This window comes from Protobothrops mucrosquamatus, unplaced genomic scaffold (genome assembly GCF_001527695.2).
Source record: "Protobothrops mucrosquamatus isolate PMUCROS unplaced genomic scaffold, P.Mucros_1.0 scaffold357, whole genome shotgun sequence".
NCBI classification, from domain to species: Eukaryota; Metazoa; Chordata; class Lepidosauria; order Squamata; family Viperidae; genus Protobothrops; species Protobothrops mucrosquamatus.
In genome coordinates, this window is record NW_015386692.1 from 350,420 (window position 1) to 422,508 (window position 72,089).

The following is a 72,089-nucleotide window of genomic DNA, read 5'->3' on the forward strand; positions in this document are numbered from 1 at the left end:
ACTGCTTTCCAGATGAAACACTGATTTTCATGGGGGGGGAAGGGTTCAGCTGGTGGTGAATATATCCTAAATTTAAATAAATGAAGTACCTCAGTGCAAGACCAAAAGATTGCTCACAGAACACCAGAACTAAAAAGATATCCTTTGATGAGGTTTTGCAAGGTACTTTTTGTCTCTGTGTGTGTGTCACTCTTTATACCATGGAGTAGTAATTAGCTTTTAATACATGTATAATGTAGGATAGTTTTGTAAGTAAGGATTTTAGGGTCTGAAGTTAATCCAGTTCACAATATACAATTAGTCCTGAGATTTATATGCAAAGGAGTAATCATCTAGGCTTGTTCCTGGTTTTTCTCCCAGAGAAAGGGAACGCAGCCCGAGCTGTTCAGACAACATTGTATTCATTGTCAGTAAATACAGAACCCATTCTAGGACTGAACTAATGCAATGAAGTGATAGGGGTGACAGATCTGTAGCTTTACACAAAAGAGAGGCTAGTGAGAAGTGAAAAAAATAAGATGCATACTTCATGTAGTGCCATGTTTTTGTGGCTTTTTTTTCATTGAATAATCAGGAAATTGATTGTCCTACCAGCAATAATTTGTCATCATTTGTATTTTTAAAATAGATTGGGTTGATAAAAGTAGTCATAGAAGCTAAGCTCAATATTACAATGGTAATGCCCTAATACGTTAACTCACCATTCAGTGTTTTGCATTCATCTCTATTGCTCATTTGTTCTAAATAAGACAGACCACAAAATGGTCAAATGCTTTGTCTACCATCTAGTGCAGGGGTCTTCAAACTTGGCCCTTTTATGACTTGTGGACTTCAATTCCCAGAATTCCTCAGCCAGCGTGCCTGGCTGAGGAATTCTGGGAGTTGAAGTCTACAAGTTTGAAGACCCCTGATCTAGTGCCTCTGAGCTTAGCTTACCTTCTGAGCTATTAGGAACACACTATCCATGAAGGCAAGTCACCTAACAATAACCTCTAGTGAAAAATGACTGCCCTGATCAAAGAACTGGTATAAAAAGCTTATTTGTTTCCAGTTAAGCCATGCTCTAAATCACACGTAGTTCAATATTCAGAGTGTCTTGGATTTCTGGTCTTGCTTTTAGTTCCGAGTCCTAATTTATTCTTGGGCATTGCCTCCTGGCTTGCCACTGACTGGCACTGTGAAACCAGTAGTAGGATGTGGCCTAGGTATTTATTCCCATTGCCATCTCAACTAAGCTTCTGGGTGAAAAAAAAACTGGAGAATTATCTTTCAGATTCAGGTATCATTTTATTTAATATATGATAAAACTTTAATACTAAGTAATGGTTGCTGCAAAGTCATTTGTCTTTCATTTTTCTTTTTTCTTTTAAAGGCAGAAAGGGAACCGAAGGTGGTTGGAAGAGCAACGTAAAAGCAAAGGAGCAGTGGGTGGAAGCAGAACTCATTCAAGGTGAGCTGAACAAAATTAGCTACATTCTATTAATACCTTCAAGACTTTTCTTTGGACTAAGAAGCCAAATGGAATAGGTACAAATTATTATAATGAACACAAGAAATTATCTTAGAAATAAGAAGAGGATGCTGCTCTGAACTCAGCATGCAGAACAATCCTAAACATTTTTTAAAAATAATTGAGAGGGTTTCTGATGAGGCTTGTTGTTTCCTTAGCATATTACAGCAATTACTTTTTCAGGTCATAGAAATATTATAGTATGCTCTAACATTTCACTGATTTAAGTAACAGAGTGCATAAGGTTTTCTTGATTTTTATTTGTGTAGTAAAATGCATGTGCTGGATCAGAATGCACAGCATTGCCCAAAGCGACACATATTTCCCCAAACTGCTATTACAATCTCCAGAGTTCCTACAGAAATATCATTTTTAATATGTCAAAAAGGATAAATACAAGGGAGTTATCATCTTACATTTTATTTAATACATTAAAAAGTAATTAAATCTAAGTTTAAATTGAATTTAGCTTTTGTTCCCTTTAACCTGCTTTTTAAAGTACAGCTGCTGCACATAATTCACAGGTTCAGTAGGGTGCTCACATCAAATCTAACAAGTTTATGATTCACAAATGCATTACTATTAGTTTCAGTTACCACTATTCTATTCATACATCCCAAAGTTACCTCGAAAAACAGCATCCAGTATATGATTTGTATGTTCATTCCTTCTTAGTGAATTTCAACATTTGCAGGTAAGCAGTCTAGATAGCAACAATCTAGATTGCATTAATTAATATTTGTATGGATAGATTTTCTATCTACAGTATATTAAGTTTCTATATGTACTATAAAATCTTTGTTATCATTCATTTACATTCTGCACTGTTTATAAGCTTATATAAAAAAATTCACATTTATTTTAGTATGAATTTCCCCAAATATATGTATTTTAGTGTAAATAATACACTGTGATACACAACTTTTGATCTGAGAAATAATTCAGAATATATGTTTTCATACCATATGGATTTTTTGCTTATTTGGACAACTGTTTGCTTTTATCACACATTATTTTCCTTTTAAAGAAAAGAATTACGGTTTTAAAGAAACTATAATTCTCACGTTTCTAAGCATGCCTCTCCTTGTCAAGCCATGCTTGTTTGTAGTTCCAACATATGGCCTATATTTGAGCAAATTATTCTTTTCCTATCTCCTTAAGAACTATAAATTCCACGCAGCAAATATAATGTAGCGTGAAATTAGTAATAATTATGAGATCAAAATATATTTATGAATTTCTTTTCTTTTTCTGTTTTAATGCCCTGTTGGGGAAAAAAGGAAGTAGTGTCAAAATGGAATGGAATGTGCACTTATACATGTCTAGACTTGCCAGATATTGACAATTTTGGATGCTTCCTCCCACTGGACCTACATAAAAGACTTCTTTTTAAAGTAAGACACCCCTAAGAATAGAAAGCAGAACAAGCCTGACTTTCACTTCCAGAATCATAAGATTGGAATGCCTTTCTGCATTCTCAGAAATGCGGATGGAAAAAGTAATATGAATATATATTGAGAACAGAGTCAGTTGCAAGGCATAGCAAGACCGGTGATTAAATAGCCTCAAACCAGTGAAGCAAAAACAAAAAATAACACTTCCTATTCCAGTATTGCCACTGCTTTTATTTTTCCAGACCTTATTAGCAGGCCAAAAATAAAATGGGGATATTCCTTGATGGTGAGAGTCTTGTCCAGGTGCCTACCAGGTGCCTTTACTGGTAGCATTAAAAGTAATTTAAATTCTAAATTTTCAGTCATCCAAAGAACTGTTAGATCTAGCAGCTAATAAACAGCATATATTTTGTAGATTCAACAGCTCAGACAAATGCAAATATGATTGAGCATATATGAATAAGGTATCTTTATTTTTCCTTTAGATGGCTACTTGATTTTTCAGAATTACATGTGGCTCTAGTTTGCTTTTTGCTTCTTTTGTGCCCGTCATAGTAACATTATATAACATCACTTTGAAAAGTAGCTTTGCAGCCAAGATCTACATTTAGCCTTTGAATTGCATGCTGCAGGTATTCTCCCCAAAGTGGGTGAACTACATTTCATTTTAATTTAAAGTTTGGTTAAAATGCATTTCATTTCTTTGCATATACTAATAGAATTACTGTCCATGTATTAATGGGGAGTCATCTAAATAATTATAATTTGATGGTAACTTTTGAGGCATAGAAACCACATATCTGTCTGGAGTATAGAGACATTGCTGATCACCCTTGCTTCCCTCTTCCCCCAGGAAGGTTTATCAAAACACTGCTGTGTCATATCAATGTGTTTTTTAAGATATACAGATAGTCCTTGACTTACGACCATTTGTTTAGTGACTGTCCAAAATTACAATGTTGGGATCCTTGGTGCTCTCTGAGCTTGGTTGTTTTCTTGCAGACGTTTCAGTACCCGAAACTAGGTAACTTCATCAACGCTAGTCATCAGTGATGCTGAAAAAAAGTGACTTACAACCAGTCCTTGCACTTAACAACCATCACAGCATTGCCACAGTCACATGATCAGAATTTGGACACTTGGCAATCAACATGTGTTTATGACAGTTGCAGCATCCCAGAGTTACCTAATCACCATTTGTGATCTTCCCATCCGGCTTCTGACAAGCAGAGTCAGTGGGAGAAGCCAGATTCCCGTAAAGACCATGATGATTCATTTAACAACTGAAACAAAAAAAGTCATAAAATTGGTAGTGTGGTTCACTTAACAACCACCTTGCTTGCTTTGGGCTCCAACTGTGGTTGTAAATTGAGGACTACTTATATTGTGAGGAGGAAGAAAATTATTGAAAGCTTTTTTGTTACATGTGACACAAAGAAACACATCCCCATTGCTATTTCCATTGAACTATTTATTCCTTTGGATGCAATTCGAAAAATGCCAGTAGTGGGTGGAATAAGGAATTTTTACCCAGCTGTAGACCTGAATCTATTTATTCTTGCTAATGGCCATCAAGAAAAGTGAGAGGATTGCAAATGACATCTCTTATGTGGACCCATTTTACTCAGGCTTTCAACTAGGAAATAGAATTGCCAATGTTCAGTCACCTGGTGAATGATTCAAACTGGAAATTGGGCAACATTTTGTTGTCCTACTGATTCTTGTAAACATGTTTGCAGCTTTCGGTGCTGTCTATTTGTGAGGTAACATGAGCAGAACAATAAATATCTCTTCAGAAAATCAACCCCATATTCAATCTAGCAGACGATTGTAATTTTGATAACACCTGGATAAATTGCTTTCTTGCAGAAAAAATTAGTTATACTCATGCAGGCAGTCTGCGTATTGCAGAACGTAGAATGATATGCATGAATTATGAATGAATGACAGAGCCAGAGATGAAATCCTAAGCATTTTCCTCTCATCTTGTTGCATCAACTGTCTCTTACTCATTTTTTCCCTAGCCTTGAGTTTAGTAAGCAGCTGGCCTGAACAGGGTTGGGTTCTTCGTCAACACTATCAACTCTTATACTCTGTTCCTCCCTATTTTCTCCTTCCTATTTAAAGATCCAGATGGATCTTCCCCTCCCTCAGTCTGTGAGAGACTGAAGGGTATTGTGTCTCTCTGTCTGTTTCCATATCTTTGCCAACTGGAGCTGACAAAGTCTCCTTCCCCTTCAAATTTCTGTACTCCTTCATTCTGCCTAAGGATCTTAATAATACATATACATTCTATTTGTTACCTTCTGGGAGGAGGCTTCGTGGTATCCGTGGTATCCAGATTCAGCCAGAGTTTCATTCCATACAGCATTAACCTTGCGAACTCTCAAGCTTCCTCCTTCCGTTATATATTCAAGATGGACAATATTTAATATTTATTTGCTGTATATGTAGGGATGTGGGTCTATACATATGTTGTTCATAGTATGTTTAGGTGTGTGTCATGAATGTGTTTCACTTTGAGAGCGGGCAACTAAATTTCATTTTTGATATGTGCCATCGTGCCCACAGTATAAAAATGACAATAAAGGTTATCTTATCTATCTTATCTTAAAATAAGAGATAATTTCCTATTTTCTCCCAATCTCCACTTCCAGTTGACTCCTCAAAGCAGAGCTTAGTTTCCATCTTATCTATTTTCTTCATCAGGAGCACCGCCCATTTCAAAACTCTTCCTTTTGAATGGGATAATCTTCATCTCTTATTAGTTGTATAGATGTCTCCTTTTCTATCCCCCAAACAATTTACCGGGTACTTCTTTCTTAGAGTCAGAACTGCAGATTATTGCCAAAGGTAGAATGGGTCACCAATTAGGTCATTTTGGTTGTGAAGGTATGTCAGAGAAAGTACAGAGCATGAATGTTGTCAGCAACATTTCTATATCTGAGTAACTCTGCCAATGAATCATGTCTTCTAGGTCTGGTCTTTCTGCAGTGAAACTCTAAAATACATTCCATGCCAATTCTTCTTCCCTCTCTCCATAACACAAATTGGTTCAAAGATGCACAACGGAGGAGAGAATCTGTGTGTAACTTTTAATGTGGCTGGAAACTGCAGAGTAATGTCTATAGTATTGATCTATGCAAGTATGACAAATGGTTCAACCAGCTTACATCTAGTTTCTTAGTCTGTTGGTTGACAGGGAGAAATCTGATACAAAGCCAGATGTGATCTTCAGCGACAGTGGAGGAGGAGGAGAGGGAAATGCTTCCTGCTGCTGACTGTCAATAGAATGTTTACACAAGACCTGGTGTGATCCAGTTGATCCATGAAAAGGTGCCAAGAGCTCAGCATTCCTGGAAAAGGGGAGAAGGCAAAATTTGAGGGACTGAGAAGCATATGGCAATAGATGTAGATAGTAACCATAGGTGGCCTGAAATGGCAACATCTGAGTAGAGGCATTATTGGAGTTATTATAAGCAAACACAGTAATAGGTAAAAGATCAAGCCAGTTTACATAGAGTTGGAGACTTGATCTTAGTGACATTTATCCACCATAAATAGCACATCAGCCTTTAAGTGGTAGGTCAGTTATAAAGTGCAACGGTTCACTTGGTTTCCTAACAGGAAGCTTGATTTTTCAAAAAGAAACACAGGCCTTGATATCTCTAGTACACAGGTTGGCAACCTGTGGCTCTGGAGCCGCATGCGGCTCTTTGAGCCTTTCCTTGTGGCTCCCAGCCTTCTCTGCCATTTGCAGAGAGAGACAGAGACAGAGAGGCACTTGCGCTTCCCTGCTTCTCCTTCTCTCTCTCTCTCTCTCTCTCTCTCTCTCTCTCTCTCTCTCTCTATCTATCTATCTATCTATCTATCTGTATGTGTGTGTAAAAGAGAGTGGACTCACGGTGTTCTCCGACAAGCTGAAAAGCTTTTTGGGCGGGGCTCCTCCCTTTGTTGCGTCTCTGCAGGAAGGGCAGGAGAGAGCTAGCTAGCCCAGCTATGCTGACTCAGGAATTCTGGGAATTGAAGTCCATGAGTCATAAAAGAGCCGAGGTTGCCTACCCCTGTTCTCTTGTTGGAGAACAGCTTGAAGCCAGCTTGCCAGGTGAGCAGAAGATCAAAGAGAGGGGGGGAGAAAGAGAGAGAGAGAGAAAGAAAGAGAATGTGGGAAGAGGACTGGCAGACCAAGGGCAGAAAGAGAGAGAGGGAGGGAGAGAGAGACAGAGAGAGAGACCTTTTTGACACACGCACACACACACACACACACACACACACACANTATATATATATATATATATATATATATATATATATATATATATATATATATATATATATATATATATATATATAATAAAGGTAAAAAAGGATATATGCAATGTTATCTTCATTTTAGATATCAAAAGGGTTTTGCGGCTCCCAGTGTTTTGTTTTCGGTGGGAAACGGGTCCAAGTGGCTCTTTGAGTGTTTTGGGTTGCCTACCCCTGCTCTAGTACAAGGCCACCAAAGGTCTCAGAGAAAGAGGGGTGGATAGTTTTAAATATTCTGAACTGTCCAGCTAATCATCATGGCAGAGCTGCAAGGCAATGAAAGAAGAACCCATAGCCGGTTGTCGTATAGTTCTCCCCATTCCCCAGAAAAGTGGTCCATGTTTTACATTAGTGGTCCTGTTTTATGGTTTGCCAGCTTTGACTCTTTTATTGTCTTGGTGCTGCTACATACTAGGAAGAGGCTAGCTAGACAGTCACTTATCTGAGATGGTATAGGTTCTCCTGCTTGAGCAGGGGGCTGGACTAGAAGACCTTCAAGGTCTCTATTCTATTCTATTCTATTTCAGTCTTAGGGACTTAGTTGTTGCAGTCTTTCCAGAGATACAAATTTATCTCTGGATATTAAGACAATTCTGGAACCTATTATTTGATTTGAAGCTAGCAACAGCAGTCCCATTATGAAACTATCTTGATCCAAAATATGCAAGTGACATTTTTTGAGCACCTGTTTTTAGAGGTGTAACGTATGCAGATAATTATATTTTACATTGCTTCCAAATTAGGGGAATGCCTTTTTATGCTAAGATTAGTTCCCAGTTATTTAGTACAGCAGAAGTTGATTAAATTTTAATTTCTCTTTTAATATTATGTTTATATGAATGTTCTTGTGTATATTTTTTTTAATTTGCTACCAATTCGTGAATATCTGATAGAACGTCTTACTACATTTTGTTGCATATGCAGTTATTTTGATGGAGTTTTCATTGTTTGATATTTCTTTTTTATTTTATTATTATAAGTCATGCAAAGTCATCTGAGTTGAATGGTTTATAATTGTTTGTAAATAAACATTATTTCCAAATAAGAATTCCCAGATAATTTGGCAATGGTACTTTTATTCTAACTTTGTAGTTTTGATATATATATATATGTAATTTGAGTTGTGCAAGTTTATCCTGTCCTACATAGTTGGCACTGCATGCAAACCTGCAAGAGCACAACATCTTAGCAGAAGTTTCATTCATGCACATTCCTTGCCCTGCCTGCCACTACGATAGGCTTTTTACTCTTTGTTGCAGGCAAGTTCTCCCAACAATGCCTCCATCTCACTGTCAGCCTGTGGCTAAGCCAGGCTAAAGTTGGATTGAGGTGAGCTGGCAGGAAATGCTGGTGTTTTCCACTGAAAATGGAACATTCTATGTTGCACAAAGGAGAAATGGAAGGTGATGACCTGCAAGGCTCCAGTTGATCTGTTGCCAGTTCCTCTTCTCCCCTTTGGCTTCAGGGCTCTGTGTCTCCACGACCATCTGTGCTTTAGCTGCTGGAAAGAATAGACCTTCATGCGATAGCCAATTTTTTTTCAGTAAGGGGAATATCAAAGTCTTCCACAAGGTCAATAATAACCTTTGTGCACAAAAAAAATAAAGAGATCAGCTACCCTAATTGCAACTATGCATTAGCAGGACTCCCAATGGCAGTTCCTCTTTTCTCCTCATTCAAGTGCATCACTTCCCCTACTGTCCTCAAAGTCAATCCACTTCCTCCCAGGCAATGTAAATTTGGTGAGGCTGATCCCTTCCACTTCTCAGGAAGGGGGCATTCACCTTAGCTGCTAACAATCTTCCTACAGAAAAGAAGAGGTAGTTGGATTGACTCTTTTGAGATGATAGTAGTGCTAGGACTTGTACCCTGCATATGAATGAATTGGCTGTGACACTGCGAGGCAGACCTACTGTGCTATACCAGCAGCCTTCCTGCCACAGCTCTTGATAGGAAGTCTCTGCCACTCTAATCTCAGACACCTGGCTATAGGAAATCATGGGGACAGTGCTTTTGCAGAAAACATACTTATCTCCCATCACAACAATGGGAGGACAGCAGACTGCTGGGTTGGGTAAGCCCAGAATGGACTGTGTTGTTGGGCTCTATTTTTGGACTAAGCTGTTATTCCAAGCTTCAAGTGGGTAGAATTATTTGAGCATAACTTTTTTGTGGAGGGATTGGTATCCCATTTGAACTGCCCATAACTATCGCTTGTTTCTCGAATCAGAGCCAAAAAAGCACCTGCTTCAATTGGACACTACTTCTTTGGCTTGTCTTTTCCTTGCTGTGAAGAATTGATGAACAGCGAGTGGGAAGAAACTAAGAGCAAAAGTTTATATAAACATTTATCTGGTTTTCAATTATGTAGCAACTTTTTTAACTCTAAACTTCTGGATTTCCAAAGAAGACACAATATGTTTTGTGGAGCTTTTTCTTCTAATTCTTGACTGTAACGTTAAAGTGTCCATGATGAAACATACGAACAGCTGAAGTTTCTGAAACATGATGACAATTTGCTTTTTGCAACATAAGTACATTGGCAAATAGAGCATTTAAAATCTGGATGTCGTTGTAAGAGGTGGAATGTTGCTGATACCTAATTTTTGTCCATCTGCTCCTTTGTATATTGTTGCATCATTCCAATCAGTATATCCATGTATTCTTGCATAAGGAGACAATCTGTCACTTGCAGGATAATTCTATACAGTGTAGAATAGAACTTATTGCCTTAGGTAATACACGTAGGATTTAACACACACACACACACACACACGCACAAACACACACAAACACACACACACACACTTCTACTGAATGCTCATTAGGAGTTATTTCTATGAAAGTATATTGTAAGACTGCAGTTGTATGCTGCAGCTGCAGTCATATTGTCACGTGGTTACAAAATTACTGCTTGATTTCATAAAGCAAACAGGCCCTGGAATTTATGAGGAAATACGTACAGTACTGTATTTCAGTATATCACTCAGTTTCATAATTTCTGTGGGCTTTAATTAGCACCTTCCTCGTTTTGCTTTGGAGAGGTAGATAACAAATTGAACTTCTTTATACACTTATTTTGAAAAACCAATGTCATTTGCTAAAACAATCATATGACCCAGTCATGCCCAAATAATTAAGGGATGTGATATTTTAGAACTACTGTCCTATACATCAAAATCTTATTTACCAGTTGTAATGATTTTCAGATTTTATGAAATGATATCACCATCATCTGCTAAGCCATATGTTTCTAGCTTGCTAAAGGCTTGAAATGCCTGCGATCCGTATAGTGATGTTTCTGATATGAAAACTGTAGGAGTTAAGTTTTTCGTCCTCTGGCTGTTTAGAGCTCTGTGCTACTGCTGAATAGAGGATGCATTTAAAATGACCTACACAAGCCTGGGAGTCATTTGGGATCCCATCCAGTAATACTTTGTTACTTCCTCCAGATTCCTAACTAAGCTTTCAATGATATCATGTATGGAGTTTTCAAGAAAAAAATGGATCACTTTTCTAAGTCTTGGTTTGAAAAACAAAACATGTAGGTTACACCCTTCGTCACAAATTATGTAGTCCTCCAATCACGCTTTTAAAAATGCATTGCCTAGATATTGGAGCCAAGTTGAAAAAGACAATAGAAAAGGTGGTGGTGGGGGAATCTCTCCATCATACATTTCCATGTACTCGTCCCATCTCTTTTACAGAAAATACATGTCAGCAAAAAAGGGAGAGATTTGGTTGCAGTCCAAGTACCTGTTTTGTACAGATAGGCTTTTATCTCTTTGAAATATTACTACTACTATTACTATCATCACCATCCTCTCCATCTTCATCTTTTATGGCTTGGAGGTTTTAGGTATATTCATTATTGGCATAACTTTTCTAAGGTCATAAATTTTTGAAGAATTACTTTATTCTCTGCTTTCCTCCCTTCCCCACCTTTTGATAACTGGGAAGTTAATTCATTTTTTTGTTGGCTCAGCAGGTGAATAATACATCTCTGGTCATATTCTCATCTTTCCCTGTAATAAACCATGTCTTTCTAAACTTCATCTTACAGAAGCTTTTCAGAAACCTATAAAGTATTGCATGCAGATAGTGTGAAACCCAAAGGAAAAATTCCACGGATTATATCCCCAAATGGCTAAATGTCAGAATTTTGTGGAAAGGTGACTCATCAGGCCAGATTGTGTCCAACTCAGGGGAGCATAAAAGACCTGTAATCTGAGATCGTGCTGCGCTGTTTCCCACTTAATTTGTACAGTAACTAGGAGCCAGTGTGAGTCCATTCGTTTTGTTTTGTTTTCCTGGCTGATGTTTGCTTGCTGAGCACAAAGTCACAAGGGAAGGGGCTAAGGCTGCCTCTGCCTCACCCATCAAGAGACAGGTACTATGGGAGATAATTTGGGTTAGAAATGTAAAATTTACTCAAGCTCAAAACTTAAGGGAAAATTTTTATAAAATGTTTTATAGGTGGCATCTGGATCCTCAAAAATTGTCTTGTATGTATCCTAATCTACAACCTAAGTGTTGGAGATGTGGAAATTTAGATGCAACTTATTTTCATATTTGGTGGACATGTAGGGAAGTTAAAGCATTTTGGATTAAGATATGGTGGAATATTCAAAATATTTTTAAGAAAAAGATAAAGTTTAAGCCGCAGGTATTTTTGTTGGGCATTATGGAAGACTTGGATGCAAAAGAAATGGATTTGATGTTGAATTGTATAACTGCTGCAAGACTACTAGTAGCTCAATATTGGAAAACGGAACGTTTGCCCACTATAGAAGAATGGTCACTTAAAGTCTCGAACTTAGCAGAAATGGCCAAGATCTCCGCTTATGTGAAGGGACTATTCACAAGAAAGATATATTTCGGTTTGGAGAAGATGGATAGATTATATTGAGCGTAAATATGGGACCAAAAAATATCATTTGGTTTTTGAGTGAATTTTAGAATATTATTGTTCTATAAAGGTTAGAATAGTTTACTTAGTATTATTTTTAATTATCAAAGCGATATTATTATTATTGTCTTTAATAACTGTATATTTGCTGAAAAGAGAGTTAAAGGAGGTTTTAGATATGTTATTTTAATAGTTGATTAACGTTTGTTAGAGTATGATTATTTTGTTGTTAACCCTGTGATTGGCTCTGGGAAGTGAGGGGGGAGGGAGGGGGGAGTGGAAGGGTGGGTTTGGGGTAGGGGGGGATTTATATTGTAAAATTTTATAACATTTTCAATTAAAAAAAAGAGAGAGAGAGACAGGTACTAGCTAAAGTTTCTTTCCCAGCCAACAGCTCAGTCTCATCCAGCACTCTTGGAAAAGGCCAAACTAGTTAGGAATTCATGACCAGAGTGAGCAAACAGGAGTGCGAAGAGGAAAGCTTGTGTGAGGAAGAAGAGCAGGGGAAGAAATTCTAACTACCCATCTTCAGAGTTCAACTACAGGGTCAAGAAGTCAGGGCTCCACACTCTATAAAATTACTGTATGCCACATAGGCACTATCTTTTAGATTTAACAGTTCCTAAAGAAAAATAATACCATTGCCAACAACATGAACATAGAAAGCCTGCAGGTGTGAAGGTGTTCTCCAGTTTATTGTACAGAGTATGAAATCTGATTCCCTGCCTTTTGAACATGTCAAATAATATTAATAACATTAATATCCGAAGCCATAATTGATACTGATAGAATATCCACTTTTGCCCTCATGGCAGCAAGAATGGGGTTGGCATAAACTGAATTGGTATATTTAGCCCCACAAAAATGTGATATCCTTCCATATTTACAATTTGAAGTTCAAACGCTAACTCTGTAGTCCAAGAATTTTTTTTTAGAATCCACCCCAAGAAAAGTTAGCCTGATTTTAGCAATTGGATGCCTAGGCATTTCCTCCAAAAATGACTCTAATTCTATCACTCCTGAATATGCATGTGTTGTATATTTTAGTTGAAATGTATAAGCATCATACTGTATGTTTTGTTTTGATTTTTGCAGGATTTTAGATAATGGGCTGTGTGCAATGTAAGGATAAAGAAGCAACAAAACTGACCGACGAGAGGGATGGTAGTTTAAACCAGAGTTCAGGTTATCGCTATGGAACAGATCCTACCCCCCAGCATTACCCAAGTTTTGGTGTGACTTCAATTCCAAACTACAACAACTTCCCCACAGCTGGAGGACAAGGATTGACGGTCTTTGGTGGTGTTAATTCTTCATCACATACTGGTACATTGCGTACAAGAGGAGGAACAGGTGAATAACAACAAGAAGAAGAACTGCATCCATTCCCTTTCTAAAGCATGTTTATGTTCCTCAATAAGTGTATATTTCTTCTTTAAATCCCTTTGCCTTTATCTCAGACATACTTTTGTACTTGATGAAAATATTATCAGGGTTCACCAGTGCATGAATTCAGATATGCACATACTTACTATTCATACTCCGACATCATTGTTTGCGTCTCTACTGGCAAAAGTCAGTCATATAGGTTTAATAATAATAATAATAATAATAATAATAATAATAATAATAATAATAATAATAATAATAATAATAATAATAATAATAATAATAATAATAATAATAATAATAATAAAAAAGTTGGAAGATACCTTGGAGGTCATCTAGTCCAACCCCCTGCTCAGGCAGGAAACCCTATACCATTTCAGACAAATGGCTGTCCAGTCTCTTCTTAAAAACTTCCAGTGTTGGAGATTCACCGCTTCTGGAGGCAGGTTGTTCCACTGGTTAATTGTTCTATTAGTAGGTTTAGTAGATATTATTTTCTCATCATGTATGTCCAATATACCAGGCCCAACATTCTTATGGAATCAGTTCTCACACAGGTTTTGAAAATTAAGATGTATATTTTCTTCTAGATTTAAGGTTTAATTTTCTATAACTTCTGAAGCAGCATAAGAGCTGAAAGGCTATATAGATAATAACATTTGAAATTCATTATGTTTGTTGCTGATACCAGCCATAAAATTAATAGGTGGTCCTAAATAAAATATCAGTGTATGCATTAACCCAGCTCACTAAGTTGTGGTGTGACACAAGCAGGCCAATACACTAAGCCATTAACCATGATTTAAAAATCATAGTATGCTCCTGCAACATATAATGCCAAAGCCAAACCAACCATATTATTATTTTGTATGGTGTATGATACTATTCCCATAGATATCCAGAACAGAGAGATGGTGTTTGTTTCTTAGGTTTATATTCCATGGCCATCTAATGATGGTTGTGTGCTTATGATGCTTGTGTGCTCATTATTAAGCTGTGTTCTTGGAAATAAATATAGTGCTAGAAGTTGTCAGTTTAATTTGCAGCCTGCCAAGATACGATTTATTAATTCAAATGGGGGAGGCAAAGAGCCTCACAGATATGGTAGTAATAAATTTGATTAATACACTAAATAAATGAAGAGCCTGACCCAGCACCAAAAAAAATATCCACTGGCACATTGGTGCCCTGCAAACCACATTAGAATCTTCAGTCCTGTTGGACAACATTGATCAAAGATAATACATACAAAGCAGTTTAGAAAAAGATAATATTAGAATTTAGGCAGTGCATATATAACCAAATGTTTTGGGCTTCCTATGTGAAATGCTGTATGAAAAATAAAATGAGAGGTTCAAATTTATCTTCCATTATGAAAAAAAATGAAATAATTTGTTTTAAAAACACTGTGATTTGCAAAAGTTGCATTCACTTTTACTATCTTTCTATAGGTGTAACTCTTTTTGTAGCTCTATATGATTACGAAGCAAGAACAGAAGATGATTTAAGTTTTCATAAAGGAGAAAAATTCCAGATACTTAACAATTCGTAAGTTCTCTTTACTATATATTTACTTTTTAATGCCTAGATGTTTTGTTCCCTAGATAGCAATGATATATTAAATTCCTGTGTATATAAATTTTAAAAATGTGTACAGGTACTCCTTGACTTACGACCACAGTTGAGCCCAAAATTTCCATTGCTAAGCAAAATAGTTAAGTGCATTTTGTCCCATTTTATGACCATTCTTGCCACAGTTGTTAAGTTAGTAACAAGGTTATTAAGTGAATCTGGCTTCCCCATTGACTTGACTTGTCAGAAAGTCGCAAAAGGTGATCATATGACTCTGGGATATGACCATCATAAATACATGCCAGTTGCTAAGCATCCATATTTTTTAACATGACCATGGGGATGCTGCAACAGTCATAAGTGTGAAAAATGGTTTTAAGTCCCTTTTTTCAGTGCTTTTGTAACTTTAAACAATCACTAAACAAATGATTGTAAGTCGAGGACTACCTGTAACGCATCATATTAGGATCATCTGCTTCAATTTATAACTTTTTAAGAAAGAACATAGGTTATTATTGTGACAAATGTAAGTTGAATTAACGTAATTGAAGATTATACAGAGCTATTTTCTGCCATTGAGAGATGTTTCATATTAGGCAGAACATTTAGATTACTGATTATTTAAGCTAATAAAAGAGGAGAGAAAATAGTTACTTGTTAATTATGTAAAGAGCTGGAACTATTGCTACTGTTATTTTGATGACAGTATTCGCTGTTACTGTTTATCAGTGAATATCTGAGCAGTAATCTTATAAATAAATAAAACCAGTAATATTGTAGATGTCTGATGTATGTAAAGAGGGACAGATAACATGGGGGGGAGGAGTTAAATTAATTTGCTCCCTACATCTTCATGTCTTTTTAAATTTATTGCCATTCATATAAATTGTGTGCTACCATCAGAACAAAAGGCAAGAGATGTTCACCCTTACATTATTTCTATAATTGATAAGAAGAGCTTTGGAACTGAGTTGCTGAATGCACTATAAAGCACATCATCCAGTATTGTACAATGAACTTCGCTGGTCATTGGTTATAAATATTACTGATTGATTGATCATAGAACAGAAAGAATCTGACATTCCAGAGATGGGACTGACAAAATCTGCATCATAATGCAAACTCCATGCCTCAGTAGATTTTATGATCTAATGTTTTGTTGTTTTGATGCTGTTGTAGTTAATTATGGACATCTATGAAGAGGACTAATCTGAACCTTCCATCTCTCATCTTTTGGCTGGCCTTTACTGTCTAGGATTAATATTTCTGTCCCAGAATGGCAATTAAAATAAATGTAGAAGGACTGAAAACATGGCCTTTAAGAATCAGTGTTTCTAAAAATTCAGTGTTTATTTTAAATACTTTAAATATTTATTTTAAAAACCTACAGTTTTAAAATATTCCTTAAATGCATCATGTGCTTTTCATGTATATAATGGCAATTCCTTCCTTGAAATATTAATAAAGATTCTGTAAATCAAAACAATATCTTTTCAAAGATAACTGGCAGATTATAAAACTGAAATAAAAAACAAGATAATTTGTGGAATATTCTATGATTCTTTATGGCTAAACATCTTTGCTGGTTGTATAAGCATAATTGGTTAAACTAAAACTTACTTTAAAAAGAATAGCATTTTCATAATCATATTTTGCTTAAATTTTCATTTAATATCTGCTTTTCCTTATGCCTCAAAATGGTCCTGATGAAGATAAAGATAACATACTTGAATAATAAGCAATTTTATTACAGTTTTCTAAATCTGCAGTTGGGCTATCCAGATGTACATAACAGTACATCGTATACAATTAATTTTAGTTTTTATTGGGGATATTAAATGCAGTAAAGTTATCCATATTTTACTGGCAAAAACGCCCAAAGGATGCCTAATCATTTTTTCCCATGTTGTGCTGGATCTTTTTTATTATTCTACTTTCTTTTTTAAAGTTTAACTTTAAACATTTTCAGTCTTTTGTCAGTCATTTCAGAGTGCAGTAGTTTGAAAGTCAGTGAAGTTCACAAGCATGCATTTTTTTCAGCAGAGCTGTGGAATCCACCCACACTGATACATTCTTTTAACATGGAAGCAAACTGTACAAACACAGCAATACCAGTTAATGCTTGCTTTCTCTGTTTTCTGAATGAATCTCTGTTATAACCTGGCACAAACTGCAGTGTTTATGGCTGTTATAAAAGATCTCCATCTAGTGGAATTTCTAGGCAATAGTAACAAAAGAAAAATGCATTCCATTGTCTGTTTCTTTAATTATGAATGCTCAAAAAGGATGGATTCCTTTACTGAACCAGGAGCACGGTAGGCATATTATGATGGCTATCTTTAAAACAATGTTCTGTTTTTTTCTAACTTTTGCTTTGCAGGGAAGGAGATTGGTGGGAAGCCCGATCCCTGACTACTGGAGAAACTGGTTATATTCCCAGTAATTATGTGGCTCCCGTTGACTCCATCCAAGCAGAAGAGTATGTATTTTTTTTTTTTAAAAAAAGAAATAAAATAGTATTGTTTTGAATAGAGAGAAGTTGAAACTGTGGTGACTTTCAAGGAATTACACAATACGTTAACTTCCTTTTTCAACTAGACTGCTAAATACCTGGGTAATTAAAAGAAAACCAGAGTAAAAATATCCAGAATCTTCTGGTTTAGAAACGTAACCTTTCTAGTGTACTGGGTTTAAGCACACTGAGATTGTGATGGTTTTATTTTAGTTAACTGGCCAGAACTCAATTTATAATAAAGGCAGATGGAGCAATATTTATTATTTCAGCTTTTAAATATGAACACTAAAGGAAATATTGAAGCCTTTCTAAAGACAGTATTTGAATAAACGTGAACTCTTAGCCCTACAGTGCTATCTATAGAATAGAATAGAATAGAATAACAACTTTATTGTCACTTTGAATGTACACTAATTGGCATACATTAAAACAAAATTTCATTGCATTCAGCTCTCAAAGGGTCACCACCTCCGTTATACACTACATAAATATGACATAAAGAAAGAAAGAAAGAAAGAAAGAAAGAAAGAAAGAAAGAAAGAAAGAAAAAGAAAGAAAGAAAGAAAGAAAGAAAGAAAGAAAGAAAGAAAGAAAGAATTATGCATATACCCACATATATTATATGACACAGAGAAACAACAATCGGATTATGTATACATGTGCATGGCGGAAAAAATAGATATTTTTTCTATAATTTATCAGAAATACTTTTTTGCATTGGATTATGCTGTGGCAGTGTTTTGTGTTGAATTGCTGATTAGGATTACATGATCATACATAATGAATTGTCAATGGACCATTCAGAGTATGCCTATCAGTGTGCAAATTAATCTGACTACTACTTTTTTTTATGTGTTCATCATGTCTCAGGAATCATTATTAGTAATTGGCTCCTTCTGCTTATACATCATTATCAGAAATCAATGTTTTACTGCTGGGATACGTCTGTATATAAGTGTGCTGAAGATACAAGAAAAACTTGAATGATCTTCACAGATGGTCTTTACGCAAGCTTAATTGTTTTAAATCCTTTTTAAAAAAAAGTCCGCTTCCAGTTTGAAACCTTTTGTTTCTGGCATGTTTGTTCAGATGGTACTTTGGGAAACTTGGACGAAAAGATGCTGAGAGGCAGCTACTGTCCTTTGGAAATCCACGAGGAACCTTCTTGATTCGTGAAAGTGAAACCACCAAAGGTAATGTTTTAAGTAAAAAGCAGAGGAAAAGCGTCAGTGAAGGTAATGAGACATGCTCAAATGAAACAAAAAATACTATAAGATTATTTTTTCATAATAATTTAAATTTAAATTCAGCAGAACTTATTAGATAAACATCACATTCAGTTTATAGAATCTGTGCTGGGTGTGATTGTGTCTTACATAAAGAAAAATAGCATCTAACTTATGAGTTGACTTTTGAGAAGTGCTTATTTTTTAAATTCTGCTCTAAAAATTGAAAGTTGCAAACCATGGTAAGGAGATCTAATTCTGAATATAGCTGTATATAATGAAGAATAAAGAATTTTAAAAGATTCTCTAAATTGTTGAGCAGTTCAGAATTACTGCTAATGTTGTGCCTTTAAAAAGGCCTTTCCTGCTTTCCTTAATTTCAAAAAATTATACTGGATACTCCATTTTTATAGTAACATGCTACCAAAATAATTTAAATTATTTCTGGTTAGAATATTTTATTTTTTTATTTACATGTAGCTTTTACTTTTCTTATTATAGGTGCCTATTCATTGTCCATTCGTGATTGGGATGATATGAAAGGTGATCATGTCAAACATTATAAAATCCGTAAGCTTGACAGTGGAGGATATTATATTACAACCAGGGCACAGTTTGAAACTCTTCAACAACTTGTTCAGCATTATTCAGGTAACCTTGAAAATTCAGTTGTTAAATAAATTCAGTTTCCTTAAAATAAAAATACAACTGATATAACGCTTCCCTATTAACTTTTGTTAAATAGAAAATGTTAATTAAATTAGAGTCTTCTTTTTTCTTTCGGTCTCATATTATCAGAACACATAAAGATTCACCATTTTAAAACATGACTTTCATTATATAAACCTCAGAGCATTTCTGTACTCCATAAGCTTCATTAGCAATTTTTTGATAACTGCATGGTTTTTCAATATAAACCACTTTATCTGAAAAGTACATTTGGGGTAATCTATTAATATAATGCATAAATTGGTTTCTTATAGTCACATCTTGATATTGGATTTCCCAAAATTCACCATTGCTTTCATGTTAACATCTTAAACTAAGTTTTAGAACTCTGAGAGCTTGGAGGCATAAAGTTATGAAACTAAAAAGGTGAGGGAGTCCTTATTATAGTATTGAGTTTTTAAATATCTCTGTGGCTTCCCTTCTATTTCCGATAAAATTAATTTGTCTCCTCTCCATCCCAAAATTCTGCCACACAATTTAGTCTTTCTTGGGAAATAAAAATCTTTTTCCTAGAAAAGATACATTCTGATTTTTTAAAGGATGCACACATTTTATCCCTAGGTTTAACTCTAATTAGTCATCTTAGTAATATTGACTTTAATGATGCTGGAATTTATAGGCCTTTTTGCTATAACTTATGGCACTTAAAAAGAGAAATCTCCATTCACCTATCATCAGGATACTTTACCTGGACTAATCACTTGCTTAGTTCTTGAATTTTGTGTAGTTATTCGCATATTTCTGTTAAGAAATTATGCACATAATAGCCGTTCCATCATTCTCTGCAATGCTGGGATTGAAGCTGACAGTAAACAAATCAGGATCAGATATAAGAAATTGCTCTTGTCAGCTCATGCCATCTTAAGTAAGTGACAGAACATTCCTCCTTCCTTCCAGTGACCCTCATCATCACCTCATTATACTTGTATATTCTGATTGAGTACATCTTGTACAATTTTGTACAAGCATTCCACAAATATTATATTTCTCCCTTTTCCTCTATTTGACAGCTAGTGCTATAAACAGTGCTGAAATAGAAAGCCTTTAGTTCATGCTCATTGCTTGATATGGCTAAGACTCAATCACACTTAGTCTTATATTTATGCAAAGATGGTTCTGTTGATTTGTTGCTGAGTTTTATGTGTGTGTAGTTGTTGACTCACAATAACAGCCTAGACCAGACATGTCAAACACAAGGCCCGGGAGCCAGATGCGGCCCGCAAAGTGGTTTCATGTGGCCCGCGAAGCCATCCTGGAAACAGTGAGGGAACGCCCCCCTCTGCCTTGGCCCTGGCCCAGGCCAGCAGGGAGCCAATGTACAATTTTGTGGTGGCCATTTATGCTGAAATGCATTCAGTCTTAGCTCCATAAGCCCCCCCCCCTGCATGGCCTGAGAGGAACAGCAAGGCTCCTCCAGTGGACCATGCCTTGGCACTTGTCCTGGTCCCACCCCCTTCTGCCAGAGACCCTCAGATCCCACTCCTGCCCAGGCCTCCACAGGCACCCTTGACGCAAACAATGTAGAGCTGGCCACACCCACCTAGTAGGCCACAACCACTCCATCCACACCCACCCTGGCCACACCCACCCGGCCCCCTGAAGACAGCCGCAATGCTGATGTGGCCCTCAATGAAATTGAGTTTGACACCCCTGGTCTAGATTAATCTTTGCAGTTTTCTTGGCAAGGTTTTTTGGAAGTCGTTTGCCACTAGCTTCTTCCTTGAGCTAAGAGAAAGTGATTGACCAATGTTGCCCAACGGGACTGCAATTCATAGTGTCCTAGTTTTTATCCTGTAACACTGTACCAAAGATTGTATATGGCACATTAAAATTACAGAGCTGACTGTCTATCAGAATTGTTTTTAGGTTAAAAACAACAACCACGAACCACGTTCCTAGAAACACCTAATTTTTTCTTCATCTAATGAACAAATATTGATACTAATAGGGATTACATGTAAACAAATTATAAAACTACAGTCTTAATTCTTTTAGACAGTTGTGGACCATAATAATGGTGAAATAATAAATGTATTTATACTTCCTGTATCTTGAGCAGTAATCCATAGTTTTTATTTTAGCACTGGGAGATATCCAGTTTCTTGCAAATAGACTTCTTTGCATTTAACAAAATTGCTCCTTCCCCTGAAAAACTCTAATTGCCCTCTCCCAATTAAAAGGTTCCTAAACACTTCTGAGAACACACAGCATGCTAGGGAGGGGAAATCTTGTCCTCCTCATTTCACTGAATGTAGGTGGTATTAATTGGCTAATTACTATCTACTCTTATCCACTGTTGTAAAATAAGTAAAAATGCATGTTTCTAGGACAATTTGTTTTTTAAAAAATAGCCTCCTTATGTCTTAGAATGGTTGTGTGTTATCGTGTGCATGCATACAATATTCTGTGCAAAGTTCTTAACATTCCAGATACTTAGAAATATATTTACTTATTCTAAGAATGTTCAATATTTAAACTGTTTCCTAAATTGTTTTAGAAGTTAATCAGTTTAGCAATATTTTTGAACTATTTTATCTTTTTAGTAACATTATTCAATATTCATTCTGCTATATTCAGGCACAATTAAGCATTCTTTTCTTTTTGCTCACCCAAGCATGCATGCTAGCATAAATAGAATGTATTTATGCTTCATCTATTGTTTAATACATTAATTAATACTGCATGAAACTTTCAGATGTTGTCTCCTTGCTCTCTATTGCATCAAAGATAAAGCTATTTTGCTTCCGTGTATTCTGCCCACTTGCATCTTTCCACGTCTAACAATTTATTTCTTTTTTTATCTCATTTTTTTTCTACTGCCATAATATTGAAATAATCCATGACATATTTTTGTCACTAGTTGGACAAATTGCTACTTAAAAAGTATATGCTTCTCCGGGAGTATCATTCTGGATCCACCTTTATCAACCTGGTACTATGCACTTGTTCAGATAGCAAAATCTGTAATTTCCTAGCAGTATTTCTAGAGCAGAGGTCCCCAACCGGGCACCAGGGACCGGTTACGTGGAGAGAGGTTTTTCCGTGGACCGGAGGGTGCATGGTTTTGTGTGCTGCCTGCATCTCGCAAATGGGGCTTTGCTTGTTTGTGCAGTCCGGCTGCTGGCATGCCGCGGCCTGGTACCAGTCCATGGACCGGGAGTTGGGGACCCCTGTTCTAGAGGATATCAGAATCCAGAATGCCAATCTAGAGATTTGCCTGAAAGTTTTATCAAGCAATCCATAATTGCCAGAGAACAGTGAGTGAATAGGAGACAGTCCTTAAAATTAATGATGGGCCTGTTGAGGGTATTTTGGTCATGGCCGATTACATCTTCAGCTAAGACCCTGACAAGAACCGATTGTGTTTTACTAATTGTGTATTTGCATTATGCCATTCCAGCTGTTTTTAACAGAGGTACTCTACAAAAGAAGCAGGATTTCCTCTTCAGAAAATAAAATCTTAGTGTCAGCCATTGAATGCTTTCTGCTTCATCTCATAAGCCACCTTGGTAAATCACCACCAGCTTTCCTTTCCCCTGCCCTCTTAAACTTCTTCATATAACGTGAAAAAAACAGAGAGACTTAGATTGACTTGACTGAGAGATTGTTTTGTTCCTATTGAAGCATTCAGGCCACATAATGAATAAAAACATTTTAGGATAATAGTGTTAAAAGTTCATACTGGGCCCAAGATGATTTGAACATGCTCAGAAACATGCCACAGTATCTAAGACTTATGTTATGACTCTGTTTCTGCTACCCTAACCAGCTTTTAGCATTCATTAATCTCATGGTAGGTGTGATAGAAATGATTCTGTCATGCCATAGTCCAATTTGGAAAAAAGAGAATGCTTGGCTCTTGTTACCAAAAAGAATAGGAAGGCTAAGAACCCTTTATTTTGTCACAGTACAGTAGAAGAGATAGATAAATCAGCCTATAGAATCTCTAGCAAACATCAAGTCTCTTCTGGGAAATTGGGGAAGGGTACAACAATGAAACAAGAAAGTGGTAGCCTCGGGCTACTTTAATATTTTATTAGAATATATGATGTGCCCTACATGTTTCCAAAATAGCTTACTATGATGGCAGTAGTTGAACTGCCATCAAAATACAAATGCTAACAACACGAAGCAACTGTGTTGGCTCCAAGTTTAATCCAGACACAATTTAAATCAGTAACTTAAATCTATAAAACTGAATCAAATGTGAACCTGATAGCTGTCATAATCTTTGTTGAAAATTTTTCTTTGGATTCACCGGACAAGAAAGAAAAGCCTCATTGATTGTGAAGTCCAGATTATACAATTCATTCACCTGATGCCAAGTCTTTTTGGTGTCAGATGAAAACCTTTCTATTTGCCTATGTCAATTCAATAATCTTCAAAAATTCAGATTTATAGATGATGGCTTTTTGGACTGATGCTTTTTTTTATTTCCTTGTTGAATGCCACCAACTTTTTATGTAAACTATACTGAAAAATGAAAGAATAGAATAAAAATATTGGAAATAGATATGCAAACTACTTGTATGTAAGACTCCCTTCATGGGATTTCCTATGCTTGCATTAGTTTTTAGCCTCTGTGGTTTACTCTAGCTGACGCCCTCCCTGTATCTTCTAGTAAATGACGAAAACCTAGTCTTTCTCCTCCAAATGTTCACCAATTTCAGTGAATACTTTCTGGGCATGTTGATCCCAGCCAGTAGTTTGAAATATCAGAAACAGACAGTTATTCTCAAACAGCAGATTGTGTGTCAGAAATTATTCTTATGCTGTGGCAAGAAAAGCACTAAGACAGCGTAGGAGTAGGATCTCCATATATTAACTGAATCCAGGACTGAAGTAACCGGTTGGGTGTATATAATATACAAACTTCCAGAACTTGCCAATATATTTGGCTCCTGATACATCAAATCTGCATATGCTTTTCCATAGTTCTGCTCCATTTGCAATATTTAGCTCAATATGGAGCCTACAGAACAAACTTGAAAGTACTGTCTCCTTATATTATGTGAAGATATACACTATTTTTTCCACTTCTCGGAAATAACTGTCTAATATTCCTGAACTTAACAGTGACTGGCACTCTGCCTTTTCCTAGAGTTTAAAAAAATACTTTAAAAATCTGCCATTTCAGGGCTTCGTGTCTTTGATGTTTGTTCAATATTCCTTCTTTTTTAAAGAAAACCCAAGTTGTAGGAAAGAGTACATGTATTCCTAAGGAGTCGATTGAGTAAATTTTAATTTAAGTGTAACTTTAACATTCCCTATTTAAAACTTCCATTTCTACTCCTGATATAACCCCTGTGACCATCCTTCATTTTTGCATAGTGCCTACTTAGCAACATTTAACATATATAGTATGTATAGGAATGGGAAAAAGTACACACTATTGAATTTTTCCCTTTCTAAACATATTTCAACATATAGGTATTTGATCTTCATTTCAATAATATTGATAGAGGAAGAGGATATAACAAATACATTAATCATTTACATTTTGTAGTCTGTTGTATAATTTAAATAAACATAATTGCTAATTTCACATGTAGATAAACAACATTATGAGAGAGGCTTTGGGAGAAACCAGTCTTATTTAAACCTCATTTAGATGAGTTGCTTTTTGTTGTTGAAGTGTGTGAGATTGCTATGCCTAAATCAAAAGAGCTCTCTGAGACATTCAGAAAGAAGATTATATTGTATTTTTCCATGTATAAGACACTATTTTTTCCTGCAAACACCCTGTTCAAAAATCAGGTGCATCTTATACAAATGCAGTGTCTTATACACGGAAAAATAATGGTAACCTCCGCAGCCCAGGGCCTACCTGTGTGGGTTGCCATGCTGCCTGGTGCAGGTGTCAAGCCCCTGTGGGCTTGCCACTAACAGGAGGGGGGAGGGAGCAAGATAGTCGGCCAGCCGAACTTCCAGATTTGCCAGCTCAGCTGTTCGGCATTCCGCCAAACAGCTGATCGGCGGGGAGAAACTCGCATGCCGGAGTGTCTTATACAAGGGTGCGTCTTATAGACGAAAAAATACGGTATATGTCAATGGATTTGGGAAGGAATTTTAAAAGATTGCCAAACAATTAGCCATCAATCATTCTACTGTCTAGAACAGGAGTGTCAAACTCACAACGTCACATGACGTATTGTGACGTATCACGACTTTTTTTCCATTGCCGGCAATGGGGTGGGCGCGGTTTCAGCATGACACATCCAGCCCGCGGGCCAGCAGTTTGACACCTCTGGTCTAGAAGATCATCTAGAATGGAGAAGATTGCCAACAACTGCCAACTTGGCCAGGCCAGCAACCTGAGAGCAGAATACACAAGGTTGATAGTAGTCTCTAAGATCCCCAAAATTTCATCATGGGATATACAGGTAGCTCTCCTCAATGTGCAAGAGTCTACCATTAGAAAAAACCTTCACAAATTAGATCTATGTGGGGGGTATGCTGGAAGGAAACCTTTGCTGTCCAAAGACACAAGGGCAAGACTACAGTTTGCTTATGGGCACCTAGGCAAAGAATGAGATTTATGGAACAATGTACTCTGGATAGCTAAGGCAGAAATAGAGTTATTTGACCACAGTACCAAAAGTCATGTTTGGTGGAAACCAAAGAAAAATGTTAGGGTTTGGGGCTGGTTTGTTTCATCAGGGTTTGGGCAACTCCCTATTATAGAATCACTATGAATTCTTCCTTGTACAGAAATAATGTGGGACGATCTGTCAGAAGACTGATGCTCAGCCAAAAGTGACCCTTGCAACATGGCAGTGATCCTAAACACTCTAGTAAATACACCAAGGAAGGGCTGAAAAAAAGAAGTGGAGGGTTCTGGAATGGCCTGGATCTAAAATCCACTGAAATGATATGGGCTGATTTGACACAAGCTGCTCCCACAAGAAGCCCCTCAAACATATTATAGATTAAAAAATTCTGTATGGAGGAGTAGGAAAAAAATCCCTCCCAGTTGATGTCAGAGACTGGCAGATAGTTGCAAAAAAGGCTGTACTTGAGGTTATTCCTGCCAAAGGGGGAAAGTAGCAGATATCAGAGCCAAGGGTATATTTACTTTTTCCACAGAAGGGAATGGCATTTCTGTTAATTTTTTGGTGAATAAATGATCACAAAGTCAGTTTTTCATACCTGTATTGTTCAATTACATTTCCTTCTTATACTATGTAATGAAGATAAAATATTTATATGCCCATATATGTTTAAAAGGAAAGGAAAACTTTATGTGGAGTATACTGAATTTTTTTCACATTTGTATACGTCTCCCATTTCTTCTCAAATCTGAGATCCCGATTAACTTTAAAATGTAGTTAAAATTAATACTAGTGCCCCTGCTAACAGTGGTAATAGAGGAGTAGAAAGGAATATAATAGAAATATAATAGAGAGAAAAGGGGAGAGGTTGGAATAGGTCATGCCAACATCTGAGTGCCCTTCCAATCAATTAAGAAAGAAACAGTAACCTAGAATGAAGTTGAATGAGAGCAGTGATTTCTGTTAAAGAGTCATTCTTATTAACATATGACATTCCAGGGAAGCTGTGAAAAACACTCTAAGGTAAACGCAAAGCAGAAATTAGGATTAGGCTAAGAATCTTGTCTGATCTCTTTACATTTTGTACGCATCTCAGTCTCCTATTCAAGCTAAGCAAAAGAGAGCATCAATACAGAAGTCTCAGAATGAATAGAAGTACAAATTTTGGGGATTTATTTTTTATTTATTTATTAAATATTTATACCACCCATCTATCTCCTCTATAAGGTGACTCTGGGTGGTTTACAAATTAATTTTTAATTAACAAGTTAATTAAAATACTAAAACATTAAAACTACACAGATTAAGATTTGAAAACTATACTGAAACCAGAGCTAAGATACGGATGGGGGGGGGGGGTGAGGTCTTTTTATCCTGTCAGCCACTTCCAGTGGTGAGAGCGCCCCCTTGGGGCCCCAGGCGAACCAGCAAAGCCAGGTTTTCATAGTCTTCCAAAAGGATGGAAGCAGTTCTCACCTCCGGTGGTATGCAGGATGATTAATCATCAAGCTTATTTTGGAATGCTACTAACAGACATTTTAACTTGTTTACTAGCACTATTTTTGTTTGTTCTTTTCTTCTGTGCTTGCTATGTTTGTTTGATGTTTGTTACTCTTTTCTTTCCCTGTGCTTTACTTCTCCTTCATCAGAGAGAGCTGCGGGTCTTTGCTGCCGCTTAGTAGTCCCTTGTCATAAAGGAATGCCAAGGCTTACTGACCTGTCTGTCAAAACCAAAGATGTCTGGGAAATTCCACGAGAATCACTACAGTTGATCAAGAGACTGGGAAATGGGCAGTTTGGGGAAGTATGGATGGGTATGCTGAGACAATATTTTAACTTATTTAGTCAGCCCCCAGCTATTGGGGATAGGTGTGGAAGATGGAAGGTGGAAGCAAAAGTAATAGGGATCAGTATCAGGAAGAGCAGATGTCTTCCATTACGTAGAGTAATATGGTCCTCTCTGAAAAATTATCATTTTTTTTAAAAAAAAATGATAAAAAGACAGATAATGCAATGGGCTTCCTGAGTTTGGTTGCTAATTTTGACAAGCTGCCTTCAGTTTTCAAATGTATTAATCAGACAGCTATGCAAATATTTATTATAAGCCTACTATCTAGAATTGAATGACTACTGAACACAAATAACTAATGAGGGAAAAAAGCACCTTCCATCTTTCCCTGTGCATGCAATTACTCTGTGAATTATAAGTATTTCTTTTATTAATTTCCCTTTCTGTAGAGAAAGCTGATGGTTTATGTTTTAACTTAACTGTGATTGCATCGAATTATACTCCACAAACTGTCGGATTGGCTAAGGATGCATGGGAAGTTGCACGAGATTCATTGTTTCTGGAAAAGAAGCTGGGTCAGGGCTGTTTCGCTGAAGTGTGGAGTGGTAAGGCAGCGAAAACTGTTCTGGTTTGGGATGGATGCTTAAAGCCATCAGGAAAGAAGCCAATTTCAGAATAAGAAAGGCATTGTGAACACAAGTTCCAATGAACTAATATTGTTACCTAAGACTAGCATTTGATAAGGCCCTCGAGTAGAGAAGACTTTCTAGGCCACACAAGCACAGAAAGAAAACATTATATGTTTTTATATATATATAACAGTATATTGTTATATATCTGTGTTATATTGTAAAAAATGCACTGTTGATTCTAGAACTGGAGGTTTCCAATTCCCAAGTTTCACTATTATTTATATGGTCCAAGATTGGGTATAGTCCACACCATTATTGTGTGTTGGTTCTTTTCTTGGAGCTCTTGTTAGCATTTATGAGACCAAATAAAGTGTCTTGCAATTTGGGATGCAAATCCTTTTGATATAGTAACCAAGATTTAATCTCAAACAGGGCTTTTTTTCTGGGCTCACTCTTTACCTTTCCCTTATAGCAAAATAGCTTCCATATGCTCCAATTATTGGGACAGCCTCTTGCTAATTACCAATAAGTAGCTGAGCCACATGGCTATAGATTTCTTTTAATATGAGAATTTTCAACTCTACAGTATATGTGAAAATGAATTCATTATGTTAACATTTGTCTAGCTTTCGATCTTTTTTTTCCTCCCTTAAAAATAAAAGTTTCCAGTTTTGGAATATTAATGAAAATAGTTCCATCAATGATTATGAAATTAAACAGTTCTGAGCTGTAGACAGATAAAATCACAAGAATTATTTTAGCTGATATATGAATTTACTTATTCATTGGCATCCTCATAATTTCTAGTTCACAGGAGAATTAGTTTGACAAGAGTCCATGGGATCCTTACCTTCATGGTTTACTATTATTTATATTGTAAAGAATAGTATGTTGTGTGTTGCTTTGACCCTATTTGCAGGCTTTCTCCAGTAGAAAGAGGTTTCTTTATAATGACTTTTCAAAATAAATGAGAGCAATTCTAGCAGAAGATAATTTATCAATACATTTCAGCCCAATAAATTTATTCACTTTCTAATCAAGGTGAATTCATTCCCTCCACCCCACTTCCCAGGAGCTTGGTGCTATATCTTGGCTGGGCAATAGCTTTGTGAAATGCATTTGCCTCAAGTACCTTGTTCTATGTCACCCAATGAGCTAAGTCATTAAGACACGTTTGTCATGTTTGTCATCCCTCTTTCGACTGTAGAGGATGAACCTAACTTAAAGTAGTTTTGGATCACCAGTGTTCTGCAGCTGCATTAGTGCTCACTGCTTCTTATATGTAACATTTACAGATTGATCTTTCCAACTCATTTTCTGTATCACAGCAGCCTTCCCTAATTTGGTGCTCTTCAGAACTGTGGCTAAGGATTCTGACAATTTAAAGCAGAGATCCCCAACCTTTTGGGCACCAGGGACTGGTGCCATGGAGAAAGGTTTTTTTTCGCGGACCGGATGTGTGTGTGTGTGGTTTTCAATACTGCCAGCATCCCAGGGATGGAGCTTTTCTTGTTTGTGTGGCCCACTTGCTGGCATGCTGCAAACCGGTGCCGGTCCACAGACCGGGGGTTGGGGACCCCTGGTTTAAAGGCAACGCATTTGGAGGATATCAGATTGGGAAAGACTGCTGTAATATCTGCAAATAACATTCTGTAATTTAGCTCTCAGTCAGGCATGTGTAAAATTTATTTATTTATCTATCCATCTGGTAATAGGTACTTGGAATGGGAATACTAAAGTGGCAATAAAGACCTTGAAGCCTGGCACTATGTCCCCAGAATCATTCCTGGAAGAAGCCCAGATCATGAAAAAGCTAAAGCATGACAAACTGGTCCAACTTTATGCTGTGGTGTCAGAAGAACCCATCTACATTGTCACAGAATATATGGGTAAAGGTAAGATAAGAAGCATGTGTACTCAATAGATTGCGGAATGCAAATTAACTGTGCTATTAGGCTATCTTGTATTTAATTAATTATACAATGTTTATACCAATTGATTCTTGGAAGTTAGCAGTAAAACAGAAAATAAATAGTAATGCATAAATGAAAACCCAACCCCTCAAACCACTGCAATAATAATTAAACAATGTAGAGAAAGCATGTAGGGCATAGCTTCTAGAATTCTTTCCCTTTTAAAATGTAATTGGTGAACTGAAAAGAGGATAACATAAAATGGTTTTGCAGCATACAGAAATTGATCACTTACTATAATTTCATTAAATGTAAAGTCCTACCTATAATTACACCTTTTTCTTAACTAGATTCTTGCCATCAAACCTATAAAATCTTTGTAAATAGCATGTATGTTTCCGTATCTGAATATAACAAGCAGATATTTTTTGACAAAGTATCCTATGTCAAATATAATGAGATGATAAGGCATTACAACATGCCACATTGCCTCTAGAATTCTTTCCAACTCTTAAGAGCCATCGTGGTGTAATATTTATGGTGTTAGAGTAGGAAGAGGGAACATAAGGGTTAGAAATTACTGATAAGGTAAATAAAGGTAAGGAATAAAGAATTAAGATTTCCTTGTAATACTAGAAAGATCTCCCCAACCACACAAAAAGGTTTTACTGCCACCAAAGAATTAAAACTACTTCTCTTTCTTCATGCCCTCACCATTTTAGTTGCTTACTGAAAGACAATATAAAATCTGTTTGAGCTGCAATATCCAAAATCTGGTTTATTCCTTTATAAAATCCTTTCACTTGTATCTTCTTTATTATGCTTCATTCTGAGTAAAAATCTAGCAGAGATTTTGTGTGTTTTACATCCAATTTTAAATTGTTGAAAATAAAGTTCTTTATGTATTTTAATTGTATCTTCACATTAGTGACTCAGTTTTCTGTATCATTTAAGATCACTCAGAACTTTTTAGAGCAATTTTTGTTTTTCTTTTTTAGTGTTTTTTATATTTTGAATGATCTGGTATTCAATACTGTATATTGCATTCCTTTTTCTGAACATCGATGGTTCTATTATGATTCTGAACAAAAAAGATTGTGTGAGTAAAAGGATTGAACATTCCCTCATATATTACTTAGAAGTTTATATTGGACAAGAACCTTAATTAAATATCCATAGATTCCTGTGGTCATAACTGTTTGCCTCCTATATCCAAATTCTCAAATACCCATGGTTTGAACTTCAAAAGTTAGCATTGTCTCTTTGACTGGAGTCACAAAGATTTGAGGGGACTGACTAGTATCCAAGGTATCTAATCCACAGGCACTAAAAATGACATTTTTGGAAATTATTGACATGATCCAGATAGAATAGTTAAGGCCTTTCCAGACAATACCAGAATTTCCCAGTAATTTCACATTTCAGTATTTTTCTGAGAATATCCAGAACTATTATATTTTTTACTTACTTCCTTTTTTATAGCTTTGTGATGACCTTTCACAGAAATATTTCAAGATGGTCCTTTTTCTTTTCCACTCTTCCGATCCTATTTGACAATTCATACCAGGCTGTTATCACAATATCTCAAAATGTTTATATATTATTGCATCTTACTCTCCCTTAAATGGCAAGGGCTGTTGATTTCCACATCCTAAAGTAATTATATCCTGGCTTCATGAATTTGCTGAGCTCAGCATTGCTGTGTGATCAAACTACTTTCTCCCTCCAGAAATGCTTAAGTAAGCATTCTGAACTTACTCTTTAAATATATTATCTAAACAAAAGTTCTGTGCAGATGATAAAGTGGTGGGAAGAGTTCCTTTTAATGATTTACTCATGACTGGGCACTGCTGCTTCTTTAAATAATAATATAGAATGCTTTGTCCTAATAAGGATTCCTTTTTGTTGTGCTTGCCTTATGCAAACTGACATTACAGAATGTACTTTTTTTTTCCCACCTGGTATTTACTTCAGTAAATCAGTTTTCCAGGAACATTATCTCTTCTGTTCTGCATTATAGAGAATTATTTTTGTTTAGGGGTAGAATAACTATATTGGAGGGGAAAAGGACCTGAATCCAAAGTTATGTGGAACTTAACCTATGTACATCTAATGGTGCTTTAGACAAAGGGTAACATTTTCTGCTCTTTTCCATAGTTCAGTAGTGAATTCCTTGTGATTCCTTAAGCCATGAGAAATTGCAATATTTTTGGCAGGAGATCATCAACACACAAAATATCCCTGTTGTATGTAAACGGGGAGGGGGTAGCAGAGGAGAGAACCAGATGAATGGTCTGGTTAAAGATGGCAAGCTAGTAAATAGAAAGTGTGGATTCTGGTCCTTTCTTACATCCAGTTTGGGCTATCTTCGGCTACCTCAGCCTTAGGAAGAAGATAATGAAAAACCACTTACAAAAATGTTGCCAAGAAAACTTCAGGACTTTCCAGGCAGTTGCCAGAAGTTAAGAATTACTCCAAGTGTATTTAAAGTGTCTTCAGCTTTAATCACCAAAACCAACCCTCCCTAATCTCTTAACACATATTCCTAGAAATTCAGGCATACCGGTACCACTATATCACTTCCTGTTATCTATTGCTAGTCCCAAAACAAATAAAAAAGTTGGGCCCCATTATCAAACACGTTCTTACCTCTGAAGTGGGATGATATATTAAATCTAGAATTCAATAGGTTGAATTTTATATTAACCTGACATTTTCCATGACTTGTGTGATTTTGATCTTTGGAGACATATGCAAAGTATAAGTAAATATGTAGTATAGGTTTTCCAGAGTTATGATCCATAAAATTATTTTGATAGACTGTAAATCATTGCTGATTTTAAAACTTTGAATTATATTTGTATATGGAGAATGGCTAAAAAAATATTAACACAACATTGGAAAAATAAGTCTATACCTGATACATCATATGTATAAGAGATTTTGGGAAAAATAAAAAAACAAGGAGAAATGGTTTGGAGTTCCTTTGATAATGGATTAAATTTCCAGCTATTGTTATTATTAGTGATTATAATTATTCAATATTATAGTAACTGTTTAGCTAGTAGGATAAACAACATTTATTGACTAACTTTTAATTTTTATGATTACAATTATTTTTGTGATTATAACTTTTTAGTATTATTTTAATTACTATTATTTAACATTTGTACCTGAATGACAGTCTGCTTGCTAAAGTGATGAATTACTGTTGGGGGTAACCCCACTATTGTATCCTTCCCTACCCTTATCCCAACCTCACTCCCCAACCCCATCCAACACCCTCACCGATCTTATCCCTTCCCCACCCTTATAAAATCTAATAAAATATTTTTTAAAAAAATTTCCAGCTTTCCCTTAATCCCCATTGCTTGGGAAGAGCAAATTTCTATTTTATTGTTGTTGTTGTTGTTGTTGTTGTTGTTGTTATTATTATTATTATTATTATTATTTTAACATTGTTTAGGAATGTAATTTTTAACTATTTTGAAAGAAATATTATTTAAGAACTTGTTTTTATTTGTATTGCAGGAAGTTTGCTAGATTTCCTAAAAGATGGTGAAGGAAGAGCTCTGAAATTGCCAAATCTGGTAGACATGGCAGCACAGGTAAATATGAATGTGTCATTAATCAAAGGTGTGAATGTGAAAGCAAGTTGTATTTATTAACTAGTGTATGTCATGTATTGTGAATTAAACAGGTTGCTGCAGGCATGGCTTATATAGAGCGAATGAATTACATACACAGAGATCTGCGTTCTGCAAACATCCTGGTGGGGAATGGTCTAATATGCAAAATTGCTGACTTTGGATTAGCAAGATTAATTGAAGACAATGAATACACAGCCAGACAAGGTAGGATGAGTGGCCAATATAACCATTGTTGTAGTTGTGAATATTATGTGCAGACAGACATGTCCCCAAGTCATGGCTTTCTGTTGCATACTTGTTTTAAATGTAATCTGCATTTAATTTTTGAGATAAGGAATTGTTATTGCCAAGTCCACTGGATAGGAGAGGTACATATCACCTCTCTGGCAAATTTGGAAATAATAATAGTCTTCAGCGAGAGAGATTGCAATAAGAACAGCTTACTATCTCCAAATGTTTAAAACAAATAACTCCAAACATTTAAGCAAGACAAATAATTTATTACCAACTTTCATGATCAGTAGTTTCTGTAAGTGGGGGGGGGGTGGAACCCCTTTAAAAATATCTGCTGCCTTTGGACACATCTTGGAATAGATGTTATCTCACAGTGACTTCAATTTAAAAAAAATGAGGAATCCTAATTATTTGTACTAGATCTTCATACGTTATTGGTCAATTATGACCTCCACAAATGGAACTAAGTGATTTCCTATTAAAATAAAGTTAAAATGCATTGATTGCATTCTAGAAAATTCACCCGTACAGTATGTAATAGGAAATCTTTTCATGGTGAAAACTGTAAACTAGCTACTGTAGGTATATTAGAGACAGTCATAGTTACATTTTTAGTTTACTCTTCGTATAGTATAGACCACATTTAAGAAGCAAGAGTTTCTCTAAATATGTTCTTTATATTTAAAATATAGCAATCAAATGCTTTTCTGCTGCTCTTGGTATCTTAATTCTAGAGACTCTGGCATGCATTCTCCCTCCGTCCCTCCCTCCTTCTTTTTCCATGACTCCACCACATAGATTTTCCACTGGGGTGCAGCTAGAGGACTGATTGTTTATCTAACTAGTTAGTGTTCCTGTAGGGTTTTGACATGCAGGAACTGAAAACTGGCTGGGAAATTGTGATGCAGGCTGGCAGTTCTTCTAGAGACAGGAAGTGCTCACCCCTGTGAAGAGTTGAAGGCTGAATTTCAAAAACAGACTTTTCTTTTTCTTACCAGTATTGTGTACTTGACATTAACTGGGCTGACTTCCTGCCTCTTCCATCCCCCAAAAAGCTTTCTTGGATCCCTGAAGAAATTAGTAAAGGAAGCAGATGGTGTTAAGATACCCATCCCCAGTTAATTTGCAGGACATAAAATTTTGAGTTCAATCTGATTCTTTTTGTATTGATTTCTAACAGCTTTGCTGACTGTAAATTGAGAACTAATAGGATTATCAACATTATTTTCCATAAATCATAAGCAAGAGACGGATGTACATTGGCAAATAAAAGCAATTTCTGAATTCTGTCTTCAGTAGCCTGCCCTATCCCAAATTTGATAACAACAAATAAGTGATCAAGTCATGTTAAAATATTTCTAGATGTTTCCTAGAAAGGCTAAAAAGTTGTGCAGATGGGATTGAAGGTTAAGGTATTGAAAGGCTATGTGTTTGTATAAAATAGTTAATGGAATTTTCAGTGAGTGCAGAAATAGCTGGAGTTAGCTAAAATAGTGGGAAAATTGGATATATTCTGAGGATCTGCTGTGTGTGAGGTGCTTAGAATTTCTTTGTATTAATTTAAGCTATGAACAAATAATATTTTGGGGGGAATATTACTAACAGGCTTCTCCTGTTACTTATAGTAACTTTGATAATTACAAACATAAAGGAGGATATACTTGGGAGGGGGGGTTGTCTTGTGTGTGAAATGGCAAACTGATAGATTTTGTTTAATAAAACAGGAAGATTTAGCATAAATGGAAAAATGCTTTCTCAAATGCTTATTAGGATGATCTCTACACATATTACTTGGTTTCTACTGTGCTAATATAGCTGTAGGACAGACATGGTTTTCTAGTAACTTCAGTTAAAGCCAGCAAGAAAATTCAAAGAACCTCCCTAATAAGAATGTACAAAGTATTTTGAATTCAAAATGGCCATTTTGACAAATGAAATAAACCATTTTGAACATAAAAACCGGTTTCGAGCAGGTTTTGAAATCTTTAAAGCAGGGGTCTTCAAACTTGGTCCTTTTATGACTTGAGGACTTCAACTCCCAGAATTCCTCAGCCAGTGTGCCTGGCTGAGGAATTCTGGGAGTTGAAGTCCACAAGTCATAAAAGGGCCAAGTTTGAAGACCCCTGCTTTAAAGCATTTCAGAAAAATTTCGTGGTCAAGAGAACCTTTCTTCCAAAATTGCTGCAGGAACAAAACTCAGATCTTCTGAGCTCCATTTCAGCAGCCCACTGGAGAACTTTCCCTTCCTCCTCTTGATTTTCTTGGGGAGACCAGCAGAAAAGATTGCAAATGGCAGTCACATGTTAGGGGAGGGGGGAGGCAAACGGTCATAAATGCAAACAGTACCTAGCCAAGCACCCAGATCATGATCATGTGACGGGAGGGGGAGGATGGAACATTTTACGATGGCCAGAAGTGCGTTATAGGCCATAAATCATCCATATTGTAGTTGTCATAATCTGGACCACTGTTAAACGGTCATAAAACAAGGACTACTTCCCATTTCATGCTCGAAGCAATTGTTTCACACCCAAGATAAACCATTTTTAATTTGAAAAGAATTTTTTGTTTTGTCAAATTGTTTCAAATTTGAAACAATGCAAATTCAAACAGCTTTACAGCTCATTTTACCTAGGAATGGTATAAATCTTTGTATTCATTCTTTGAAAAATTACTCTTGATAATGATGTATGTTTTTCCCAGATATTAGAACCGCAAATCACCTAAGCCAGGGGTAGGCAATCTTGGCTCTTTTATGACTCGTGGACTTCAACTCCCAGAATTCTTGAGCCAGCATAGCTGGCTCAGGAATTCTGGGAGTTGAAGTCCACGAATCATAAAAGAGCCAAGGTTGCCTACCCCTGACCTAAGTCAACAGACATGTATCTTTGATATCATGTGAATAGTTTGCAATATTGAAAAATATCAGTCACTAGTACCTCCTGAATGTTAAGTAAGCATTTTACTCAAGTGCTCCAGCAGATAATAGTGTTGTTTTTATCAGAATTAATTGGTTTCCTGCTCCTAGGTGTATCAACATTTTTCTGCTTTCCTCTTTCAATTCCTCTTTTATATTTGGCACAAAGCTAAATTCTCCAGCAGAACAGAAAGCCAGGTTTAATTGTTGACTCGCTTAAAACTAAGTGATACTTATTACTTTACTGACTACAATGCAAAATAATAATAACAATAATACCCACATAATTAGCTGCTGCAAGAAGATCACATAGACTGGTTGCAAACAACAGCATATAGCAGTGATGGCGAACCTTTTAGAGACTGAGTGCCCAAACTGCAACCCAAAACCCACTTATGTATCGCCAGGTGCCGTGTGGGCATGGCCTGCTGGGTGTGGCTACAGTGGTCATGGCAGATGGGTGGGTATGGCCTGGGTGGGCGTGGCCAGCTCAATGTTGCTCCTGGGAAGGGACGCCTATGGGGGCCAGGCAGGGTTGGGGGAGATCCAGGGCATCTCTGGTGGGTGGGGCAGTGGGCAGGAAGCTCGTCCTGCGGGGTGAGGTGAGGCAGGGTGGGGGTGCCATTGTCGCAGGGCAAGGCGAGACGGGGCGGCTGCTGCCTGACATCATCAGCCCACACACACAGAGGGCAGTGAGCGCATGGGTGCTGGGATGCATCCGTCCACGTGGGACCTCAGCGAGTTAGTGGGTGGCTGGTTGAAGAGAGACAGTTGGCATCTCCGGGGCATGGCTCGTGTGCCCACAGAGAGGGCTCTGAGTGCCGCCTCTGGCACGCGTGCCATAGGTTCGCCACCACTGGCATATAGCATAGCATAGCAATGGTGCATTGGAATATCTGCAATAAATATTATCTGCCTGCAAGCAACAATTATTGGTAACACAAAATAAACCAAGTAATAGAAAATGAAGAAGCTAAAGTGCTCCGGTACTTTAGAATTCAGACAGACAAGCATCTGCCGCATAACATCTTGGACTTAACAATTATCAATAAAGCCAAAAGTCTGGATAAGTGGACATTGCAGTTCTTGAAGACTGCAGAAGAGAAGAGAAAGAATTGGAGAAGACAACAAAATACAAAGATCCTGCAAATAAAGTAGAGCGGCTGTGGCAAAAGAAAGCAATAATAATAATAGGCACTTGGATGCTGTCCCCTAACTTCTGGGGCACCATTGAACACCATTGGCATTGACAAAATCACCATCAGTCAGTTGCAAAAGGCAGCTTTATTTGGAACAGTTTATATCCTGCAATAATACCTTTAACACCATCAAACAATAGTATCTGTGTATCCTAAGGATAGACAATAAAAATGCCAAATCCAATCCAAACATCTGGCTGACTGTGCAACCAGCCATAATAAAGATTTAGAGCTACAGCAAAACACTTCGAAGTCTAACCAAATCACAGTTGGTGTATAATGGGGCTGTAGACTTAATAATCATGAAAACAATTGGAACGCTTAAGTAATTGAGCATTTAGATCCTAGAACATAAATGTGGTTTCCATGAATACAAATACACTATTTGAAAGTTCTGCCTTTCATTTATTTGAAAATACAATCAGAATTTATATGTCTTAAGAGATGTAGAAACAGAAAGGTTAGCATTCAGACTTCAGTGTCAGATAAAAAGGTTTGAATTATATTTCAAATTGCATCATTTATTAAAATATAAGATGAGGTTTTTCACAAGAATGTAGTGAATTTTTTTTTCATTCTCTTGAATTATATAGTTTTATTAGCCATTAATTCACAACGAAAGGATTACTGATAATTTCTGTGTTCTCTCAGGTGCAAAATTTCCTATCAAGTGGACAGCTCCGGAAGCTGCATTATATGGAAGATTTACAATAAAATCTGATGTTTGGTCCTTTGGGATATTACTAACAGAATTAGTAACAAAAGGGAGAGTTCCATATCCAGGTAAGAGAAAAATACAAATTAAAGAAAAGAGAACCAAAGTTATATCAAACTTTTTAATTGATAGATGCAAATAAGTGATAGGTTCCTGATATGCTACCTTTGACTATTTCAGGATTCAGCCAGGAAACATTGATCATTTAAGATCAATTACATGAAGCACACGTGACATAGTAGTAGATGGTTAGGGATGCCTATCCGATAAGACATTCATAAACATTTGGGGGGGGGGGGAATCCATTTTCCAGATAAATACCCCAAATTCAAATAAAAAATATATTGCAAGCCTACTCAGAATTTACACCTCTTCAAAATTGTTTATGTTTCCTAGGTATGAATAATCGTGAAGTCCTAGAGCAGGTAGAAAGAGGATACAGAATGCCATGTCCTCAGGATTGCCCAATCTCTCTACATGAGCTCATGATCCATTGCTGGAAAAAAGACCCAGAAGAGCGCCCAACTTTTGAGTACTTACAGGGTTTCCTGGAAGACTACTTTACGGCAACTGAACCACAGTACCAGCCAGGTGATAACCTGTAATTTGGGGGGGGGGGGCTGTGCAGACCGGTTACCAGGTGTTCCATTTGCAATTGACATAGGCTGAATGGTTCAAGGCTGTAATCTTAGAGCACCAAATATACTGAAGCCAGAAGATGAGAACTTCTAGAACTGTGTGTCCTAAAAATCTGAATATCTTCTCTGAACAGAAAAGTGAACACGTGGGGGTTTTTTTCTTAATCAAAGACTTTGAAACTGCATTGTTTTAATGTTATGTAAACTGCAAAATCTTTGTTCACTGTAAATAGTAATTCAGTGCCAATAATTTATCCTAGTGCTTTCCTTTTTTTAAAAAAAAATGCAGAATTATGTGATTTTAACTAGTTTTCTCCTGATTCAACTAAAGTATTATTTTCCAGAAGTGGCCTCTTTTTGTCTACATTTTTTCATGTTCTAACACAATAAAATGAGGACCAGTGTTTGGGGGTTTTGTTTTGTTTCTTTTATATATAGAAATATGTAAAATATATACATACCTGTATATATAGTCCACAGGTGCTATAGCTAAAGGAAATTCATTTCAGAAACGGATTCCATAATGCTGAAGCACCCAGAAAGATTTCCCTCGGGACATTGAACACTGGTGATGATTCCAAAACCAGTGACTGGATATTTGGCTTTTGCCCAGCATGACTTTTTAAATTGGATTGCACTGTTTGGTTTTACTATATACCCATAGGTTGTTGTAAGTTTTGATCTTTCAAAACTCATGTACAACATTTCAACAACATTTGCCAAGTGTGTCGTTTGATTTTGGGATCAGAATTAAAACAGACTTAATGAAAAGTATCCCTGCCTGGACCGGAAGGTTGAAACTGCAAGTGCTTTTGTGTATCAAAATATGTAAACTGGATTTTCTGATTTTTTTTAAAAAAATAATAAACATTGTAACCCCATGCAATAGTCTCAACCTCATAGCCTTTTAGTCATATTGAGATGCTTTTTCATTCATCGAGCTCAGCTAGAATATCTTTTCTGTGTACCATTTTCCATCATCATTTAGGTGTTTTAAATATCCTGTACTGCTAATGAAATTACTTTCAATATGTCTGCAAGTGTTTCAGTAGAATTACTATGCACATCTTTTCTGGGAAATGAGAGCAGTGGGATGCACAAAAGTATTACTTCTTCAGTTGTCTCTATTGACCTTGAATTCTTTCCTTCCTTTTTTCTAACCAAAAAGAAACAAAAAACCCAGTCCTTTCTACTTCTAAGTTTTTTTTAAAATAATGCTATGATCTTAATTACATTTTGTTATTGTTTTATTTGCAAGTTTATGGTTTTTAAATGTTTAACTGTCTTAATTTAGTAATTAAAAAGACCATTTTACATTTGGATTTTTGTTGATTTGTTTAAATCACAATAGAGGTAGAGTTTGTGGTAGAAGAGGAATCTTTTTGGTTATTTGGCTATTGGGCATGATTATTCCTAGACCCTGGTGTGACTTATCTGGATTCCAACTCTAGAGGATGTTGAAACATTAATATATTTCCTCTGCTATTATTCCAGAATTCCATCTTTAATGTTGGAGCTGAGGGCATTGGGTAGAATTCTGTGTCTGAGTACATTTTGCACAACAATTAACCTGGAAATTCATTCCCAAAAATAGTTGAAGCAAACCAATGATAATAAAGTAAGATAAAGAAGTATTCCTAGGAGCAGTCATGCAAATCAATGCTTCTCAAGCATCATTTGGCCCTCCTAAGTATCACCAGGGGTCACTGGATCTTCAAAAATGCAAAGAAATGTCTTTATTTGACAAGCAGCCTTCATTTCAAACAACAACAAATGCTTTCGTGTATTCTTCCATAAAGATATATTTTTTTCCTCTCTCAGTGATGTTATGGTATAGGTTACTTTTTTATTATATATACTTTTTTTTTACAATCTCTTTTGCCTTGCAGCCCCCCAACTAGGGGCATTAAGCAGGCTCAAGTCGCTACTGCGAAACATTTACAGAATTTAAAGAATTAAGTTGGGAGACTTAATCACTGCCTAGTATGTAAACTGCCCAGGTTCGAATCCCATAAAGGGTGTGGCTAACTGATGAGAGCAGAATGAGCTCGAAATGGCCATATTAGTCTCCCAACTTAATTCTTTAATTCTTTGTCAAGAAAAAAAGAAATCTGGATTTGTAAATGTTTCGCAGTAGCGACTTGAGCCTGCTTAATGTCCCTAGTTGGGGGGCTGCAAGGCAAAAGAGATTGTAAAAGAAAAAAAAGTAGAACTGCAGTATAGCAGTTAAAATGCCAAGGTATAATCAATCAGACCAGTCTGTCTGAAAAACTTTCTGTATACACACACACACACACATGTACTCATCATTTATTACTGCTTTATTCTTATAGAAAGAAGAAACTAGGAGGTTTTTGTTCATACACTCACATTTATTTATTTATTTGCAAGTAATGAGTATTATTGAATTGTTGTCTTCAGAATTTGCCTCTGCATACTCAGTTGTAGACAAAAAACTTAAAAACAGTTTCATAGATGCCTTTGTCTTGTTGCTAAGAAACTGGTGCAAGGAAAAATGTATATATAGCGTAGCCTTTGTGGAAGAATAGGAGTATCCACTTTAGATAAACATGCTACTTTATTGCTATAATTTCTAAATGTTGCATTAAGTAGAGGAAACCAGTGGTTAAGTTGTTTCATAGTCTGGGGGATACAACTCCTCAGACTCTTAAAATGGAAGAATAAAAAGATTTTCTATTCTAGTCAAACATGTTGCCCACTTAGTTCTTTGAGATGCATTAAGGGAAGAGATTTAATATACCTGAAGGTTGACAAATCAATCAAAATGCATTGTTGACTTATTTTATTTTGCCCTGCTCAACTCTTTGTTGTTGATGTTGCATTAAAAAAAACAAGGGGGAAAAACAAAGGAATGTCAAATGGAAGGCAGTCTCTGAAACACCCTTAAAAGCAATCAGAAATACCTGCAGTCTACTTTGTGATGAAATTGAAGGCGTGTAGGTCCATTTGGTGTGATTTCTAAGAGCTAGCTTTTCATTAAATGTTAAGACTTTGTCTGATTACCAACAAAAAATATTCTTAGCCTGAGTGATTTCAAATACAGAAAGGGGGAGTTCTTCGATAAGATCTATAGAGGTGTCTGTGTCTTTAAGCCAGTCTTGACTCCTGGTGACTGTCTGGACAAGTCCCTGCAGTTTTCTTGGCAAGATTTTGGAAGTAGTTTGCCCTTGCCTCTTTCCTAGGGCTGAGAGAGAGTGGCTGGCCCAAAGTGTCCCAGCTGGTTTTGCGTCTAAGGCTGGACTAGAATTCACAGTCTCCCGGTGCCTTAACCATTATACCAAATTGGTTCTCGACATATATGTAGTGCTGCACTATTTCACATGCTGTAAATCAGTATTCCATCTCTAGCTCTGCGTTCCCTGAAAGATCTTCTGTTGCCTGTTAAATCATTTTTAATGGTGACAAAGGTAGCATTTTTCATTCACTGTCAACCATTTTCAAAGAAAATGGGACAATCTATTGTGAATTAATTTTCAGCAAATAACTACAGCAGTGAACTAGCATAATTTCTAATGTGATCATACTGGTGCATTTTGTGGGTAGTATTAAAAAAAATCAGATCATCACGGTGGGCGTGTATGTAAACTCTGACAAATGGAATGATTATTATTTATTTATTAGATATTTATGTGCCACTGCATTCCGACCACATGGCAATAAACAATATTGTATCATTATAATAAAAATATTCATACTATAAGATTGAAATAAATCAAGGAACAATAGCATCATAAACCCCAAAGCATCTTCTCATCCCCCTGAGGCTGTGAGAAACAATTCAGGTTTTAGAAGCTTAAAAAACATCAGCAATGTGGGAGCCAATCTTATTTCCAGCAGGAGGCTGTTCCTTAGAGGGGACATTTGTGAGCCTCAAGCTCCCTCATTTCACAGAAGTAGAAACCAAAACAAATTCACCAGGATAAGTAAACTGGAGAGGTTAAATCCAGCTAAGGAAAACAGTCCTGTTGGGACTTTGATACCAAACCTTGATTGAGAGAATCCAGGAAGAAACGTTTAACTCCACTTTGTGGAGGAATACAGAGCTAACCTTGAAGGAATGCAAAAATTGTAAACTCTGCTTAGTCTTGGAAAGGAAGAAGGGATGAGAAACTCTCAAGATATTCCTACCTTGGTGTTTTGTTTTTTTTTAGAATAAGAGGATGCAGAATGAAACTTAGTCATTCTGTTGTTATACCCTCCAAAAGTAGAGAAGAGTTCCGGTAGTCATATGGTGTCTGCTTCCTGGCCTACATCAAAGAACTGATACCTGTTTTGAAAGCCTTCTACTTTTTATTCAGAGAAACATCAGCCCTTGTCTTTGATAATGGAGATGGCAGTCAATCCTTAAGGAACTCAAGTTTGCAGAAGAATTTGCTGAACCATTGTGGATCATGGTACAAGTACGGTAATTCTCCACTTGGGATACAGCTTGCCTCAACCAGAAGCAGCTCAACAACTGCAGCCTAAGTGGTATTTCTTCACTCTCAAGAGTTTTCTGGAGACATTGGAAGAACCCAGAACCAGTTTCTGACTTTCACAACTCATTGTAAATTGTCTAGGGCATATTTTTTTAGAGATCATTCTAGAATAACTTTTGTTCTGAACATCCTCAAAGTGGACCCCAGCCAAATGAACTATGTCCCTCATGGAAGGCGTGGATCTGTTATTGGATAAGTATGAATTGCATGCAAAAATTGATAGCTGCATTGAATAACTCAGGATGGCAACAGGAAATGGAGAGATTTGCAAGCTGAAACAGGGCAACCTCAAGAGTTTGAGAGTGTATCAGATTTGCAATCCTATGCCGGGGATATGTGGTGGAATGACCTTGCTCTAATTGATCAGTTCCAAGAAGAACGTATGAACAACTCAGGAATGAATTAGTGAATCAGGGCACACCAGAGAATTTGGACAAATTGTTCCAAAATTGTGTGTTAATTAATGGGTGAATGGAGGAGACAAGGCACAGGGGAAAAAGGGAAAGAACTTTTATGGATCTATTCACCTCTTCTTCCCTATAGCCTTTGAGAGGAGTGCTGGACAGTCCCTACAATAGGAACAGTAAGATTCTACCCATAGTAGAGAAACAGAAGAGGAAAGATCTTGGTTTGCATTTCTATCTTGGAGCACCAGGACACCTAGTTAAAGTTTGCCCCATTAAGGTATAGGCCTCAGTTGGTAAGTGCCACACTTGTGGACCCGCAGGCCGCATAGCAAGCAAGTGCCTGAGCCTCATCTTTTGAAATGTTTGCAGGGCTCTCTCCCAGGAACTCAGCAGGTTTGACCTCAGACAAGAAGAGCTTTGGCAGCCGACAACAGGCAAGTATATTTTATTATCCCTTTTATATTTTGCGCATTCTCAATTCTCAGTTGCTTTAGATTCAGGTGCAATAAGCCGGCTTCATACGTGAATCCCCAGTGCAAGAATATAAATTGTCCACACAATTAGTAGAGAAACCTATGCTTGTAGAAATGGATAGTGGACAAGTTCTTCAAATTGAACGCATCGTGCAAATGAACAGAACTGGTGGACTGGGAAGAAGATGTTGCATCACTGGAGGTTTTAAAAAGAGATTGGACAACCGCTTGTCTGAAATGGTTTAGGGCAGGGGTAGGCAACCTTGGCTCTTTTATGACCCGTGGACTTCAACTCCCAGAATTCCTGAGCCAGCCATGCTGAATTCTGAGAGTTGAAGTCCACGAGTCATAAAAGAGCCAAGGTTGCCTACCCCTGGTTTAGGGTTTTCTGCTTGTGCAGAGGGTTGGACTAGAATATCTCCAGGGTCCCTTCCAACTCTGTTATTCTGTTCAGGTGATCTGATCATGCAGAGTGGAATTGTTAAAAACATGAAGAGAAGTGACAGTGTGGCTTTAATTATGAATTGAATAGCTAAAATGTTTTCCCATAAAGTGGTCAGAGAAAAATTGGTGACTGAGTTGGAGTATTTCTGAAGATCTGGCCAGTTTACCTTAGCTCCTCCCTTGCCTATTGGGAGTATAGGATTCGGTTTCAATGGGTTTTATTGCTAATCTTTCTCATGTACAGTACAGTATAAGAGCAATAGCACTTAGACTCATATATCCCTTCATAGTGCTTTACAGCCCTCTCTAAGTGGATTACAGAGTCAGCCTGTTGCCCCCAAGAATCTGGGTTCTCATTTTATTGACTTCGGAAGGATGGAAGGCTGAGTCAATCTTGAGTCGGTCAGGATCGAACTGCTGGCAGTCGGCAGAGTTAGCTTGCAATTTTGCATTCTAACCACTGTACCACCATGGCTCTTTTCTACTAACTAAAAAATGCTACCATTTTTTTTATGGTAGACAATTTGTTTACCAAGATAGCTCATTTTTATTACCTGCAAGGGCTTTCCATCAGCCTAGCAAACTGCACAACATTTGTTTGGTCATTTTTATGTACAGGGTCCTAGTCAATTATGTGATTCCAGATTACAGCTCTCAATTTACAGTACATTCGGTTTTGGAAAGCCCTGTTCCAGCGATTAGGCATTCAAATTCATTTGTGATCCAACCTCTAATGGGCCTCTAACGGGAAAACAGAGAGGATAAACCAATTGTTAGAACAGCTACTTAAAATGCTAAGTCCATTAACAGAGAGGGTAAAACCAATTGCTAGAACGGTTACTTGAAATGCTAGGTCTTTATCAGCAAGACAATTGGACTGAATTGTTGCTTGTGGAATTGGTATATCACAGTAATGGCAAACCTTTTAGAGACTGAGTGCCCAAACTGCAACCCAAAACCCACTTATTTATCACCGAGTGCCAGGTGGGTGTGGCCCACTGGATGGGCGTGGCTGTGGTCATGGCAGATTGGGTGGGTGTGGCCAAGGTGGGCGTGATCACCTCAATGTTGCTCGTGGGGAGGGATGCCTGTGGGGGCTGGGCAGGGTTGGGAGAGATCCAGGGGGTCTCTGGCAGGTGAGGCAGTGGGCAGGAGGCTCGTCCTGCGGGGTGAGGCAAGACAAGGTGAGGCAGGGTGGGGGTGCCATTGTCACAGGGCAAGGTGAGGCAGGGGCTGGGGTGGCTGCTGCCTGACACTATCGGCCCCTGCACACAGAGGCCAGAGAGCGCATGGGTGCTGGGATGCATCCAGCCATGTGGGACCTCGGCGAGTTAGCGGGCGGCTGGTTGAAGAGGGACGGTTGCCATCTCCGGGGCATGGTGCGTGTGCCCACAGAGAGGGCTCTGAGTGCCGCCTCTGGCACGCGTGCCATAGGTTCGCCACCACTGCTATATCACATCTCAATACCTTTCTCCATAGGCATGTCTCTCTTTCAGGCAGTCTATGGCTACCACCACTTCCACCTCCCCTCTTACCTTTCAGAATGCCAGCATCTGAAGTTCCTTTAGCCTCAGGCTTTCTGCAGGAAAATCAGGCTTCCCCAATCCTTTCAATGGTCAGATTTAGCAAAGGTTACATACAAACAGATTACATAAGCACACAGGCAAGATTGCTCTGGGGGAATTTGATGTGGCTTTCCATTAAATGTTTACCTTCTGCCTGCTCATCTAAAAAGCTGGACTCAATAATTTATTGGCTCCTTCCCAGTTACCCAGCAAATTAATCCCGTGGCCTTTTGTTTGCAATTGTCTACTCTTGTTAAGATTCATCTAGTCTTCTGTTGTGCCTTGCTGGTTTATGAGAAGCCCCCCCCCCCTGCTCCTTACTTTTGAAAACTGTTCCTCCCCTTCCCCTTCATATATTGGTGAACAAAGAAGTGGACTGTACTTTGGATAATGGAGCCAGGAAGAATTGTTTGGAATGCTTACCCCGAGTTCATGAGAGAGCACAACAGATGACCAGCAGTGAAAATTCCCACACAAGCCTCATACCTGTAATCTTCCCCCAACTATCAATAGGAACTGAGCTCAGAACTAAGAAGATTCTGTCCTTCCCACCATGATATACTGTCCAGCTCAGGTCATCATTCAACAGGAAGGGAGGGGGGGACTCTCCACCTCCAACTGACTGCATGACAAGACTGGTGACTCTGGGGAGCTGCCAAGTGAGGATAGGGGGAGTAAGTCTGTATTGGTTCCCATGGCAACTGGCTAGTGTGTTTGTGTGCATGAGGGGAGACTGAGTGATCTTTCGGGCATGGAAGAGGAAGCAAACAACCCAGAACTGCTTTTTTTCTAAACTAGAGATGGGCCTGTTTTTTATTCTTGCCATTAAACTTGGCCTGAAAGACTGGGATACAGCCTTTATCACGTCAGTGGCAGAGATCTAAATCCACTTCTCTCTAGTTCTGAATATTCTTTCAGATCTGAAATAGTCTGTTCCACAAAATAGCTCATTCCAAGCTCTAAAGTGTTTTGAATTTTAAAACATCTTCGCACATCTCAACACTCCAGTACTCGCCTATTATCCTCATGCTTGGAGACACTCAATAATAGTCATTAGCAAGACATGATTGGTTTTAAGACAACCTGGGAGATGGTGACCTGCCTTCCAAGAAAAATCTCAGGCCCCAAAATTAATTGTAGGACAGTGCCTTGGGAAAATGAAAGCAAACAGATTATAACTGCAAGATCATCAGAAGCCATCATCAAATGTAGCTTTTAGTTCTACACAGGAAGCAAATTAAACCTCATGCTTATCAGGCACTGATGTCATTTCCTTTTTTTTTTTCCATTGGGCCAGAACCCGACTTCCTACTGCTGTAAGGCTAGTTCCTGGCTTCTTCCTGCTTCAACATGATGCAAAGAAAGGTTCCATTTGCACAAAACCACACTGTCACATGTAGAGGAAGCCAGAACCCGATGCAGTGAAAGGGCTTACGATGCCTCCATTTGATATGCAGAGCATTCAATTTATTTCATGTGCAATATTGTCACACTGTGTAGTCTCACCTTAAGAGTTGGCAACAAAGATGTTTCCAGATGGAAGGACTCCTAGCCTACCAGACAAAAAAGTATTGTTCATCTGTATCAACCTTTCATGGGAAGAGAAACAAATAATAAAAGCAAGGAAGCTATGTGAATGTTTATGAATGAGGAGGGGGAAAAAGCACAATCACTCATTGTTAAATAAGACTACAAACAGAATGAAGTAGATAACTACAAAGTGCAAATCCTTTTAACATAAGACATTTTAAGAACAAAATGCTGGTTCTTAAGACAATTATTTTTCTCTCCTGCTTGCTCACAAAACCACTCAGCAATTTGTCCTCTGTCCCTAGAATAATTTGTTAGTATTCCCTCCCTATTTTTTACCCAATTATATTATAATCCAGGGATGGGCGTGTGGAACAGAGCAGGGAGTCTCCCAAGGGTCACTGAGCCATTCTTCTGGATGTCTGTGTTTACACCATAAATGTCTACAGGGAAAGGGCTTTGTGTGTTGGTGCAAAAGAACTCCAAGCTGTGTGGTTTCAGCTCATGCAAAGGCCTCCACATGTTTTTGTGCTCAGATCCCAGATATTTACTCTGTCCCTGTAGATGTTGGATAGACGGATTGTGTGATATGAAAGACGTCAAGGGTGTGTACTCTCTCCTTTTTACTCAAGAAAGTGCACAGGGTTCCAAGATGGCTTACAATAATTTGAGCTTTGTTTCCTCACATTTTTTTTCTTCTTGGCCTGTTATTTTTTCATTTGGTCTCACACACACTAGTTTATAAAAATGCAGGGAGAGGTAGCTTAAATCTTGCACATATTTTCCTGAAGCCAGTCACATTCAACTCAGTTGGACTTTTAGAGAGATGTGCATAAGATAGTAGTAGAATATGGTTTGGTGATCTAGATTTTGATCATGTTTCTATGGGAATGCCGCAAAGGTCATAGGTGTCAAAAACGGTCATAAGTCACTTTTTTCAGTGCCACTGCAACTTCAGTCACTAAATGAATGGTTGTAACTCAAGGGCAATCTGTATAGTGTAGAGACTGCAATAGTCACTATGTAGGCAGAAGATTAGCAGAATGTATCCATGAACATCAATTAGTAATCAGAAGACATGATGAAAACTCTTTAATTTCACAATATAAGGACAGACTTAACCATAGTTTCAACTGGGAAACCATGATCATCCTGGACCAAGCCAAGTCCAAAAATACTAGAGAATTTCTGGAAGTCTGGAACTCGGACAAATCAGACATCAATAGACACATAGACATAAACAACATATACATACTATATAAAAAAGATAACAAGACAAATATAAAAACAAAAGACCAAAACACCTCCCCACCAACAATCAACACCCAGATGAGTATAGATTAACACAACAATCAACATCATACCAACAATCAAGAAGTAAACAATACCCCGATTAAGGAACTGCCAAAAAACTAACAATAAACAGCCCAATTAAGAACCACCAAAACCTCGCCCACCACACTGACAGGGCAAGCCACTAGAACAGGGGTCCCCAACCCCCAGTCTGTGGACCGGTACCGGACCGTGGCATGCCAGAAATTGGTCCGTGCAAACAAGCAAAGCCCCATCTGCGGGATGCAGGCAGTACGTGAAACCACACCCCCTTTGATCCGCAGAAAAACCTCTCTCCATGGAACTGGTCCCTGGTGCTCAAAAGGTTGGGGACCTCTGCACTAGAATATAAACTGAGAGCAAGCCCCACTCCCTATTAGCATGATAATATTACCTAGTTTAGGTAATGAAACATCTGCAAAAAAACCAACCAAGCTCAGAGAGTCCCAAGCACCCCTCATTTCAACCCTAAGCTACAAATATTCTCCTTTATTGTCTACCCTTTCTAACCATCAAACCCATAAATTACGTTCATGTTTTTTTCTATTTTCAGCAAAAAGTCCATAAACCATTTCCAATCATTGACATTTGTCCTTTCTCTAATCAAACACGTCAGTTTTGTGATCTTAACAAATTCCGTCATTGTCACCAATCGTTTCTCCATTGCTTTATTTCAGTGTTTTTGTTTCTACTAGACCTTTTTACAAAGCTTCTTAGAGAAAGCAAACCATGAGTTATTGCTTGCCACCCTTGAGTACATGAGTAAGTGTAGGACATGGGTAGGTAGCCTTGGCTCTTTTATGACTTGTGGACTTCAATTCCCAGAATTCCTGAGCCTTTAGATGGGAAGTAAGGAAGATCCAGACTATTTATCACATTCTACCCAAAGAAGTCTCAAACCAGAAATCAGTCCATCAGTCTTCTCCCAAACTGACCTTCTGTCTAATACCTGAAGAGCAGGGGTTTTTTTTCCCCTTTGTTCTGTTTTATTTTTAAAAAAGCAGTTTTAAAAAAAACCTTGAAAACAGATGAAAAGAACCTTGCAGAAGCAGGGAAGGAAGTATGCCATGATATCTTTTTTCTTTTTATCTGTGTCCTTTTACTCAGGATTAACTTAATCAAGTTTACTCAGCACAATTACTTGTAGGACTCACTGAACAATGGTCTAACCCAGTGGTTCTCAACCTGTGGGTTGGGCCACCTTTGGGGGTCGAATGACCCTTTCACAGGGGTCGCCTAAGACCATCGGAAAACACATATTTCCGATGGGCTTAGGAACCGAGACACCGCTCCTCTATCTCCTTGCCCTCCTCTTCCTCCTCCCCTTCTTCCTCCTGCTGCCCCCCAGGTGGCTCGGGCGGGCACAGGGACAAGAGGGGTGCCTGGGAGGGAGCAGCCAGGCTGGTGCAGGGGCTGGCAGGGGCCGCGTGGCACCAGCCCCCACCGCAGCTCCATCGGATGGGCGGAGGGCGAGGCCAGACAGCATGGAGTCCCGGCTGGGGCGGCGACAGCGGTTTCCTCACCCTCCTCCTTTCCTTCTTCTTTCTGGTGCCCCCGGGCACTGGGACAAGAGTGGTGCCTGGGGGGGAGCAGCCAGGCTGGGAGAGGGGCTGACAGGGGCCGCGTGGCACCAGCCCCCACCTCAGCTCCATCGGATGGACGGAGGGCGAGGCCGGGCAGTGCAGAGTCACGGTGGGGGCGGCGACTGGGCCAGGGGTGGCGGGGACCCTCGACGATGCAGCCGTGCCGCCGCTGCCACCGGAGCCGCTGCCTCCCGTCCTGCTTCCCCTCCCTGCCCGTTCGGCTGAGGATGCGGCGGAGGCCGGGTTGGGGGCGGTGGGGACTCCCAACGATGCTGCCATAAGAGAGAGAGAGAGAGAAAGAGAGAGAGGAAAGAGAGAGAAACAGAGGAAAAGAGAGAGGAAAGAGAGAGAGAGAGAGAAAGAGAGAGGAAAAAGAGAGAGGGAGAGGAAAGAGAAAAAAGAGAGAAAGAGAGAGAGAGGGAGAGGAAAGAGAGAGAGAGAGATGAAAGAAGGAGGGGAAAGAGGAAAGAGAAAGGAAAGAGGGGAGAGACAGAGAGAGACCGTTTTGACATCTAAAATGAAGATAACACTGCATATATCCTTGTTTACCTTTATTTTATATATACACACACAAACACAGATACATACATACATACATATATACATACATACATACATTAAAGGTAAAAAAGAATATATGCAGTGTTATCTTCATTTTAGATATCAAAAGGGTTTTGCGGCTCCCAGTGTTTTGTTTTCGGTGGGAAACGTGTCCAAGTGGCTCTTTGAGTATTTTGGGTTACCTACCCCTGTCCTAAGGGAGGCTGCACTGCTTCACGGCCCTTTCCGTGGAGGAGGCTGAACTAAGCTCTGCCGGCGCTGCCGCCCTCTTGTCTCTCTCTCTCTCTCTCTCTCTCTCTCTCTCTCTCTCTCTCTCTCTCTCTCTCTCTCTCTCTCTCTCCCTCTCCCACTCCCACTCCCTCTTCCTCTCCAAGCCTGGGCGCTTCTCCAACCAGGCTGGGCGGAGCCAGCGGAGCGGCCTTCCTGCCCCCCCTCCCTGGCCAGCTGGATGGGGGGTTGGGGGTCACCACAACATGAGGAACTGTATTAGAGGGTCACGGCATTAGGAAGGTTGAGAACCACTAGTCTAACCATTCAGGCTAGGTTTGCACCACATAATACACTAAAACGTGATTGGCTCTTTTGCCTTCAGTAACTCATGGCAACATAGCCACTGTGTACTGTGCAAAGGGAAGACTCACACCTGTGATTCTGCTTACTCTGTGACCTTTGTCCATTGTTGAATGCATCTCCAATTGGTTTCAACTGCAGTAAGGGAAGAAGTATTTCATCTGAACTTCAAATGTCTGAATTGTCCAACATAAAATAATATATGCATCATTTGTTAGGGCTTTAGTGTTTTAATCCCGGAAGCCACCCAGAATCATTTCATTATGAAATGGGTAGCAAATAAATTCAATAAATAAATAGAAAAGAAATATTTTGAAATTCATTTCCTCATTATGAAAGGGGACTAAATACACACTCTCCTATTTGTAAGAACAGCACATTTCTGCAGTCAAACATGAGAAATTCCAGGTTAATTCCCATGAAAAATGTTGATTGGAGCTTCAGAAGGGACAGCATTATTCCCATATAAAGCAGAGGCCCCCAACATTTTTGCCACCAGGGACCGGTTACATGGAGAGAGGTTTTTCCACGGACCGGAAGGGGTGTGGTTTTGTGTGTTGCCTGCATCCTGCGGATGGGGCTTTGCTGGTTTGTGTGGCCCAGTTGCTGGCATGCTGCGGACCGGTACTGCTCCACAGACCGGGGTTTGGGGACCCTTGATGTAAAGCATCTCATTCTTTACCATCCTTCATGCCAGGGATTCCCAATTCAAGAAAAGGGATCTGTTCGAAGAAGCTCACTTTACTATAAAATCAAGGCATGTCTCATTGGGTAAAATCTAATCTGATATTAAACGCTGCTATAGTTTTGTCTTAGTACCGTATGAAGCCAGTAGTTTTTCCTTGCAATACCTTCCCCTTTATACCTCCTGAAGCATAATTTCTAAGCAATCTATCCCATGTTTGTTCTTCTGTAAATTACCATGTGTTTTTGGGATAATGATCAATGAATGACTAATTGAAAGCAACAGGGAATAAGGAAAGCGTTATTTCATTGCTGATCTTAATTAAAGAGATATGTATTGCTGTGGGGAAAACTTTAATAAATAGCAAGAGAGGTTTTTATTATTAAGAGAGAATTAATTGGAAATTGCTTATAAATCAACGGATTGCGTTCATTCTTTTGTTTGTATCTTGGGGTATAACAAACGTGGAGGGGGGTTAGCCCTTGAAAGGATGATTTAGCTTTTCTAGAAACATATAAAAGGGGTTGGGGGGTTGGGTGGGTGTTGTCATTCTTATTTGTAGTGAAACAGTAAAGAAATTACCATATATACTTTTAAAAATTCCTAAGTACTACTTCTATAGAAAAGACCATTCTTTCAGCTTTACCAGTAAAATCTTTACTTGAGGCGGGAAGCTCACTGAGATGAATGGAAATTGTTTGCAACAAACATTATTTGGATTAGTATTGCCAAGATAGTTTAGGAACAACATGTAATTTAGGTGCTATAATTGGCTGGAAATAGCACATCCTAAGCCAAAATAAAATAGAACAGAATAGAACAGAGCTGGAAGAGACCTTGGAGGTCTTCTAGTCCAGCCCCGTGCTCAAGCAGGAGAACCTATACCATCTCAGACAAGTGACTGTCTAGTCTCTTGCTAAAAACCTCCAGTGATGGAGTGCCCACAATTTCTGGAGGCAATTATTATTAATTATTATTTTATTATTTTATTTATTTAATATATTTTTAAAATATTATGGCTTATTATCACTTGTGAATGGGGGCGTGATGGCTCAGCAGTTAAAGACCCTGAACTTGTCAGCTGGAAAGCTGACAGCCTGTGTTTGAGACCTGAGCACCATGCAATGGGGTGAGCTCCTGTTACTGCTCCTGCCGATCTAGAAGTTAGAAAACATGCAAATGTGAGTAGATAAATAGATAAATAGGGAGTAAATAAATATGTACCACATTGATGAGAAGGTAACAGCATTCCACGCTCCTTGGCATATAGTCATGCTGGCCACATGACCACGGAAATGACAAATGTCTTCAGCTGGCTCCCTCAGCTAAGAAACAGAGATAAGTACCGTGTCTCCTAGAGTTGGAAACGATTGGAAAGGAGAAACCCTTACCCCCATTTCCATCCCACCTCTATCTTTCAAATTTAGTCTCTCATTAGAGCATGAACAACAGAGGTGAATTTTATATGTTGACAGTCTAGGAAAGCTTCAGTGTAGGACTGTACAGTGAGGTTATTTCCTGAGAAATTTATTGACTGATAACTAGAACTTCCTAACGATTCACTAGATTTCTTTGCAAACTATACCAACTATTCCTCCGGAGCATCTTTGGTTTTATTTCCAATGGTGCAGTCAAAAATGTACATGAGAATATAGCTTTGGTATTTTTCCCAGAGAGGTAGAATGTCACCATCAGTCAGAGGGACAGGGGCAGGTCTAACAATCAAAGTTAAGAACCATTATATCCGCAGGCAGACCAAGCATTCTTTCTGACTGTGCTTATTTCAGTTTTGAGCCTGTGAGCTCATACAAGATTCCCTGGTGTCATCATTGACCAATTAGTGCAGACACTAATGCAGACATTCCTCAAATGTCCAGATTTATGAACAAGACTTTCAAATAGAGCTTCAGAACTATTCCACCACTGCATATAGAAGCAAATGAGGCCAGGCATGATCCAAATAAGAGACAAGCAAAATATCATAAGGATATTCTTATAACTGGAATTTTATTTGAAATAAGGAAGATCAGTCATACAATACTATATTTTACAATCACTTTGCAGATACTACTGTATGAGATCTGTCTGCAAAATCCAGACAACCACTAGATAGCAGCAAAGAATTCTGACAACCTAGTCCAGTGGTGGCGAACCTATGGCACACGTGCCAGAGGCGGCACTCAGAGCCCTCTCTGTGGGCACATGTGCCGTTGCCCCAGCCCAGCTTCCCCCGCAGCCCCCTCCTTACCAGTAGCCCCCTGGAGGAGAGTCACCCCCGGGCGTGGCCCGCTTGAGCAGCACAGCCAAGGACATGGCAGCTGGGCAGTGGGGGCAAGATTCCGCCCTCATGCTCTGCCGTGCACAGATGATGCGGGGCGCGGGCGGAGGGTATGGCCACCATGGTGCTGCTGGGCGGTCGGCAGGCAGTGGAGGCGTTGGGTGGCCCTGCAGGGCGGAGTGGGGGCGGCAGCAGTTTTTGGGCACTCGGTCTCTAAAAGGTTCACCATCACTGTCCTAGTCTAAAGATCTGAGTTTCCCTGAATTATATAAACAGTGTAAAATATATTTCAGTATTTGCATGTTCTCTTGCCAATCAGAAGCTACTGCAGAGAATTCAAAAGCAATTAGAAACCCCAAGCAAACCACTTCCTGCTGTCCATATAAATTTGTATAAAGATACAAATTTGCATCATCCAACTGAGTTAGAGATAATTACATGTCATGACGACATGATTGTGGGATGTATGGAATATATGTAACCAGTTTTCAGTCATTATCATAGATAGCTACTATCATACCATTTCTGTTATTAGTTCCCATATATCTACTGTAACTGCAATCTAGTATATGAATCCCATCCCTGCATAATTGCCAAATACATTAGTATTCACACATTAAAATATGATTCCTTTTCAGTGTCTGGACATTTGATTCCCCAGGTCACATAAAGCTCCCTGATTCATAAATATAAAAGTCAGCTACTTCTACTGCATGAACATCTGATATGCATTTCCTTCAGGAAGGAAGGAAGGCTTAAGCTACTATCGTAGTTACCTTATCAACTGACTATAGTATATATGTCCTTAAAGGCACCTATGACATTGATTGCAAAAGCCTTTGAACTATCTCCATTTTATAGGGGACAGGAGGTAAATAAAAAAAGTGAGGAAGTAGGGAGGGCTATATACTTTTCCAGATATACCTTGAGGTAGTTGTGGAGACTAAAAATATGGGCACCAGCCAACCAACCCAGTAATCTTATATTGAGTGTTGTTGGCATCTAAGGTGAATAAATTGACTGTGAGGAGATAAATGAGTCAGTCTTGTTATGTAGACATAGCCTTAAATTATTTCTACCAAAACTAAATTAAAGCATGTTTGGGATTTCAGTTACATAAATTGTATACATTTGAATTTCTTCTTATAGCACTTATTTGATAATGCACTTATTTGATAACATATTCAAGTCATAGCAAGACATACTTGAGACAATGTTTGTCAATGTAGTCAATGAACAAATAATATCAATTAGACCTCATTTAATATGATAGTTATCCAGTTTATGCCTCAATCACAGATGCAGAAGAAGAGGAGGTTGATGAGTTTTATGGTCAAGTTTAATCTGAAATCAGCGGAACATGCAAGCAGCATGCGCTACTTGTGGTTGGAGACTGGAAAGCCAAAACTGGAAATAGTAAAGACACGGTCGAACTGTACGGCTAAGAAACAGAAATCATTTGTTAGTTTTTGCCAATCTGGTCATTTCTTTATTGCAAATACAGTCTCCAAACAAAATTACACCTATTTATCTAAGCATTGCTAAATAGAGTACACAGAAATCCAATTTACTATATTATTGGCACAAGACTATTGAAACCTCAGTTGTAACAATGAAGACGTGGTCAAGGCTGACTATGGAGCAGTTCATGAACTTCTCATGTACAAGTTCCAAGTCGGGCTCAAGTTCAAGAATAAAACCAAGAAACTTCCATAATATGATTTTGAAGTTCTGAATTACATTGAAAGGGAACCATAAGAACTGTGGAATGAAAGCAAAAAAAGGTGTTAAGAATATGAAAAGAGATTGCCAAATATCAAGATTCAAAGTCAGTTGTTAGAACAGATGATGGAAGTTGCCAAGAACAGAAGCCAAAGCCAAGAAAAACAAAGGTATCATAAAGAAACTTAATTATTCATTTTATAATTTGTTTCAGAAAGACTTTGAAAGAGTGAAGAAGCAGAATTATACTAAATTTTGTAAAGATATCAAAGGTGGAAACAGACAGAAAAATAAAGTTTTAATGAAAAGGAGGCTCCAACTTTGAATTGTGAGTTAAAGGATTTCAATAGACAGATCGTACAAAGATGAAAGGAGTACAGAGAGTCTTCGACTTACAACATTTAGTGACTGTTCAAAGTTCCATCACTGAAAAAAGTGATTTATGCCTATTTTTCACACTTACGACCATTGCAGCATCCCCATGGTCATGTGATCAAAATTCAGACACTTGGCAACTGACTCACATTTATGACAATTGCAGTGTCCCGGGATCATGTGATTACCTTTTGCAACCTTCTGACAAGCAAAGTCAATGGGTAAACCAGATGCAATTAACAACCATGTAACTAACTTAACAATTGCCATGATCTGCGTTCATATAATCTTGACTTTGCAGTGTCTATTCCTTTTTTTTTTTCTTCACTGAGGCCTGACTAATGATTCACATTGGGGCATGAAGGACAATTTTAAAACATCAATAGCATAAGTAATAGAATAAAATAAACGGTCCCATTCTTTAAAAAAGCATGCAGGGGACAAAGTCAGAACATCATGGCTTCTAGTACTGTCTGCTCACTGACATATTGCTGTCAAGCACCTCTCCTATATTGGTAGGAGTAAATTTATATAGTACCTGTGTTTATATCTTAGCACCATGCAAGACCTATTTGTCTCCACAGCATCAAGTTTGGAAGAAAGGTCAGGCAAGAGAAAGAGAGAAAGGAACCTTGGGGCTCCCTGTTTTCACTTCCACACCTTAAGCACATCACACTGTCTTTCCGCTACTCCGGGCTGCCAAAAGGTTGACACCTCTTCCTTTAAAGCAACGTTTCTCAAACTTGGCAACTTTTAAGATGTGTAGACCAATTCCCAGAATTCCACGGGTCTTAAAGAGTTGGAAAGTTTGAGAAACACGGCTTTAAACAAGCCGTGGGGGGGTGGAGGTGGGAGAGCGTTGTTATTTTATGTTTTAGAGTTTAGACATTTTTTTTAAAAAATAGATTTAGTAGTAAGGCTATTGGATCCAGGCTGCAAACATCCAGATGACTACTAGATGGCAGTGCCGTTTTCTGAATCTCTTTGCTGCACGCTCCTATCGGTGCAAATTTTTGCAACCCGGGTCTGGGAGTTTCCGTTGGAGAAGCCCGAGCGCTTCAAATTCTTGTAACTTATGCAGTCATTAGGAATCAGGGGTAGGCAACCTCGGCTCTTTTATGACTCGTGGACTTCAACTCCCAGAATTCCTGAGTCAGCTATGCTGACTCAGGAATTCTGGGAGTTGAAGTCCACGAGTCATAAAAGAGCCGAGGTTGCCTACCCCTGCATTAGATCATATGCCGCAACAAATCCTTCGGACCTCTGATTTTGGATGACATTTTTTTTTTCCACGAGGGCAGGCTGCAACACTGCCAAAAAATGCCCGTCCGTGTCTATTACCAGTGTTAACACCTGTCAGATCCTGATTTTAAAAAAAAAGCCTTGATTGTTAAAGTTGCACAGCGGAGGGATAAACGATCACCTGATTAACTCGTCCTGTTCTGTTTCTAAAGTGTAGGGCGGGAGACAGCTCTTGTCAAATGGCCGAAGTGAACCTGGACGCCCCGCTCCCCTTCCCCTTTCCAGCTGACAACCAAGCATACCCAACCCCGCCGCCTGAACCGCTCTTGAGTCAAACGCTCCCTCCTCCGGCGTTATCGGTCGCACTTCCTCCCCCGACAGCCCTCTCTTGACTTTTTTTTTCCAAAATGAGACGTCCAACTCGGCGATTTGCATACACACAGTCTACTTCCTGGTGCGGAGCCTGTTCAGCAACTTACCTGTCGGAGCAAGGGAGGAGAGAGAAGGCGGAAAAAAAACTCCGGGAGGGGACAATCTGGGGAGAAGAGGAGGACAGACCAGACCAGGCGGCCAGGTGGTCTGCCCTGCCTTGCCGATCCCCTTTGGGGGGGTCGTCTAAGGTGAGTTGTTGAGTTGTTAAAAGCTCCCCTCCTGTTAGCTGTTGGCCCACTTTTTCTCTACTGCTTTTGTTTTTTCTCGGCTGGGGCCTGTTTCACTTCCTGACTGGTGATTTACTCCCGCAGCAGGCTAGGTGGGAGTGAGACCTTGGGACTCTGCCATTATCTCAGGCCATAAGAGCCCTTCCAAAATGCAGATCCAGGCAGATTCTGTTGCCAATAAATCCGTGTTGTCATCGGAAAGAAGGCTGAGAGGCCCAGGCTTTGGCTCTGGTCCATTCCACGGGCTTGGCTGAGTTTTATAAGCTTGACTGATTATGTGCCATCAAGCCGGTGTCAACTCTTAGCGGGCCCTGGATAGATATTTTTTTTTTTTCTGGGAGGCTCTGTTCCCAACTTGCTTCTCTTGTACCAGGGGAGAAATATGTAAAGCTGTTTTTATGCACGAAATACCCTCCTAAGTATAAGGCGTAGAGTAGATTAGGTTTCTTCTCTGATTTGTTGCCAAAATATTACTCAAAAATGAACTTGCAACATACCTCTTTGAGAGAGTGGAGACATTTTGACAAGGTAAATGCATCATGGTTAGGATTTATTTATTTGTTGGATTTGTTAAGGTTACCCAACTTCAAGAAAATTCTGGATGCCTACGTATATCATCTGAATAGAAAACAATACACTGCTTGTTTTAGTGATGTGTGCAAGGTTTTCTATTTGTACATTCTTTTACCACCTAAAATGAAAAAGTGGGTTAAGCCACAGTGGGTTAGTTAGGAAATAAGTCCCCAGTGGTCTCTCCCTATTAGATGTTTAATTGATGGGTATCAGGAGCAGGACCTTCTTAGTGGTGGTGCCTCAGTATGACTTTTCAAGCACTATTCCTGATCAGCCATGCTGAGACTGGCACAACTTTAAGGCAATTCTATATCCCACTATTCTCTCTTAATCTTTAGAACTGTCATCTACTTATCTGAAAAATCTGAAATTGATGGCACAATAGTTGAAATTAGAATTAGGGAGAAGGGAGTCTCAGTTAGGCTATGGATCTCTTACCATACTCTAATTTAGGAAGAATGCTTTGCTGAAAAAGCCTGAAAACCAAATTGCATTTCTCTCTCCATGACTGTGCTGTTGCATGCTCAGGCTAGCTTTACGGTCTATCTACCCCCCCTCCCCGTTTCCTATTTCCTAGCCGTTTCTTTCAGCTAACAGCATGGCCTTTGAAGCTGGAATCTACCTAACTTGCCATGTGTTACTCCACATTCTTCTTCTCTACTGTCAGAAAAGATTTAATCAAAAGCAGAGAGAGTTAGTCAGCCTTGTTCTTTGGAGATTTCATAGGCCAACACATGCCTTTAAAAGGGAAAGTACAGAGATTTCAATGAGGTTCAAATTGTCTTAAGAAATGCACAAACAGTTGGAGCACAAGGGATTCTGGTTTTTCTCTCTTCCAAAATGCTGGCCATGATTGAATATGAATTAAAACTTAATATGGACTCGTTCAGGGCAAATTACCCAAACAAATTATCTTATTTGACTCCTCTCCCCTTTCCCACTTGACAGCCTGATTGGATTCATTATCCAGCAATCATTTAAATGTGTACACTGCTGCTATGTGCTGGTATTTGAGCCAAACGGAAACAGCTCCCCCATCCCTGAATTTTTCATCTGCCTTCAGCCATACTGACAGGGCAGATGCAGGATGCATACATTCAACAGCTGGGTCTTTTTGCTTGTAAGGTGTGAGATTTCTGCATCTCAGTTTGTTGAAGGCCTTCAGGATTATCTACAGAAAGATTCTTGAATTGGATAATTCTAGACAAGGAAAGGAAATGAAATTAAAATAAGTGTTCTTAAATACTACAGAATAATATTGCTTCCTTGCTCAGATGTGGCAGTTTTACAGTCCATATAGATGTAAGCCCACCATTTTGAATTATATTTCAGAACTAGGTACCTGTGGACTTGATAGATGTATGTCTATTGTATTCTTCATTTCTGTTTAGTTTTGTAGGAGTTGAATTATAAGTTGACTGAAGGAATAGAAATGAGAAAGTGACAATATAATAAAGAGAAATTTGCTTTATATTTTTTAAATGCTGCAACTGTTTGGGTCAGGATGAAATTTAAGGTGATACTTCAGAGACTCAGAATAGTTTTCTGATTCAACTTATTTCTTAAGAAGTTTCATTGAAAGGTGAATCTTTATCCTGTAGAAATAAATACATTTTAAGTCTTTTTTCTGAAATTGTGGAATTGACTGATATTACAATGTGTAGAACTCCTGCTATTTTAAAATCATTCTCAGCTGTTTCTCTTCTGCAAAAAGTTAAAAAAAAAATAATTTGGATGTGTTTCAGTTCATTACTGATTTTTTTCCCTTTATGCAACTGAAGAGTGAGCAAGGTTTGAAGAAATACTTCAAGTCAGCTCTACTGGAACTCATTGTTATTCTTCCAAACTTGGCAAGAAAATTAACCATGAAGAACATGTGCTTCCTCAAATGAAATGCATTGATTTTTGGACCAGAGAGCTGCACAGGTCAGAACGGAGAAACTAACACTCCATTTATTAGGATCCTAAGCCTGAAGGTTTTCCTCCCTTCGCTAATGACTGCTTCTGTGTGGTGGGAGTGAATGGGGAAAAGGAACTAATTCAGGGGTAGGCAACCTTGGCTATTTTATGACTCGTGGACTTCAACTTCCAGAATTCCTGAGCTGTACTGGCTCAGGAATTCTGGGAGTTGAAGTCCACGAGTCATAAAAGAGCCAAGGTTGCCTACCCCTGAACTAGTTGGTCTGCTGCAGTCTTTCTCAATCGTGGCAACTTTAGATGTGTGGACTTCAATTCCCAGAATTCTCCAGCCAGCATACAGTCCTGTGTAAATCATGCAGTTGCTTTTTTCATATTTAGAAGACTGAAAGTAGGGGCTTCCATAGCTTCTCAAAGTGTATACCTCATTGATTTTTATGATACTACAGAAGCTTACTGATTCTGATCAGAAAATGCATGCGTAATTTTGAAGTTGGGAACTTGATGATGAATATTTTAGCCATACATCACAACAAGCTTAGATACAATTGAGTTGAATTGAATACTTTATTTGACAAAGTGTGATTAGACAGACAAGGAATTTGTCTCCAGTGCAGGAGTTCTCAGTGTGCATGCAAAGCAACAGAATAATGATATAATCATAATACCAATAAGAGGGGGCAGTAAAGAAGATAATTAGAAGGATAAATAATACTACAGCTATACTACATGAGTAAATACAGTCAGACATTAGACAGAATTGTGAGAATTGGATGTTCTGCAGAGTGATGGAAAAAACTGTCCCCGTGTCTAGTTATTTTGACCTGCAATGCCCTATAGTGCCGCCCAGCCCTACCAAAAGAACAACTCAGATAATATATGTTTTTTTTAATGTTTCCTTGACATAAATACAAAAGCATCTTGTTGACTGAAGATGAGTTGACTAAAATGTATTTGTTTATTGTATTCTTATCCTGTCTATATTACTTTATATGTAACTAAAGGCAGTGAACATTCCCCATAGTCCTTCCCCTTCCTATTGTGGTTCCCAAACATCTGAAGACCTCTAAAGTGAAGAAAAGTGTTTTATTTGTTGACTACTTGTTTATTTAAATATTTATCACATAATCTATATCCATAGATCTCAGAGCATGATATAATTAATCAAAAGCAATAAGGCATAAAACAAGCATTGCTTAAATGGAATCCCATATGTCTTCCTTCAGCCATTTCAATGACTGGAAACTTGGAAATGAGCATATTATTACGCAAATAAATCTTTTTCCTATCTACTCTGTGAATGATGATCATAATTATTTATTTCTGTTGTGATTTATATTTTCTTCTTTTTACCCCCTAGCTACCACTTGCACTTGGTACCCATTTCCACAGATTTCCTACAAAATATTGAAATGACATCCTTACAAGGTTAGTGTTTTGTGTCGCCACTATGCAAAGCCTTTTATTCAGACTGAACCAGTGCCAATAAAACAGATCATGGTTGTCTATATGAATTGTGTCAAATGCGTTAGAAAATTTTAGACTTTCAAAAACCTTTGGGGAAGGTTTTGCCAGCTCAGTTCCCTCCACTGATTGACTAGGTCCTAAGGATTGGGTGGAAAGCAAAAAGAACTGTGGTGAAGAGACCAATCAAAGCTGACTATGAGAGTTTAAATTTTTTTCAGGCACCTAGGCAGGTGTTTGCCAAGTCAGGAGTCTCTTTAAAGTATTTCCATAAGATTCCCAATTATGTAATAAAATTCAGCCAATCCCAACTTTACCTTATCTTCCAGAAGTGTTGCTTTCATTTCTCAGATTTCCCATTTTATTGCTGGGAGCACATCTGAATCAGATATGAAGTACTTTTATGCAGAGTAAATAAAAAAATTGTACTGTATATTTTTTTTCCACTTTAGGTGCTACATTGGGTCGAAGTATGCCAGTTGAAGTGGATGAAACTATTGACTGGTCTCCATTTCCAGAACATTTACTGAAAGAGGCATTGAACCCTTCTGCAGAAATTATAAATAACTCAATGCCTATGGGATCTTATCCATCTCAAACGTCTCATCCGATGAATGGGCAACTAGGATTCTATAAGCACCTTGATCGTGTCAATTATAATAATGGCATACTAGAAACTGATGGCCACAGTTTTCCACAAGACATCTATGATTCTAGAAGTGGGCAATTTCCTGGCCCATCCAGCAACTCCACAGATCATTCAGAATGTAATCATTTGCCTCAACACAAAACAAACCAGCTCTTGAGGTCTCAACCATCCGCTGATTCTCCTGACATCGGGCACAGTTCTAGTAATTTGCAAAGAAGTTCATCTGAAATAGCCCAGCATTCACTTGGTGAAAGTCAGGAAAAGGCAAAGCCAAACTGGCAGCACGATAATAGGGTGCCAGTAGACCTAAGGATAGAAGATGCAGGATATGATTCTCAGCCTCATGATCCTCTGGGCATTGGACAAGCTGAGCTTCTCTTGTCCTTTACTTCTGCTTTGAACCTACAAGACCTTCCAAAGTCTCTGAAGTCCAGAGAATATCCACAGATGGACTCTCAGTCATACCCTTTATTTCCACAGATTCCCCATCTTTATATTTCACCAGAAGCTCAGTGGCGTCCAAGATACTACAATCATAATATGTACCGCCAGAATCCCTGTAAGCTCATTAGTGATAAATGGTGTTTCCATTGCTACACATGCATTGACTGTATTTTTGTAAAATGGTGGTCCTATTGGCTGGGTCCGTGTCATATTAACCTGTAATGTTGTAGTTCATTGGGGTTTGGTTTCATACGTTGTATGAATTCATTACGGCAACCTTAATCAAGTGATTCCACCCAACATAGATTATTCAATAAGCTACAATTAAGAAAATAATCACACATTAGTGTGACGTTACCATTATTTAATGCCGTGCATAATTTAATGAATAGCAAAGGGATGTTGTGCTTGCAGGAATCCCAAGCACTTCTTCCAAATTGGTTTTGAAGCATGTGCAGCCTTAGTGAGTTGCATGTGGGGTTTATTCGATAAAATGTGAATAAATAAAACCATGTCTTGGTGTAATGAGTGCATCCAGTTTGATCATACAGGTCGTCTTTGACTTAGGACCACAAATGAGCTCAAAATGTTTGTTGCTAAGTGAGGCCATTTTAAGTGAATTTTGCCTCTTTTCCCAACCTTTCTTGCCACATTTGTTAAGGGAATCCCAGCAATTGTTAAGTTAGTAACCTGGTTGTTAAGTGAATCTGGCTTTCCCATTGATTTTGCTTGTCAGAAGGTTGCAAAAGGTGATCACTTGATCCCAGGGCACTGCAACCGTCATAAATATGAGTCAGTTGCCAAGCATCTGAATTTTGATCACATGACCATGAGGATGCTGCAACGATCATATGTGTGAGAAATGGTCAGAAGTCCTTTTTTCCGTGCTGTTGTAACTTTGGTCACTAAACAAACTTTTGTAAGTCGAGAATTGTCTGTACCATCTATTTACTATGGAAAGGAATCTCATTTATACAATGGCCTGAATTTTTATTTTCTGTTATGCTTAGATGGGCAAGCCCCCTATCAACATTTGGCATGTTCACCTCAAGTGCAGCTTCCTCTTCCTGGCCCTTGTGCAAGAGTCATCCGCCCTGCTCAGCAAATAATCCCGCATTATTCTAGTCCATATGGACCCAAGTGTAATGAAGGAAGGCTGCCTGAGGGGGAAAGCTCTTCCGAAGGACTTCAGAGATTTCAGTAAGTATTTTCCAAGCCTGGAGCTTATTTCATTTTTTCAGGCAAAGTTAATTATGATTGTTTTAGCATCATATGTGTATGAACGGTATGCTAATCTCTGCCTGGATGATATTAACACATATATTGCCATTTCACCTGCATCTCATTTGCTCCTATAATCAAGGCTGATGGCTAAGTATATAGAAAAATAGGTTCTATTTCTGGTTACTGTGAACCAGAATTTCAAACTACTGATTTAGTCATTATTTGTTCCAAATTTAATCAGACAAGCTTAAATTTACTAAGCCACTAACTTAAAGAGAGCACTAGAAATGGACATTTAAAAAAATCATTTGACAATAGTTAAGTAAAGTGTATTTGGCCATTTCATTGCTAGTGACTTACAGCATCACTTGGCCATGATCGATGGGATATAAAGACTGTCATTGCTGTTATTTTGACACAACTTCTCATTGGATGATTCTTGAAGACACAGTAAGTCATTAGTGGAGAAACTACCTTAGCGTTTCATCTAAAGGTTCTGAGCGAAAGTGCAAACCTTTTGTATTTTTCTAAACTTCTCACTTCAAGAGTATAGTAATTTATTGCTGTGAGATCATCTACAAAATGTATATAAATCTAAAGTAATTTAAAACCTCCCTAATAATTTCACTGAGGCAAATTGAGTGATCTTCCCAGGCTGAATTGCCTTGTTGATATGAATCTCTGCTGCTTCTGACAAGCCTCTGATTTCTGGCAGGAAAACAAAATCTTACGTACTTTGATTCAGTAATTTTAAGTCTTTCTCCTTGTTCACCTTGTTAGCTTCCAGTTTTTTTCTAGATATAATGCTTTCTCTTTTATTGCCTCTTTGGATTATTCACCGAGAGTTAGCCTCTAGTAACTAGTATCTATGTAGAGTCACTAACTTATGGGATAAGTCAACCAGGCATAACAGAGCATAGGTGGGTTTGGGGTTAAAAGTGGGTGAAGTTTGCAGCAATGTAGGATTGCATATACCATCTTGTCATCTTCTAAGAAATTAGTTGGAAGGCCATGTGACCACTGAAAGCTGCAGGTTATTCAGTCTGGAAATAGATTGTAAACATTGCCCTTCAACACAGACAATTCAACTTGCATAGTAAGGATGTATGTCTGCATGCCCACATATTGTATGTTACTGCTTCTCCTCCGGGGGCCAAGTCTATTTGAAATGAATGAGGCCATGCAATGCAGGTAGTGACTAACATACACGTGTTTCCTGCTCCAACCCATAATGGTGCTTTGACATCTCCCTTTGATTTACAATTCCCTGTTCACAAAGGATTGGCCACTACAGTCACCCTGACTTCAGGATTGATTGAAATCACAGAACTGTTTTTATCCCAGGGGAAGAGGAGATCTCAGATTCCTATCAAATACTTCAAGATTTCTCTTAATTTTTAAGATATTAAACAGAACAAAACAAATAATTGAAATAAAAAAATGCTAGTGACAGACCTTTTTTAAAATACTGATGGTCTTTTCAAGAGCTTGGATATATTTGGCATACAGAAAGTATACTTTAAGAAGTATTGATATGAATTCCTCCAATCCTTATGTAGAGCAACAAACTGTTGAACTAATTACCGTGTTTTGCTGAAAATAAGACCTATCCCAAAAATAAGAGCAAGCTTGATTTTTACAGATGCGCCTAATATAAGCCCTGCCCCCAAAATAAACCCTAGTTTTGGGGCCAGGCACATACATAAAAATCAAGCTAGGATGAGGATAGGGGTGTGGAGCTACCTCACATGCCCCGCACCCCTGCTTACCTTAGGACCACTGCAGCCAGGCCTCCCCACCCTGACACCTGTCGCACTGGTGCTTGAGTTCTGTGGCCGCTTGTGGCCGCATGCCATGTGGTGCATTGCGCCGGTGTTGCCACTCGTGGCAGGATGCCGCATGGCTTGTGGCAATCGTGCTGCCGCCACCACTCATAGCAGGACACTGAGTGGCTCATCACAGTGATTGCGTCAGTGCTGCCGCTTGCGGCAGGAGGCCGCAATGCGCCACATGGCCACCTGCCGTGCGCAGCGGCACTGGTACGATGCGCCACATGGCATGCGGCCGCAAGGGGCCACAGAAGAACTCAAGCACCAGTGCGACAGGTGTCAGGGCATGGGAGGCTGCAGCGGTCCTAAGGTAAGCGGGTAAGGCATCCCCTGAAAATAAGACCTGGTGCCTCTTTTGGAGGCAAAAAAAAATATAAGACCGGATTTTATTTTCAGGGAAACATGGTAGGACTTTTGCTTGCAGGATTGCACTGTCACTGAGCATCTTCAGTACTGGCAGGCCCCAAGTACAAATGGTGGCCGACTCGTCTAAATCCAGTCCACCCCAGTTCTGTTTCAACAAATAGGAGAAAGCTCAATTCATTTCTTTTGCATTTTAAAACAAAAGGAGCTTGTGGGTGGGGGGATGCTAAATCTTCCCTGGCTTATAAATGCAGTTTTTCCCGGCTTTCTCTGAACACAGAGAATTTTTATGCCTTTATTGTTAAGAAAGGACACCAAACATGTATTCACAAACGTTAGATTTGAACATTTTCCGAATTTACAGTCGTTTTTCTTTCTCTTCTCAGTGACCAGTGTCAGAAGCAGATGCTTGACAATAACACACCATTCAAAATAAACGGTGCCCATGAGGGCATAGAGAGAGTTCCTTTTGATTCCATGGCTCAGTCTGGCAGCATGTCCACCCCTGGGGCTATCCCAAGACTCCTGAATAATTCTGCAGCCAGAGGGACACTGAGGACCAGCAACTTGCCTGAAGAGCTACGTACGTCTCTGCTGTTTCCTGTTTGTTAGTTCTGTATATATTTACAGTATGTGCTGGAAATAAATAAGGATCATCACCCCCCCTAATATGTATCACATACCGTTTTTGCATTATTGAGTGCTTCTACTGATTAAGAGATTTCTAGAGCTATATTAATAAAAAGCTTGAAAGAACATTCCTATAAATCTTTCTGATTTATATAGCTAGCCTACTCAGCACATGACTCTGGAGGACTCTTTGTGTTTGCAAAGTGAAAAGAAAAGTGCCCAAAGATACCGAACAGAATTAAAAATACAAGCAGGGAGAAAGTTTTAAAAAGCTGAAGGAAAACAGTCTTTTTGAAGAATTTATCTTGTTGCTTCTTCTTCTGTAAAAAGAGGCCCAAGTACAGTTTCTTCCTAGATAAAGAGGAACCAGCTAGCTGGCAGATGCATTCAATACACTGAATGGGCATTAAATTTTGGACTAATCTATAAAGCCAATATAGATACTTCTTAAAAGGGAGGCTGTACTGGTCAGTGTTCTGATCCTTCACTTGCTCTACCTCTTAATTTATTTTGTAAGGTTCAGGCTAAGACTAGCAGAGTCATTGGTTATCAGAAAAATGTGACAGTGATAGCTTTAACAACGTTTCTTGTAGTTTAGTATAATGTACATAATGCTTTGTATCTGAAGAGGTTAGTGGCCACTATTTCATTTGCATTTGAGTGGATTAATTTCATCACCACCATGCATGGCCTCAAAAATGGCATGGGTTTCAAAGCTCTTGGCATAAGTGAAACAGGCGTTCTCTGCAAATTTGATCTGTTCTCCGACACTCCTTTTGGAGAAAATAAATTTATAAATTTTCCTCTGCAAGAACATACAATCAGCATAACGTAGTCTGCCCACGGCTGTCTGCACCACTGCATGCTAGTGGTGCATGCAGCTAACCCTTCTAAGTAGTTTTCAAGATCGGCCCTGTGCAGAATGGGTTACAATAGTCCACTTGTGAGATGGCCAAGGCATTAGTGACTGTTTGGAGAATCTCCTGGTCCAGGAAAGGATGAAATTGATGCACTAGATCAGGGGTGTCAAGCTCGATCACATCGCGGGCCATATATTGGGATGGGTTTTGCTCTTGTGGAGCCGGGTTGGGTGTGGCCTGCACGGGCTGCATCTGGCCCGTGGACCGCATGTTTGATATGCCTGTACTAAATGTACTTGTGCAAAGGGCCTCTTGGCCACATCTGCCATCTGCTCTGCAGCATATCATCGTCATGGTTCCGACAGATGAAACTCTTCAAAGAACTTCGAGGCATTGTTTACCTTAAAGAATCTTTATTCGAGTAGCATAGCATCGGCACGTACATAGGCAAAGCCAAAATCTGAATTCCCCTCCCCTGAGCACATAGTATCAAAACACAATTCCCTCCTCTAGTTAACAGTCATAAATCACATTCTCCAATTAGTTTGAAATGCAGGCTTTCCCTCCAGTTCTTCAACCCGGCCATTTCTTATCATCTCTTATTACAAAAAACCTTGGTTCTCACACTAGTTACAATATTGTTATGTCTAACTAAATTCCCATGCACATTCCTCCTCCTCCTCCCCCCCCCAGTATCATCTAATTCTAACTCTAATTCTAAGAGTAAAACATAAGAAGGAAAACGGCTGCATCTCCATATGTTGTCAAAGCAAGAACATTCCGATGTTAGCAGCATTGACAATCATCTTGCAGCTACTCATGGTAGGCTGCCTTTGGAATTCAGAACTAGTTTGTTTCAAAGCACACCTGTTTTATTTATTGATAATTATACTTCTCCTAGGTAAAGTCTTTATAACCTATTCTGTGGATGCAGCTGTGGAGGTCATGAAATTTGTGAACTTTTTATTTGTAAATGGATTTCAGACTGCGGTAAGTACTTTATTTTGGAAACCTGAATCACTGCAAAGAGAAAAAAGAGAGAATATCTGAAGAGAGGCAATTCTAAATTCAAAGTGGTATTGTTTGTTTTTAATGTGCCTGTCTGCCTAAATATTGTATATTTTATAATGAATATTATATAAAAGAGACAGGAAATTCATTTGTAATACATGTAAATGTGAATTTAAAGTGGATGTATTGAGTGGAAATCACGTTTCAGAATTGTAACTTATTTCTAAAAGGTTTATCCAGCAGCACCCTGCATGTGTGAACAACATTCACAGGGGTTGACTTCAATATTAGTAGGAACAGACCTACTTTCATGTCAACATCTTCCTCCAAGACTGAGTGAAACATACTCTGAAGTGGTAGATACCAATTAATGATGTGAAATGGCAGAAGTTGGCCTGGCATTTTGTAATCTATGCACACAAGAAATTTGACTTACTCTAACACGAACAAAGGAGGGCCATTTTCTGAGACTCCTAAAGATCCTGGTTGGGTCAAAATAGTATGCAGTATTTTAATATGATGCTCATAGTTTTGGCAAAATGTGTCGTGTGAACTTGAGCACTGTGGTTTGTAAACCATGGCTTATGGCAGGCGAGTATAACCTTTGGGGTAGATGAGGTCACCATTGGGATGGCACAGGTGCAAAGTGGGCAAGGTCTTATCGCACAAGTGTGTGTGTTTTTTCCAGGGTGCATTGAGTTAATTTAACCAATTTCTCCACTAAAATGTAATCTGCAAAAATGTTACCAACCTGTTCTAAACGTAGTAGTGATTTTTTTTTTAAATGGACACTATTGTTGGGCTAGGTACATTTGCATTAAAAGCTTTTTAAATCAAATTATTTGCAAAGGATGCTAATGTTGAATTAAGGTTAAAGTAGCCTCGTAGAGAGCAGTCAGGGCTAAAGAAATCATATTAATATTTTCACTTTTTAACAGATTGACATATTTGAGGACACCATTCGAGGAATTGATATTATCAAGTGGATGGAACGTTATCTAAGTGATGTAAGTAAGGATAAAATGTAAATCTTGTACTTTTTTCCTGCATTGAATACATAAGTCTTCTTCCTAAGCCCCAATGAATTAAAATAGGAACCTATTCCCCCCTCCCCATGTGGCTTAATTATTAATGTTTTTCCTGCCCTGTCTCCTCCCCTTTCCTCAAATTTAAAATGGAAGCAACTGAGAGAAGAAAGTCTGGCTCTTTTTTATCAGTAACATTCCTTTCCTGAGCATTTCGAGGAATCTTTCTCTGAGTAATGAACTATCCATCTTGTCTGTATTATGTACAGGAATATACATGTTTTCTCTCTCTCTCTCTCTCTCTCTCTCTCTCTCTCTCTCTCTCTCTCACTCTCTCTCTCTCTCTCTCTCTGTGTGTGTGTGTGTGTGTAAGAACAAAAAC

General features: G+C 38.4%; 2 protein-coding genes across 2 annotated transcripts in view; both read left to right on the forward strand.

The window, feature by feature from the left end:
• The first annotated feature begins 1,382 nt into the window (after positions 1-1,382).
• Positions 1,383-41,010, forward strand: FYN (FYN proto-oncogene, Src family tyrosine kinase). Its single transcript, XM_015815632.1, has 12 exons — positions 1,383-1,450; positions 13,220-13,477; positions 14,965-15,061; positions 17,466-17,564; positions 18,690-18,793; positions 19,328-19,477; positions 28,345-28,500; positions 30,243-30,422; positions 33,972-34,048; positions 34,141-34,294; positions 39,092-39,223; positions 39,552-41,010. Exons 2-12 carry the CDS (start codon positions 13,231-13,233, stop codon positions 39,758-39,760), a joined length of 1,605 nt encoding a protein of 534 aa, XP_015671118.1. The 5' UTR covers positions 1,383-1,450; positions 13,220-13,230; the 3' UTR covers positions 39,761-41,010.
• Positions 41,011-59,575: 18,565 nt separating this feature from the next.
• Positions 59,576-72,089, forward strand: part of TRAF3IP2 (TRAF3 interacting protein 2) — a 24,507-nt gene continuing 11,993 nt past the window's right edge. The window contains exons 1-8 of the mRNA XM_015815633.2: positions 59,576-59,679; positions 62,073-62,217; positions 63,569-63,636; positions 64,125-64,880; positions 65,776-65,965; positions 68,568-68,764; positions 70,573-70,661; positions 71,621-71,689. Of these exons, the coding sequence (XP_015671119.1) occupies positions 62,180-62,217; positions 63,569-63,636; positions 64,125-64,880; positions 65,776-65,965; positions 68,568-68,764; positions 70,573-70,661; positions 71,621-71,689 (1,407 nt within the window). The 5' untranslated portion in view covers positions 59,576-59,679; positions 62,073-62,179. The remainder of the gene's footprint in view (positions 59,680-62,072; positions 62,218-63,568; positions 63,637-64,124; positions 64,881-65,775; positions 65,966-68,567; positions 68,765-70,572; positions 70,662-71,620; positions 71,690-72,089) is intronic.

Bases quoted from the DNA above. Each gene is read 5' to 3' on its own strand.
- FYN (XM_015815632.1), top strand. From the start codon at position 13,231: ATGGGCTGTGTGCAATGTAAGGATAAAGAAGCAACAAAACTGACCGAC. The intron at 15,062-17,465 runs GTAAGTTCTCTT...TTTGCTTTGCAG, and splicing joins TTCCAGATACTTAACAATTC to GGAAGGAGATTGGTGGGAAG. The intron at 18,794-19,327 runs GTAATGTTTTAA...TTCTTATTATAG, and splicing joins TGAAAGTGAAACCACCAAAG to GTGCCTATTCATTGTCCATT.